We start from the raw sequence: 72089 nt of genomic DNA on the forward strand, positions 1-72089 counted from the left end.
AAGAGCCAGACTGCAGCCAGAGACCATATCATCTTATTGTCCTGATGGTAAGTAGACAATTCAATATGTTTATTATGTAATTGTTTAGTTATTAATACTACATTGGAAACTAATTTACCTCACTTTAAGGCTCCATTCACACGTCCGCAACGTGTTTTGCGGATGCACGGAGCCGCGGATCCGCAAAACACAGAAAGCGGCAATGTGCGTTCCACATTTTGTGGACTGCACATTGCCGGCACTAATAGAATATGCCTGCTCTTGTCCGCAATTGTGGACAAGAATAGGACATGTTCTATTTTTTTACGGAACGGAAGTGCGGACCCAGAAGTGCGGATCCACAATTCCGTGTCAAGGCAGCACATCGTTCTGCCCCATAGGAATGAATGGGTCCACAATTCCGTTCCACAAAAGGCAGAACGAAATTGCGGACGTGTGAATGGAGCCTAAAAGGACACTATAGTACCAGAACCAGTACCGTTAATGTAGTGGTACTGGTGTCTATAGCCTGTTCCTGCAGAGAAAAGACACTGTGCAGTACTGGTGTAAAGGAGCACTATAGTGCCAGGAAAACAAACTCATTTTCCTTACACTATATAGTTGTTAGGAGTGGGGCACCCTCGTGTCCCCCTCCCACTGGGCTGAAGGGGTTAAAACCCCTTCAGCCACTTACCTTTCTCCAGCGCCGGCACTGGGAACTCTTCTCCCTGATCCTCCTCCCAGCTGTGAATGTGCATGCGCACGCATTCAAAACTATGTTCCGCATCTTCCCACTGTAATTTTCACAGTGAGAATCGCGGAAGCACCTCTAGCGGCTGTCACGGAGGCAGCTACAAGAACCTGGATTAACCCTAAGGGAAACATAGCAGTTCTTTTAATTTAAATGCTGAGAAAGGGGTGGAACATGATATGGGCAGATCATCTGATAAGGGGGGGGGGGGGGCGGAAAATTTTTTCTTCACCCGCCGAAACCGCCTGCCGGAGTCCACAGTCGCTAATGTGTAGGTACCCTAACAATTAGGCACATTTTTTTAAATTATTTTATTGTTTTTTGAAGTGAATCTTTGTGTAAGGGAAAGAAAAAACCTTTTTAAGGTATTTTTTTGTTTTGCAGTGTATTATGTCTGTCAGTGTAAAACCGAAATGTCATGGTTTAATAGGATCTCATACAAGACAGAGCTGGAGGGGTTTGTTCAGTCCTAAGTACCAGAGCACTCCTTTGATACCCAACAATCACATTACAGGGATGTCAATGGTTTACACAGGGAGACAGAGCGGAGTTTATACACATCATCCAATCTGAGTAGGCAGAACTGCAGAGGGTGAATGTCCAGTGAATGGACAGGACATGGATATCAGACTAATTTAGACTGCCTATCATTATAGATAAACTGCAACTAGTGTTCAGTGAATCAGGGAAAATTTGAAAGCCAAATTTCCTTGTGATTCATGGTAGCGAATCGATTTTTCCGGACAGGCTGCCATTTTGATTTAAGATCTCTTTATTATGGGCCACGTGAGATTTTACGCCAGGTCTTCAATCAAGGTGGCGGCGGCAGGCCCATTAAGAGCAAATGGATGAGGATGATTTAATTTATTTTTTATATTTTACACTGTTATTATTGTCAGATGCTGCAATCAGCTATAAACGTGGCATTTGAGGGGTACAATGAAAGGGAGCCGCAAAATTGCGGCTCCCTATCCTTGCACCCACTACTTACAAGGAAATGCACTTTGTGACGAAGTAATTTGTCACAATGCAAATTTGTCTGCAAAATTCAGCAAAACAGCCAAATCAAATTTTTGAATACTTCCCTTTTTCTGTGAAGCCCCCACCTTCTCAACAAGATCCTCTCCTGATTGAGTAGGGGGAAAATGGAGAAACCCTATTTTTGACGATTTTTGGACCTTTTGGGCCATTGTCTCCAGTTAGCTTCCTCTGGGAACTACATGGTTGAATATTGGGTATAATTGGTGGGGTGGACTATCTTAAAAATGTGCCATTAATGTCTGTCCCACAGTAAAAATGTATTATTATTATTATTATTTTTTTTTTAGGAGACTATCAAGCAGTATGGGAGCAGTAGAGGCAATGTTCTTTATAGGTGGCCATGTTCTTTTTCTTTAATATGAAAAAAGGAGGAAAATAGAAAATGGAATTACACAAAAAGCTGCTGGCTAAAACATCAAGAGATTTTGTTAATAATTAACCAGTCGATAACAACATTGACAGGAAAAGAGTTATAATTTTTCTTTATACACCTGCCAATGAATTTCCTGTGTAATTCTGCGTTATATATTGCCACATAATTCCTGTTACTTACATAGTAAAGTTATTGCTCTATAAATACTAGAGAAAGTTTAAATTTGCAACCTTTGTTTTATTGAATAGTTACAAAATAAAAGATATTGCAGATGTGAAACAAACTGATAACCTTTTGTGACTTTAACCATGGAAGAAGTCTGATAAAATATTCATTACTATAATAGAAACAATATGTCATCTTTAGGGATGAGCGAACTCGAACTGTATAGTTCGGGTTCGTACCGAATTTTGGGGTGTCCGTGACACGGACCCGAACCCGGACATTTTCGTAAAAGTCCGGGTTCGGGTTCGGTGTTCGTCGCTTTCTTCGCGCTTTTGTGACGCTTTCTTGGCGCTTTTTGAAAGGCTGCAAAGCAGCCAATCAACAAGCGTCATACTACTTGCCCCAAGAGGCCATCACAGCCATGCCTACTATTGGCATGGCTGTGATTGGCCAGAGCACCATGTGACCCAGCCTCTATTTAAGCTGGAGTCACATAGCGCCGCCCGTCACTCTGCTCTGATTAGCGTAGGGAGAGGTTGCGGCTGCGACAGTAGGGCGAGATTAGGCAGATTAACTCCTCCAAAGGACTTGATTAACTGATCGATCTGCAGCTGTGGATCATTGAGCTGCTGATCCTCAATTGCTCACTGTTTTTAGGCTGCACAGACCGTTTGTCAGTCTCATTTTTCTGGGGTGATCGGCGGCCATTTTGTGTCTTGTGGTGCGCCAGCACAAGCTGCGACCAAGTGCATTTAACCCTCAATGGTGTGGTTGTTTTTTGGCTAAAGCCTACATCAGGGTGAAGCTGTCACACCAAGTGCATTTAACCAGCAATAGTCTGTTCATTTTTTGGCCATATACAAAATCAGGGGCAAGCTGCGCCTGTCACCAAGTGCATTTAACCCTCAATGGTGTGGTTGTTTTTTGGCTAAAGCCTACATCAGGGTGAAGCTGTCACACCAAGTGCATTTAACCAGCAATAGTCTGTTCATTTTTTGGCCATATACAAAATCAGGGGCAAGCTGCGCCTGTCACCAAGTGCATTTAACCCTCAATGGTGTGGTTGTTTTTTGGCTAAAGCCTACATCAGGGTGAAGCTGTCACACCAAGTGCATTTAACCAGCAATAGTCTGTTCATTTTTTGGCCATATACAAAATCAGGGGCAAGCTGCGCCTGTCACCAAGTGCATTTAACCCTCAATGGTGTGGTTGTTTTTTGGCTAAAGCCTACATCAGGGTGAAGCTGTCACACCAAGTGCATTTAACCAGCAATAGTCTGTTCATTTTTTGGCCATATCCCAGTCTAATTCTGTCACTAAATCCATACCGGTCACCCAGCGCCTAAATACTAGGCCTCAAATTTATATCCAGCTAAATCTGTCCCTAGTGCTGTAGCTGGGCGAGTTATTTAGTGTCCGTTCAAGCACATTTCTTGTTCTGGGTTGAAATACAATTCCCAATTTAGCAATTTCATAATTTAGTGGTTCCTGCTATATCAGAGCTCTTTGAAATCTATCCCAAAAAGGGTATATAATATTGAAGGTGCACATAGGGTCATTCAGAGTAACTTCACACACACCCGCTACTGTGTATTTCCAAGTCTAATTCTGTCACTAAATCCATACCGGTGACCCAGCGCCTAAATACTAGGCCTCAAATTTAATTCCCTCTAAATCTCTCGTTACCCACCGCTGTACTGTTGTTGCTGGGCAAGATATTTAGTGTCCGTCAAAGCACATTTTTTGTTCTGGGTTGAAGTACAATTCCCAATTTAGCAATTTCATAATTTAGTGGTTTCTGCTATATCAGAGCTATTTGAAATCTATCCCAAAAAGGGTATATAATATTGAAGGTGCACATAGGGTCATTCAGAATAACTTCACACACACCCGCTACTGTGTATTTCCAAGTCTAATTCTGTCACTAAACCCATACCTGTCACCCAGCGCCTAAATACTAGGCCTCAAATTTAAATCCCTCTAAATCTCTCGTTACCGTTGTCCTGTTGTAGCTGGGAAAGTTATTTAGTGCCCGTCAAAGCACATTTTTTGTTCTGGGTTGAAGTACAATTCCCAATTTAGCAATTTCATAATTTAGTGGTTCCTGCTATATCAGAGCTATTTGAAATCTATCCCAAAAAGGGTATATAATATTGAAGGTGCACATAGGGTCATTCAGAATAACTTCACACACACCCGCTACTGTGTATTTCCAAGTCTAATTCTGTCACTAAATCCATACCGGTGACCCAGCGCCTAAATACTAGGCCTCAAATTTAATTCCCTCTAAATCTCTCGTTACCCACCGCTGTACTGTTGTTGCTGGGCAAGATATTTAGTGTCCGTCAAAGCACATTTTTTGTTCTGGGTTGAAGTACAATTCCCAATTTAGCAATTTCATAATTTAGTGGTTTCTGCTATATCAGAGCTATTTGAAATCTATCCCTAAAAGGGTATATAATATTGAAGGTGCACATAGGGTCATTCAGAATAACTTCACACACACCCGCTACTGTGTATTTCCAAGTCTAATTCTGTCACTAAACCCATACCTGTCACCCAGCGCCTAAATACTAGGCCTCAAATTTATATCCAGCTAAATCTGTCCCTAGTGCTGTAGCTGGGCGAGTTATTTAGTGTCCGTTCAAGCACATTTCTTGTTCTGGGTTGAAATACAATTCCCAATTTAGCAATTTCATAATTTAGTGGTTCCTGCTATATCAGAGCTCTTTGAAATCTATCCCAAAAAGGGTATATAATATTGAAGGTGCACATAGGGTCATTCAGAGTAACTTCACACACACCCGCTACTGTGTATTTCCAAGTCTAATTCTGTCACTAAATCCATACCGGTGACCCAGCGCCTAAATACTAGGCCTCAAATTTAATTCCCTCTAAATCTCTCGTTACCCACCGCTGTACTGTTGTTGCTGGGCAAGATATTTAGTGTCCGTCAAAGCACATTTTTTGTTCTGGGTTGAAGTACAATTCCCAATTTAGCAATTTCATAATTTAGTGGTTTCTGCTATATCAGAGCTATTTGAAATCTATCCCAAAAAGGGTATATAATATTGAAGGTGCACATAGGGTCATTCAGAATAACTTCACACACACCCGCTACTGTGTATTTCCAAGTCTAATTCTGTCACTAAACCCATACCTGTCACCCAGCGCCTAAATACTAGGCCTCAAATTTAAATCCCTCTAAATCTCTCGTTACCGTTGTCCTGTTGTAGCTGGGAAAGTTATTTAGTGCCCGTCAAAGCACATTTTTTGTTCTGGGTTGAAGTACAATTCCCAATTTAGCAATTTCATAATTTAGTGGTTCCTGCTATATCAGAGCTATTTGAAATCTATCCCAAAAAGGGTATATAATATTGAAGGTGCACATAGGGTCATTCAGAATAACTTCACACACACCCGCTACTGTGTATTTCCAAGTCTAATTCTGTCACTAAATCCATACCGGTGACCCAGCGCCTAAATACTAGGCCTCAAATTTAATTCCCTCTAAATCTCTCGTTACCCACCGCTGTACTGTTGTTGCTGGGCAAGATATTTAGTGTCCGTCAAAGCACATTTTTTGTTCTGGGTTGAAGTACAATTCCCAATTTAGCAATTTCATAATTTAGTGGTTTCTGCTATATCAGAGCTATTTGAAATCTATCCCTAAAAGGGTATATAATATTGAAGGTGCACATAGGGTCATTCAGAATAACTTCACACACACCCGCTACTGTGTATTTCCAAGTCTAATTCTGTCACTAAACCCATACCTGTCACCCAGCGCCTAAATACTAGGCCTCAAATTTATATCCAGCTAAATCTGTCCCTAGTGCTGTAGCTGGGCGAGTTATTTAGTGTCCGTTCAAGCACATTTCTTGTTCTGGGTTGAAATACAATTCCCAATTTAGCAATTTCATAATTTAGTGGTTCCTGCTATATCAGAGCTCTTTGAAATCTATCCCAAAAAGGGTATATAATATTGAAGGTGCACATAGGGTCATTCAGAGTAACTTCACACACACCCGCTACTGTGTATTTCCAAGTCTAATTCTGTCACTAAATCCATACCGGTGACCCAGCGCCTAAATACTAGGCCTCAAATTTAATTCCCTCTAAATCTCTCGTTACCCACCGCTGTACTGTTGTTGCTGGGCAAGATATTTAGTGTCCGTCAAAGCACATTTTTTGTTCTGGGTTGAAGTACAATTCCCAATTTAGCAATTTCATAATTTAGTGGTTTCTGCTATATCAGAGCTATTTGAAATCTATCCCTAAAAGGGTATATAATATTGAAGGTGCACATAGGGTCATTCAGAATAACTTCACACACACCCGCTACTGTGTATTTCCAAGTCTAATTCTGTCACTAAATCCATACCGGTGACCCAGCGCCTAAATACTAGGCCTCAAATTTAATTCCCTCTAAATCTCTCGTTACCCACCGCTGTACTGTTGTTGCTGGGCAAGATATTTAGTGTCCGTCAAAGCACATTTTTTGTTCTGGGTTGAAGTACAATTCCCAATTTAGCAATTTCATAATTTAGTGGTTTCTGCTATATCAGAGCTATTTGAAATCTATCCCTAAAAGGGTATATAATATTCAAGGTGCACATTGGGTCATTCAGAATAACTTCACACACACACGCTTCTGTGCATTTCCAAGTCTAATTCTGTCACTAAATCCATACCGGTCACCCAGCGCCTAAATACTAGGCCTCAAATTTATATCCCGCTGAATTTGAATACAATACATTGGGCCAAATAATATATTTGTTGTTGTGGTGAACCATAACAATGAGAAAAACATCTAGTAAGGGACGCGGACGTGGACATGGTCGTGGTGGTGTTAGTGGACCCTCTGGTGCTGGGAGAGGACGTGGCCGTTCTGCCACATCCACACGTCCTAGTGTACCAACTACCTCAGGTCCCAGTAGCCGCCAGAATTTACAGCGATATATGGTGGGGCCCAATGCCGTTCTAAGGATGGTAAGGCCTGAGCAGGTACAGGCATTAGTCAATTGGGTGGCCGACAGTGGATCCAGCACGTTCACATTATCTCCCACCCAGTCTTCTGCAGAAAGCGCACAGATGGCGCCTGAAAACCAACCCCATCAGTCTGTCACATCACCCCCATGCATACCAGGGAAACTGTCTCAGCCTCAAGTTATGCAGCAGTCTCTTATGCTGTTTGAAGACTCCGCTGGCAGGGTTTCCCAAGGGCATCCACCTAGCCCTTCCCCAGCGGTGAAAGACATAGAATGCACTGACGCACAACCACTTATGTTTCCTGATGATGAGGACATGGGAATACCACCTCAGCATGTCTCTGATGATGACGAAACACAGGTGCCAACTGCTGCGTCTTTCTGCAGTGTGCAGACTGAACAGGAGGTCAGGGATCAAGACTGGGTGGAAGACGATGCAGGGGACGATGAGGTCCTAGACCCCACATGGAATGAAGGTCGTGCCACTGACTTTCACAGTTCGGAGGAAGAGGCAGTGGTGAGACCGAGCCAACAGCGTAGCAAAAGAGGGAGCAGTGGGCAAAAGCAGAACACCCGCCGCCAAGAGACTCCGCCTGCTACTGACCGCCGCCATCTGGGACCGAGCACCCCAAAGGCAGCTTCAAGGAGTTCCCTGGCATGGCACTTCTTCAAACAATGTGCTGACGACAAGACCCGAGTGGTTTGCACGCTGTGCCATCAGAGCCTGAAGCGAGGCATTAACGTTCTGAACCTGAGCACAACCTGCATGACCAGGCACCTGCATGCAAAGCATGAACTGCAGTGGAGTAAACACCTTAAAACCAAGGAAGTCACTCAGGCTCCCCCTGCTACCTCTTCTGCTGCTGCCGCCTCGGCCTATTCTGCTGCTGCCGCCTCGGCCTCTTCCTCCGCCTCTGGAGGAACGTTGGCACCTGCCGCCCAGCAAACAGGGGATGTACCACCAACACCACCACCACCACCACCTCCGTCACCAAGCGTCTCAACCATGTCACACGCCAGCGTTCAGCTCTCCATCTCACAAACATTTGATAGAAAGCGTAAATTCCCACCTAGCCACCCTCGATCCCTGGCCCTGAATGCCAGCATTTCTAAACTACTGGCCTATGAAATGCTGTCATTTAGGCTGGTGGACACAGACAGCTTCAAACAGCTCATGTCGCTTGCTGTCCCACAGTATGTTGTTCCCAGCCGGCACTACTTCTCCAAGAGAGCCGTGCCTTCCCTGCACAACCAAGTATCCCATAAAATCAAGTGTGCACTGCGCAACGCCATCTGTAGCAAGGTCCACCTAACCACAGATACGTGGACCAGTAAGCACGGCCAGGGACGCTATATCTCCCTAACTGCACACTGGGTAAATGTAGTGGCAGCTGGGCCCCAGGCGGAGAGCTGTTTGGCGCACGTCCTTCCGCCGCCAAGGATCGCAGGGCAACATTCTTTGCCTCCTGTTGCCACCTCCTCCTTCTCGGCTTCCTCCTCCTCTTCTTCCACCTGCTCATCCAGTCAGCCACACACCTTCACCACCAACTTCAGCACAGCCCGGGGTAAACGTCAGCAGGCCATTCTGAAACTCATATGTTTGGGGGACAGGCCCCACACCGCACAGGAGTTGTGGCGGGGTATAGAACAACAGACCGACGAGTGGTTGCTGCCGGTGAGCCTCAAGCCCGGCCTGGTGGTGTGTGATAATGGGCGAAATCTCGTTGCAGCTCTGGGACTAGCCAATTTGACGCACATCCCTTGCTTGGCGCATGTGCTGAATTTGGTGGTGCAGAAGTTCATTCACAACTACCCCGACATGTCAGAGCTGCTGCATAAAGTGCGGGCCGTCTGTTCGCGCTTCCGGCGTTCACATCCTGCTGCTGCTCGCCTGTCTGCGCTACAGCGTAACTTCGGCCTTCCCGCTCACCGCCTCATATGCGACGTGCCCACCAGGTGGAACTCCACCTTGCACATGCTGGACAGACTGTGCGAGCAGCAGCAGGCCATAGTGGAGTTTCAGCTGCAGCACGCACGGGTCAGTCGCACTACAGAACAGCACCACTTCACCACCAATGACTGGGCCTCCATGCGAGACCTGTGTGCCCTGTTGCGCTGTTTCGAGTACTCCACCAACATGGCCAGTGGCGATGACACCGTTATCAGCGTTACAATACCACTTCTATGTCTCCTTGAGAAAACACTTAGGGCGATGATGGAAGAGGAGGTGGCCCAGGAGGAGGAGGAGGAGGAGGAGGAAGAGGGGTCATTTTTAGCACTTTCAGGCCAGTCTCTTCGAAGTGACTCAGAGGGAGGTTTTTGGCAACAGCAGAGGCCAGGTACAAATGTGGCCAGCCAGGGCCCACTACTGGAGGACGAGGAGGACGAGGATGAGGAGGAGGTGGAGGAGGATGAGGATGAAGCATGGTCACAGCGGGGTGGCACCCAACGCAGCTCGGGTCCATCACTGGTGCGTGGCTGGGGGGAAAGGCAGGACGATGACGATACGCCTCCCACAGAGGACAGCTTGTCCTTATCCCTGGGCAGCCTGGCACACATGAGCGACTACATGCTGCAGTGCCTGCGCAACGACAGCAGAGTTGCCCACATTTTAACCTGTGCGGACTACTGGGTTGCCACCCTGCTGGATCCACGCTACAAAGACAATGTGCCCACCTTACTTCCTGCACTGGAGCGTGATAGGAAGATGCGCGAGTACAAGCGCACGTTGGTAGACACGCTACTGAGAGCATTCCCAAATGTCACAGGGGAACAAGTGGAAGCCCAAGGCCAAGGCAGAGGAGGAGCAAGAGGTCGCCAAGGCAGCTGTGTCACGGCCAGCTCCTCTGAGGGCAGGGTTAGCATGGCAGAGATGTGGAAAACTTTTGTCAACACGCCACAGCTAACTGCACCACCACCTGATACGCAACGTGTTAGCAGGAGGCAACATTTCACTAACATGGTGGAACAGTACGTGTGCACACCCCTCCACGTACTGACTGATGGTTCGGCCCCATTCAACTTCTGGGTCTCTAAATTGTCCACGTGGCCAGAGCTAGCCTTTTATGCCTTGGAGGTGCTGGCCTGCCCGGCAGCCAGCGTTTTGTCTGAACGTGTATTCAGCACGGCAGGGGGCGTCATTACAGACAAACGCAGCCGCCTGTCTACAGCCAATGTGGACAAGCTGACGTTCATAAAAATGAACCAGGCATGGATCCCACAGGACCTGTCCGTCCCTTGTCCAGATTAGACATTAACTACCTCCCCATAACCATATATTATTGGACTCCAGGGCACTTCCTCATTCAATCCTATTTTTATTTTCATTTTACCATTATATTGCGAGGCTACCCAAAGTTGAATGAACCTCTCCTCTGCCTGTGTGCTAGGCCTAAATATATGCCAATGGACTGTTGCAGTGGTGGGTGACGTGAAGCCTCATTCTCTGCTATGACATGCAGACTGATTCTCTGCTGACATGAAGCCAGATCCTCTGTTACGGGAGCTCTCTCCTCTGCCTGGGTGCTGGGCCTAAATTTATGACAATTGACTGTTGCAGTGGTGGGTGACGTGAAGCCTGATTCTCTGCTATGATATGAAGACTGATTCTCTGCTGACATGAAGCCAGATTGTCTGTTACGGGACCTTTCTCCTCTGCCTGGGTTCTGGGCCTAAATTTATGAAAATTGACTGTTGCAGTGGTGGGTGACGTGAAGCCTGATTCTCTGCTATGATATGAAGACTGATTCTCTGCTGACATGAAGCCAGATTGTCTGTTACGGGACCTTTCTCCTCTGCCTGGGTTCTGGGCCTAAATTTATGACAATGGACTGTTGCAGTGGTGGCTGACGTGAAGCCTGATTCTCTGCTATGACATGCAGACTGATTCTCTGCTGTCATGAAGCCAGATTGTCTGTTACGGGACCTCTCTGCTCTGCCTGTGTGCTAGGCCTAAATATATGCCAATGGACTGTTGCAGTGGTGGCTGACGTGAAGCCTCATTCTCTGCTATGACATGCAGACTAATTCTCTGCTGACATGAAGCCAGATTGTCTGTTACGGGACCTCTCTCCTCTGCCTGGGTGCTGGGCCTAAATTTATGACAATGGACTGTTGCAGTGGTGGCTGACGTGAAGCCTGATTCTCTGCTATGACATGCAGACTAATTCTCTGCTGACATGAAGCCAGATTGTCTGTTACGGGACCTCTCTCCTCTGCCTGGGTGCTGGGCCTAAATATATGCCAATGGACTGTTGCAGTGGTGGCTGACGTGAAGCCTCATTCTCTGCTATGACATGCAGACTAATTCTCTGCTGTCATGAAGCCAGATTGTCTGTTACGGGACCTCTCTGCTCTGCCTGTGTGCTAGGCCTAAATATATGCCAATGGACTGTTGCAGTGGTGGGTGACGTGAAGCCTCATTCTCTGCTATGACATGCAGACTGATTCTCTGCTGACATGAAGCCAGATTGTCTGTTACGGGACCTCTCTGCTCTGCCTGTGTGCTAGGCCTAAATATATGCCAATGGACTGTTGCAGTGGTGGGTGACGTGAAGCCTCATTCTCTGCTATGACATGCAGACTGATTCTCTGCTGACATGAAGCCAGATTGTCTGTTACGGGACCTCTCTGCTCTGCCTGTGTGCTAGGCCTAAATATATGCCAATGGACTGTTGCAGTGGTGGGTGACGTGAAGCCTCATTCTCTGCTATGACATGCAGACTGATTCTCTGCTGACATGAAGCCAGATTGTCTGTTACGGGACCTCTCTGCTCTGCCTGTGTGCTAGGCCTAAATATATGCCAATGGACTGTTGCAGTGGTGGGTGACGTGAAGCCTCATTCTCTGCTATGACATGCAGACTGATTCTCTGCTGACATGAAGCCAGATCCTCTGTTACGGGAGCTCTCTCCTCTGCCTGGGTGCTGGGCCTAAATTTATGACAATTGACTGTTGCAGTGGTGGGTGACGTGAAGCCTGATTCTCTGCTATGATATGAAGACTGATTCTCTGCTGACATGAAGCCAGATTGTCTGTTACGGGACCTTTCTCCTCTGCCTGGGTTCTGGGCCTAAATTTATGAAAATTGACTCTTACAGTGGTGGGTGACGTGAAGCCTGATTCTCTGCTATGATATGAAGACTGATTCTCTGCTGACATGAAGCCAGATTCTCTGTTACGGGACCTCTCTCCTCTGCCTGGGTGCTGGGTAGTGTTGAGCGCGAATATTCGAAAAGCAAATTTTTTTCGCGAATATCGCAACTTCGCGATTTCGCGAATATTTCGAATATAGTGCTATATATTCGTAAAAACGAATATTCGTTTTTTGTTTCCCCCCCCCCCCCACAAAATTACAGTACACATATAATTGATTGTTTCCCAAAGGTCCAACAGCTCAGATCTTACTCACATTGCCTAGAAAGTGATTGAGGCGCGAATCTTCGTAAGGCGATTTTATTAGCGCACATGCGAATATCGGCACGTCCCAGAACAGAGGCAAAGGGCTTTGCATTCATACATTAGTGAATTGAGTTGCGAATCTTCGTAAGGCGATTTTATTAGCGCACATGCGAATATCTACACTTGTCCCAGAACAGAGGCAAAGGGCTTTGCATTCATACATTAGTGATTGAATTGAGCTGCGAATCTTCGTAAGGCGATTTTATTAGCGCACATGCGAATATCGGCACGTCCCAGAACAGAGGCAAAGGGCTTTGCATTCATACATTAGTGAATTGAGTTGCGAATCTTCGTAAGGCGATTTTATTAGCGCACATGCGAATATCTACACTTGTCCCAGAACAGAGGCAAAGGGCTTTGCATTCATACATTAGTGATTGAATTGAGCTGCGAATCTTCGTAAGGCGATTTTATTAACGCAAATGCAAATATCTACACTTGTCCCCAGAACAGAGAGGCAAAGGCCTGTGCATTCATATAGTATAGCACCATATTCGCGAATACGTAGAACTTCGTAAAATTCGATTTACGAATATTCGTATTTTTTATTTTACTTTCCACCTTACAGATTACATTGATCTGTACTCTGTCAACTACTGTCATCACCCCCCACTGTATCTCGATTGATTCCCAAAAGTCTCACATTCCCTAGAAAGTGATTGAGGTGCGAATCTTCGTAAGGCGATTTTATTAGCGCACATGCGAATATCTACACTTGTCCCAGAACAGAGGCAAAGGGCATTGCATTCATACATTAGTGATTGAATTGAGTTGCGAATCTTCGTAAGGCGATTTCATTAGCGCACATGTGAATTTTGCATAGCATATGTATTATGCGATAATTCGAATTATCGCATATGCGAAATAATAACGAATTTGAATAATCGCGAATATTTTACGAATATTCTTTCGAATATTCACAAAATTTCGCGAATTCGAATATGGGACATGCCGCTCAACACTAGTGCTGGGCCTAAATTTATGACAATGGACTGTTGCAGTGGTGGGTGACGTGAAGCCTGATTCTCTGCTATGACATGCAGACTGATTCTCTGCTGACATGAAGCCAGATTGTCTGTTACGGGACCTCTCTCCTCTGCCTGGGTGCTGGGCCTAAATATATGCCAATGGACTGTTGCAGTGGTGGCTGACGTGAAGCCTCATTCTCTGCTATGACATGCAGACTAATTCTCTGCTGACATGAAGACAGATTCTCTGTTACGGGACCTCTCTCCTCTGCCTGGGTGCCGGGGCCTAAATATCTGAGAATGGACTGTTCCAGTGGTGGCTGACGTGAAGCCTCATTCTCTGCTATGACATGCAGACTAATTCTCTGCTGACATGAAGACAGATTCTCTGTTACGGGACCTCCCTCCTCTGCCTGGGTGCTGGGCCTAAATATATGCCAATGGACTGTTGCAGTGGTGGCTGACGTGAAGCCTCATTCTCTGCTATGACATGCAGACTAATTCTCTGCTGACATGAAGACAGATTCTCTGTTACGGGACCTCCCTCCTCTGCCTGGGTGCTGGGCCTAAATATATGCCAATGGACTGTTGCAGTGGTGGCTGACGTGAAGCCTCATTCTCTGCTATGACATGCAGACTGATTCTCTGCTGACATGAAGCCAGATTCTCTGTTACGGGACCTCTCTCCTCTGCCTGTGTGTGTGCTGGGCCTAAATATATGCCAATGGACTGTTGCAGTGGTGGCTGACGTGAAGCCTCATTCTCTGCTATGACATGCAGACTGATTCTCTGCTGACATGAAGCCAGATTCTCTGTTACGGGACCTCTCTCCTCTGCCTGTGTGTGTGCTGGGCCTAAATATATGCCAATGGACTGTTGCAGTGGTGGCTGACGTGAAGCCTCATTCTCTGCTATGACATGCAGACTAATTCTCTGCTGACATGAAGACAGATTCTCTGTTACGGGACCTCCCTCCTCTGCCTGGGTGCTGGGCCTAAATATATGCCAATGGACTGTTGCAGTGGTGGCTGACGTGAAGCCTCATTCTCTGCTATGACATGCAGACTGATTCTCTGCTGACATGAAGCCAGATTCTCTGTTACGGGACCTCTCTCCTCTGCCTGTGTGTGTGCTGGGCCTAAATATATGCCAATGGACTGTTGCAGTGGTGGCTGACGTGAAGCCTCATTCTCTGCTATGACATGCAGACTGATTCTCTGCTGACATGAAGCCAGATTCTCTGTTACGGGACCTCTCTCCTCTGCCTGTGTGTGTGCTGGGCCTAAATATATGCCAATGGACTGTTGCAGTGGTGGCTGACGTGAAGCCTCATTCTCTGCTATGACATGCAGACTAATTCTCTGCTGACATGAAGACAGATTCTCTGTTACGGGACCTCCCTCCTCTGCCTGGGTGCTGGGCCTAAATATATGCCAATGGACTGTTGCAGTGGTGGCTGACGTGAAGCCTCATTCTCTGCTATGACATGCAGACTAATTCTCTGCTGACATGAAGACAGATTCTCTGTTACGGGACCTCTCTCCTCTGCCTGGGTGCCGGGGCCTAAATATCTGAGAATGGACTGTTCCAGTGGTGGGTGACGGGAAGCCAGATTCTCTGCTATGGAACCTCTCTCCAATTGATTTTGGTTAATTTTTATTTATTTAATTTTTATTTTAATTCATTTCCCTATCCACATTTGTTTGCAGGGGATTTACCTACATGTTGCTGCCTTTTGCAGCCCTCTAGCTCTTTCCTGGGCTGTTTTACAGCCTTTTTAGTGCCGAAAAGTTCGGGTCCCCATTGACTTCAATGGGGTTCGGGTTCGGGACGAAGTTCGGATCGGGTTCGGATCCCGAACCCGAACATTTCCGGGATGTTCGGCCGAACTTCTCGAACCCGAACATCCAGGTGTTCGCTCAACTCTAGTCATCTTGATTACAAATCAAGTAACAGTTTCTGTCACAGCAAAGAATTTGTATATGTTAAATGCAGCTATAGTGATAAAAAATTTAAAATTGTAGAAATACCTTTAGAGGATAGAAAAAAAAGATAATAAAAAATAGGTTAAATACCATTATAATAAATGGTAATGCTAATTAGATTTTCTTGAAATTAGATTTGGATTCCATTTAGCACAGGCACCCAGAGCCATGGTTGGTGGACCCCGGCCTGTTTGGCAGAGACACAACTGATCCTCCTGCGATCAGCTTATTTTCTGCCCAGAGTGCCACACAGCATAGTATTACACCTCCCGCTCCTGCACTCTAGCACAGAGGTCCCCGGCTGTAAGGGAAGCCCAAGAGAAAGCAGGAATGGCTTATCAGTGCTTTTGTTTTCTCCTCAAAGAACGGTATGAAGGGTGGACCGGAAATCACGTGATCACAGAGTGTCTTGGGGAGAAGAGGAGCGCAGACTGCTCCTTGTCTAAAGCCCCCACAGCAGGCTGGTTTCCCCTTTAACTGGGGTTCCTTTGGATGCTCCACAGTAGAAATAGTGCAAAAAAAAAAGGGTCTTCCATGGACCCTTTGGGGACAAGTTAATAAAGATAAAAAAAATTATAAAATAAAAAACTTTTTTTTTTAAAGATATCTTGAGGGACATATTGTGTGGCAAAAAGCCGCCGCTACTTTTCCAGGCGTGCCATCCCTGCCCTGCACAGCCAAGTTGCGTACAAAATCAGGTGTGCACTGTGCAACGCCATCTGTGGCAAAATCCACATAACTACCGATACATGTACCAGCAAGCACGGGCAGGGACGTTATATCTCCCTAACTGCCCATTATGTAAATGCAGTGGTGGCTGGGCCTGAGGCGTATAGCAGTTTGGCGCATGTCCTACCAAGGATTGCAGGACATTTCTTGTTGCCTCCTGTTACCTCCTCCTCCTCCTCCTTCGCTTCCTCTTCTGCCGGTCATCGTACACCTTCACCACTAACTTCAGCACAGCCAGGGAGAAACAACAGCAGGCTGTTTTGAAACTAATCTGTTTGGTGGGAAAAAAAAAACACTGCACAGGAGCTGTGGATGGGCATGGAACAACAGACCAATGAGTGGTTGGTGCCGTTGAGTCTCAAGCCTGGCCTGGTGGTGTGCGATAATGGGCAAAATCTCATAGCAGCTGTAGGGCTAGCCAGTTTGACGTACATCCCTTGCCTGGCACATGTGCTGAATTTGGTGGTGCAGAGGTTCCTAAAAAATTACCCGGATAAGAGCTTTTGGCATTCTCACCTTGCTGCTGTTCGCCTGTCTGCGCTGTAGCCAGGGCCGGCGCAATAATAAGGCAGACCAAGCGGCTGGATTAGGGAGCAGAGACAGGGGGGAGGAATTTTATATATATTTTTTAAATAACCCATATTTTTCGCTCCTGGGTCTTATGGTTCGAATACTAATGCTAACTTCATTAGTAACGGAGGATTGGGAAGCGGTAAAGGATCTGTACTCACCACTTCCTGGTCCTCCGCTCGGCTGTCTGCTGTAAAGGGCTGTGCACCATGTGACCTCACTGTACGCAGCCTTCACAGCTGACAGCCGAGAACCAGGAAGAAGAGAGAGAGCACTGGTGATGAGGAGTGGCGGCGTCCAGGAGCAGGAGAGGTAAGTTATTATTATTATTTTTTTATTTGAGCTGAAGGCTGACATGGGGGGGCATGATGGCTGACATGGGGGGCATGATGGCTGACATGGGGGGGCATGATGGCTGACATGGGGGGGCATGATGGCTGACATGGGGGAGCATGATGGCTGACATGGTGGCATGATGGCTGACATGGGGGGCTGATGTATGGAGGCTGATGGCTGACATGGGGGGCTAATGGCTGACATGGGGGTCTGATCTGAGGCATTGGGGGTCTGATCTGAGGTCTGATTGCTGGTCTGACCTGAGGTGCAATGGAAATTCATTTTTTCTTATTATCCTCCTCTAAATCCGGTGCGTCTTAGATACAGTCCTCAAACCAGCGATTGTCTGAAGCAGAGAAAAGATACCAGGACCACATAGAGGAGAAGCCAGCTGCTGCAGACAGGACCAGGGCCAGGAAGCTGCGAGGGGGGTGCGACAAAATGTAGCTTTGCTTGTGTTGGCAAAATCCTTTCACCGGCCCTGGCTGCAGCGTAACTTCGGCATTCCGGTTCACCGCCTCATATGCAACATATCCACAAGATAGAACCACCTTGCACATGCTGGAGAGACTGTGAGAGCAGCAGCAGGCGATAGTGGAGTTCCAGCTGCAGCACAGCATGCACGGGTGAGTCGCTCTGTGGAACAGTACCATTTCACCACCAACGAGTGGGCCTCCATGTGGGAAGTGTGTGGCGTGTTGCGTTGTTTCAAATACTCTACCAACATTGCCAGTGCCGATGACACAGTCCTCAGCGTTACTATTCCACTTCTATGTCTCCTTGAAAAAAACACTTTGGGCGATGATAGAAGAGGATGTGGCAGATGAGGAAGAGGAGGAGGAAGATGGATCATTTCCACTTTTATTAGGCTCGTAATTAACAAGTGGCTCGGAGGGTGGGTTCCTGCACCAACAGTGGCCAGGTACACAATTGTCAACTCAGGGCACAGTTCTGCAGGATGAGGAGGATGAGGAGGAACCATGTTTACAGCAGGGTGGCACCCAAAGCAGCTTATGGGCATCAATGGAGCGTGGCTGGGGGGCATACAGAGCACACAGACGATACACCTCTCACAGAGGACAGCTTATTGTTGCCTCTGGGCAGCCTGGCACACATGAGCATCTACATGCTGCAGTGCCTGCACAACGACCGCCGAGTTGCCCACATTCTAACCAGTGCTGATTACTGGGTGGCTACCCTGCTGGATCCCCGCTACAAGGACAACGTGCTGTCCTTAATTCCGTCACTAGAGCGTGATCAGAAGATGCGCAAGTACAAGTGCATGCTGGTAGACAAGCTGCTGATGGCATTCACACCTGACAGCGGGGGCTCAGTGGAAGCACAAGGCGAAGGCAGAGGAGGAGGAGTACGAAGAAGTCGCCAACGCAGCTGGGGCACCACAAGCCCCTCAGAAGGGAGGGTTAGCATGGCCAAAATGTGGAAAAGCTTTGTCAGCATGCCACAACAACCAGCACCACCAGCTGATAAGGAACGTCTTAGCAGGAGGCAGCATTTCAGCAACATGGTGGAACAGTACTTGTGTACATGTCTACACATACTGACTGATGGTCTGCCTCTTTCAACTTCTGAGTCTCCAAATTGGGCACATGGCCTCAGCTTGCCCTTTACGCCTTCGAGGTTCTGGCCTGCCCTGCAGCAAGTGTACTGACCGAACATGTGTTTAGCACAGACAAGTGCAGCCGCCTGTTCACAGCCAACGTGGACAAGCTCGCTTTCATTAAAATGAACCAGGCATGGACTTGACCATACCTTTTGCTGAGTAGACAAGTATACTGGCCGCACCTAGCCATTGTTTTACTCCAGCGCACTTTCTCTTTGAATTCTCTTTTCTAATTCCCAATGTTTTGGGGTCTTCTCAAATAAAAATAAATAAATAAAAAAACTAAAACAGTGTTGGCAACCTCCTCCACCTCCGCTTACACCAACACTCCCACGGCTTCCTCAACCTACTACTCCAATTTGACCTCCGCCTCCTATTTCAAGATTATTATTTTTTTATTCTATATTATTTTAAGTAATTTCCCTATCCACATTTGTTTGCATCACAATCTGTCCTGCTCTTACCCCTATTTTGCTTCCTTTTGTAGCCCTCTAGCCCTTACTATGACTATTTTACAGCCATTTTAATGCAACAAAGTTCAGGTCCCCATTGACTTCAATGGGGTTCGGGTTCGAATTCGGACCAAGTTCGGGTCCCGAACGCGAAGTTAGGCCGAACCCGAACATTCACGGGTCCGCTCATACCTAGTAAAGAATCATTTTCTATGTTTGTGTACAAACCTTCTTTCCTCCAGACACAGAGGATGTCCTCTTGTCACAGTCACAGTCCTGGGGATAAATAGATGATGGGAGAGATCTCTGTACTGACCCCTAATATATTTATACATAGTTATTAGATCTCCCTTTAGTCGTCTTTATTCTAAAGTGAATAACCCTAATTTTGATAATCTTTCTGGGTACTGTAGTCGACCCTTTCCAGTTATTACTTCAGTTGCCCTCCTCTGAACCCTCTCCAGCTTTGCTATGTCTGCATTGTTCACAGTACTCTATGTGTGGGCTGGCTAGTGATTTGTAAAGTGGCTTTTGACTTGCAAATTCTGATCAAATACTGATATAAAATACTGACCAAATGCTGACTGCGTGAAAGAGGCTTGAAGCCCACTCCTGATTTTGGCTTATAAATACATCTTCATTATATCATGATTAAAAATTCACATATAAAATAAATTTAAATTACTACAACTCAGAAAATGCCAGCCTTAGGAGTGACAGCAATAGTAATCCATGAATACACAAATAGTAATGACAGTTCTATGGGCACTCTGAGAGTTTAACCTAAATGAACTATGATCATTAAAGTCACTCCAATGTATTGTTACAAAAACACAGAATTTAAGGCACCAAAGACAAAGGCTACAGATCATAAACAGAACCAAAACACCCAGGAGATGACAACACCACGATGTACGTTCCGCCCTGCTTCCTCTTGGGGGTTTCTGGACACCAATAGGCCCAAGGCTTGCACACCTACTACTCAAGGCTGCTATAGCTTTTTTTTTTTTTTTTTTAGAAATGTAATGTTATACAGTTCTCTGAAATGTACAGTGTCATCCACTTCTCCAAAACCAACCGCTTTTCTGCCCTACATTTCGAAAATCCCTTCTTCGGCCATCTACTTTTCCACTTTTTCCTATGTATAAGCTAACAGATTAAGGCCTCATGCACACAACCGTTTTTCAGGTCCGCATCTGAGTTTTTGTGGCTTGGATGCGGACCCATTCACTTCAATGGGGCCATAAAAGATGCAGACAGCACTCTGTGTGCTATCCGCATCCGTTGCTCCGTTCCATGGCCCCGCAAAAAATAAATAAATAAGCTGTCCTATTCTTCTCCGTTTTACGGACAAGAATAGGCTTTTCTACAATGGGCCGTCCATTCCGTTCCACAAATTGCGGAAGGCACATGGGCGGCTTCCATTTTTTGCGGATCTGTGGTTTGCGGTCCACAAAAAATGGCACGGTCGGGTGCATGTAGCCTGACAGGGATTGTGGCAGCAGTTTAACAAGATAAACAAGGCAATATATTAGACTGCCCTTTAATACTGAGGCACAGTTATTCTATGTATAAACTAACAGATTAATGAGGATTGTGGCAGCAGTTGAGCAAGATGCACACAGCGATATATTAGATTGCACTTTAATAGTGAGGCACAGTAATTCTATATATAAACTTTCAGATTACTGGGTATTGTGGCAGCAATTCAACAAAAATGTGGGGATATATTAGACCACCCTTTAAAACTGGGGCACAGTAATTTTATTTATAAACTACCAGATTAACGGGGATTGTGGCAGCAGTTCAACAAGATGCACATGGCAATATATTATACCACCCTTTAATACTGAGGCACAGTAATTGTATTTATAAACTAACAGATTCACTGGGATTGTGGTAGCTGTTCAATAAGATGCACACATTGATATATTAGACTGCCCCTTAATACTAAGGCACAGTTTGTCTATGTATATATGACAACATGGCCTAACTAGGCTAATTAACTCTCTTGTTCCAGACACTATAACATAACTTTTAATACATTTACAGTGCTGTGGTATGATAGAGTATCTACAAGAATGCAGGCAGGGGTGCACTTCCCCGCACTGCCTTTCTTAAGGGACACTCACTGTCCTGGTTAGTGAGTTAACAGTACATTAATCCATATAGCCACATGCTGCTGTGGAGTAATTCTTCTAGACAAGTCTGCCTGATACCCCTGATGAAGCCAGATTAGCTGGCGAAACATGTTGGGGGCAGTTGTTAGGTTGTAGATTCTGAATATCATCGCCAGTGCTAGCAACTGTATGAGCTGCGATATAGTACTTAGCTGTGTATAACCCTAGTGAGGACAGAGGTTGCCTCACAAGAATTACTCCATAGCAGCATGTGGCTATATGGATTAATGTACTGTTAACACACTAACCAGGACAGTGAGTGTCCCTTGAGAAAGGCAGTGCGGTGAAGTGCACCCCTGTCTGCATTCTTGTAGGTTCGCTATCATACCAAAGCACGCACAGGGTATCAGATAATTTAAACCTTTAGTTTCTCACATTTTTCAATTATTATACATAAATGTATTAAAAGTAATGTTTTAGTGTCTGGGGCAAGAGAGGTAATTAGCCTAGTTAGGCCGTGTGTTGATATACACTCACCTAAAGAATTATTAGGAACACCATACTAATACGGTGTTGGACCCCCTTTTGCCTTCAGAACTGCCTTAATTTACATGGCATTGATTCAACAAGGTGCTGATAGCATTCTTTAGAAATGTTGGCCCATATTGATAGGATAGCATCTTGCAGTTGATGGAGATTTGAGGGAGGCACATCCAGGGCACGAAGCTCCTGTTCCACCACATCCCAAAGATGCTGTATTGGGTTGAGATCTGGTGACTGTGGGGGCCATTTTAGGACAGTGAACTCATGTTCAAGAAACCAATTTGAAATGATTCAAGCTTTGGGACATGGTGAATTATCCTGCTGGAAGTAGCCATCAGAGGATGGGTACATGGTGGTCATGAAGGGATGGACATGGTTAGAAACAATGCTCAGGTAGCCCGTGGCATTTAAACAATGGCCAATTGGCACTAAGGGGCCTAAAGTTTGCCCAGAAAACATCCCCAACACCATTACACCACCACCACCAGCCTGCACAGTGGCAACAAGGCATGATGGATACATGTTCTCATTCTGTTTACTCCAAATTCAGACTCTACCATTTGAAGGTCTCAACAGAAATCGAGACTCATCAGACCAGGCAACATTTTTCCAGTCTTCAACAGTCCAATTTTTGTGAGCTTGTGCAAATTGTAGCCTCTTTTTCCTATTTGTAGTGGAGATGAGTGGTACCCAGTGGGGTCTTCTGCTGTTGTAGCCCATCCGCCTCAAGGTTGTGCATGTTGTGGCTTCACAAATGCTTTGCTGCATACCTCGGTTGTAACGAGTGGTTATTTCAGTCAACATTGCTCTTCTATCAGCTTGAATCAGTCGGCACATTCTCCTCTGACCTCTAGCATCAACAAGGCATTTTCGCCCACAGGACTGCCGCATACTAGATGTTTTTCCCTTTTCACACCATTCTTTGTAAACCCTAGAAATGGTTGTGCGTGGAAATCCCAGTAACTGAGCAGATTGTGAAATACTCAGACTGGCACGTCTGGCACCAACAACCATGCTACGCTCAAAATTGCTTAAATCACCTTTCTTTCCTATTCTGACATTCAGTTTGGAGTTCAGGAGATTGTCTTGACCAGGACCACTACCCTACATGCATTGAAGCAACTGCCATGTGATTGGTTGACTAGATAATCGCATTAATGAGAAATAGAACAGGTGTTCCTAATAATTCTTTAGGCGAGTGTATATTGTAAACCCTTTCCAGATAGGGTACCCCCTGTTTAGGTGTTGCAGCTATGTATATACTAACAGATTAACTATGAATGTGGCAGCAGTTGAACAAGATGCACATGGCAATATATCAGACTGCCCTTAATACTGAGACACAATAATTATATGTATAAACTAACAGATTGACAGGGATTCTGGTAGCAGTTCAACAAGATGCACACAGCAATTTCACTCAACATGCACTGCCCCTGCAGTCTTACTATGCTCTCCCTACAGTGTCTAAAAACTTTCCCTATGATCTCCCTACACTGGCCCTGCACTCTTCCTATTCAATATTCTACAATAAATAGGTTTCTGAAAGTGCATGTCACATCTTTCCCTAAGCTCAGCTAACAATTAAATGGTGGAGACCAAGCATAATGGGTCATATTACTTTCCCAGGCTTCTTTCTTTCACTTTGTAACACGTGTAGCAGCCATTTTAGAAATTAAATGATTTGTTACGCACAGGGGAAGGTGCCTTAAGTACCCCAGGGTGACTAGCCATTGACTGAGAAGGTTAAAGGATAACTGTCATATATGTTTTATTTTTTTTTGCTAAAGTGTAGGGCAAGTGATAGGTAACAATTTTGCAATAGACTTTATTTAGCCAAAACGTTTATTTTTGGTAGAACACTGGGGCTGAAATGGCTTTGCAAAGCGTCCGCTGTTGCCACCTACAGGACATCTGATAGCATTATACTTTGCAATGCAAGAGCATTGCAAAGTATAGTACAGACATTAGCCCCACTGAATCGTCAAGATCCAAGAGGGACTTGATAAAAAAAAAAAGTGAAGATAATAAAAGTAAAAAATAATTCGATGTAAATGACAAAAATTAATTGCCTTTTCCTATAAAACCCTGTCCGATAAACACCATAAAAAAAAAACTGTAAAAAAAAAACTATTTTTGTCACCTTACATCACAAAGTGCAACACCAAGCGATCAAAAAGGTATATGTCAAACAAAATGGGACCAATAAAACCGTCACCTCATCCGGCAAAAAAATGAGACCCTACATAAGAAAATTGCTCAAAAAATAAAAAAAAACTATAGTTCTTAGAACATTGAGACACTAAAACATATTTTTTTTATTTCAAATATGCTATTATTGTGTTAAAGTGAAATAAATAAAAAAAGTGTACATATTAGGTATCGCCACATTCGTAATAACCAGCTTTATAAAAATATCACATGACCTAACCCCTGAGGTGAACACTGTAAAAAATAAATAACAATTTGCCAAAAAAGCCATTTTTGTCACCTTACATCACAAAAAGTGCAACAGCAAGCAATTAAAAAGGCTTATGACACCCCAAATAGTACCAATCAAACCGTCACCTCATCCCGCAAAAAATGATACCCTATTTAAGACAATCGCCTAAAAAATAAAAATGCTATGGCTCTCAGACTATGGAGACACAAAAACATCCTTTTTTTTTGTTTCATAAATGCTATTATTGTGTAAAACTTAAATAAATTAGAAAAAGTATACATATTAGATGTTGCCACGTCCGTAAGGATCTGCTCTATAAAACTATCACATGACCTAACCCCTCAGATGAACGCAGTAAAAATAAATAAATAAAAACTGTTCCAAAACAGACAATTTTTTGGTCACCTTGCCCCATAAAGTGTAATAATGAATGATCAAAAATTCCTATTGACCCAAAAATGGTACCAATAAAAACCTCAACTCTTTCTGCAAAAAATGAGCCCCTGAGCAACAATTAAAAAATGCTTTATTATGTAAAACTGAAACAAACAAACAAAGTAAACATATTTGATGTCACTGTGTCCGTAACAACCTGCTCTATAAAAATAGCACATGATCTACCCTGTCAGATGAATCTTTTAAAAAATAAATAAAAAAAACTGTGCCAAAACGGTTACCTTGCCTCACAAAAAAACGTAATATAGAGCAATTAAAATTCATATGTACCCCAAAATAGTACCATTAAAACTGGCACCTTATCCCCTAGTTTCCAAAATAGGGTCAGTTTTGGGGAGTTTCTACTGTATGGGTGCATCAGGGGGGCTTTAAATGGGACATGGCATCTAAAACCAGTCCAGCAAAATCTGCCTTCCAAAAACCATATGGCGCTCCTTTTCTTCTGCACCCTGCCGTGCGCCCTTACATCTGTTTTCGACCACATGTGAGGTGTTTCTGTAAACCGCAGAATCAGGGTAATAAATATTGAGTTTTGTTTGGCTGTTAACCCTCAATGTGTTAAAGAAAAAAAAGTAATAAAATGGAAAATCTGCCCAAAAAGTGAAATTTAGAAATGTCATCTCCATTTTCATTTAATTCTTGAGGAACACCTAAAGGGTTAACAAAGTTTGTAAAATCAGTTTTGAGTAACTTGAGGGGTGTAGTTTCTACAATGGGGTTATTTAGGGGGGTTTCCACTGTGTTAGCCCCACAAAGTGACTTCAGACCTGAACTGGTCCTTAAAAAGTGGGTTTTGGAAAAAAAAAAAAACATTTTAAGAATTGCTTCTAAACTTCTAAGCCTTCTAACGTCCTAAAAAAATTTAATGATTTAATTTAAATAAATATTTTATTAGATATGACTTTTGGTTTTAGAAGCAGAGAAATTGAAATGTTGTCAACATTTTTGGCAAATTTGGGATTTTTTCATAAATAAAGGTGAAATATATTGACACAAATTTATGACTATCATGAAGTACAATGTGTCACGAGAAAACAGTCTCAGAATGGCTAGGATAAATAAAAGTGTTCCAAAGCTATTACCACATAAAGTGATGCATGTCAGATTTGTACATTTTGACCTGGACACTGGGGCTTCAATGAGGGTTAATAAATACCACTCGTGAGTGTAAAGTCAAAGTTCTTTAATGATACTTAAATCATTTTATTTAGGTTCTGACTTAGGCTACTTTCACACTGGCGTTTCTGGGTCCGCTTGTGGGATCCATTTCAGGGCTCTCACAAGCGGCCCAAAATGGATCAATGCATTCTGAATAGATAAGGATCCATTCAGAATGCATCAGTTTGCCTCCGCTCAGCCTCCATTCCGCTCTGGAGGCAGACACTAAAACGCTGCTTGCAATGGGGATGGTTCCTTTTTCACTGACACAATATGGTGCAATTGAAAATGGATCCGCCTCCCATTGACTTTCAGTGTAAGTCAAAAACGGATCCATTTGCATTATCATGAAAAAAATAAATTAAAAAATAAATACGGATCTGAATGGATACAATCATGCATTATAGGTGCGGATCCGTCTGTGCAGATACCAGACGGATCTGCACCTAACGCAGGTGTGAAAGTAGCCTTATATAGACCAAAAGAGAATAAAATCATGGCAATTCATGTTACCTATTGCAGTCCTGTACGTTTTATACAAATGTTCTTAAAAGTAAAAACTGTTGCCATGGTTACAGCTTTGTCCTGTTCTATTTCTTTTACATCTGTAAGTCGCCTTCTACCATCAAAAGTTATATTCTTTCATAGGTTCTGTTTACAGCATGAAAGCTGCTTACAAAATAAAAGAAATGTTTCCAGTTGCAAAATTGTTTGTGTTTAATAGAAGCAATTACGAGCATAAACTTTTTTTTAACATTATTTGACATGAATCATTTCCACTATTGGAAAAATCAATAAATATCTGCATTTGAATCTATACTAGATATATGAAACAAGTCCTCTGAAAGCATATTTACCAGATTAGACATATGCAATAAAGTAAAAATTGTTCCCACTATCAATCATTAAATAATGATGATATTTTTTATCCATTTGCATTTGAATCACAACAATAAGAACAACTTGTTTAGACTACTTCACACTAGTGTTTTTCTTTTCCGGCGCTGAGTTCCGTCCTAGGGGCTCAAATCCGTAAAAGAACTGATCAGTTTTATCCCCATGCATTTTGAGTGGAGAGTAATCCGTTCAGGATGCATCAGGATGTCTTCTGTTCAGTTTTTTTTGACTGATCAGGCTTTTCAGAAAACCGTAGCATGTTGTATTTTTACCTCCGGCCAAAAATCCTGAACTCTTTGACTGAACGCCGGATCCGGTCTTTTTTCCATTGACTTGCATTAACGCCGGATCCGGCGCAGTGTGTTCAGTAAAACCGGATACGGCTTTTGCATGTTAAAGACGAAAAATTTGAAAAAAAAGTTAAAGTCCATAAATGGCAGATCCGTTTTTTCCAATGCATTTTTTCATTGTGATCAAATTCCTAATCAGGATTTAAATGTAATCTGTTTTCACACGTTTTTCTGGAACCGGCAGGCAGTTCCGGTGTCGGAATTGAACACCGGATTTAAACAACTATTGTAGTATATTTTTAGCAAGTAATGCAATAATATTTATTTCATTAAGTCTCTGTTTTGACGAGAGATATAAGAAAGCACTTTTACTGCAAGTCAGAGGTGTGACATGTCGATGGCTTAAGTTATAGTTCAGAAACTGATGAGAGCAGTAGAGCAAAAGTACTATAGGTCTCAAAGTTGTAACGCCAATTGGTGATAGCTCTACTTTTGTAAGACTTCTTTAACAGATTTCCAAACCATAATGTACAGTGTGCATCAAAGTGAACAGACAAGAGCTGAAGAAAAGTGAGCAAAAAAGATAAAAAGGATGACAATTTTACTGGAGAGAAGTATTTTTTATTTGTTTTTGTTTGTTTTGCATTGATATAGTTAAATTAATGGTGTCCCTAACTCAAGGTATTTTAGTAAAAAAAAAATATATATATATATATATATATATATATATATATATATGTTTTACCAGCATGCAGTGCGTTAGGAAAGTCTTCAGATCCTTTCACCTTTTCTATCAGTCTGCACTCACTAATGAGAAATTGCAAACATAATTTTAGAAATGTTTTAAAAATGTATTTAAAAAGAGAAAATAAAAATTTTGCTAACATATGTATTCAGATTATTTGCTATGACACTTGAAATTTAGCTCTGAGGGCCTCCCACTTTTCTTGATCATCTTTGAGTTGTTTTGACACCTTGATTTGAATCCACCTGCCCTAAATTCAGCTAATTGGACATTATTTAGTAAGACACACCCCTGTCTATATGAGGTGTCATAAAGAACTCTACAAAAACCTCATAATCCTATTCATTAATACACAGAGCCCATAGATGACTACTGCATATACATCTAACAAAACCAATGGGACTCAATATTTATAAAAATATCAATGTCTTAATTGATACATATTAATTTATACAAATAAATAATCAAAAAGAAGGATAATAGCATGATTAAGAATGTACAGGGAACTTAGTGAGGGACAATGTTCCATAAAACAATAATATCCAATGTCATTTCAATATATTGGCGGGATTACTGAATACCGTATGTCACTCAGATCATGTCATCAAAAATCAGCAATATAAATGACTGAATTGTCCACAGTTCCAGAGAGCAAAGGTCTGTTTAAAAAATACATTCCAAGACTATTCCATAACCCTGCCAATAAGAAATCCATACAATCAAAGATGTGAGTATTATATTGACAGAAGTATGGATCAAATATACCCTATTCACATCAAAGGAAACATATAAGCATCCTGATTAAACATACCCTGCGACATGGATCACTATTAATCCGGAACACGGCCCGAAGCACTAGCACTTCGACTCGTAATTTACCCCAAAGGCTTCGTCAAGAGGTCATATTTTTTTTATAAATATTGAGTCCCATTAGTTTTGTTAGATGTATATGTAGGTGTCAGTCTGGAGAAGGGTACAGAAAGTTTCTGTTATACTGAAAGTTCCCAAGAGCAAAGTGACATCAATAATTCTTAAGTGTAAGAGTTTGGGAGCAAACAGAAGTCTTCCTTCTTCCTAGAGACAGTTTCCTCACAAAAATAAGTAATCAGGGAAAAGGGCCTTGGTAAGAGAGTAACATACTAACATTTTAACATAGTTTATAACGCTGAAAAAATACATATGTTCTACCAGTTCAGCCTGTTATCCTGTAAGTGCATTCAGAGGAAGTCAAAAAATAAAATAAAAAACATGAGTTAGAAGCCAATTTTCCTCATTTTAGGGGAAACATTCCTTCTTGATTCTAATCAGGCAATCCAAATAACTCCCTAGATCAACAACCCTTCTCCAGAATTCTATTAACTATAACCTGTAATATTACTCTCCAGAAATGCATCCATCCCTCTCTTGAACTTTTTTGTGAAATCACCATCACTACTCCTCAGGCAGAGAGATCCATAGTCACACTGCTTTTACAGTACAGAATCATTTTCAATATTTGTGCAGAAATATTATTTTCTCTAGGCATACAGTATGTCCCCTCGTCACAGTCACAGTCCTGGGAATAAATAGAGGATGGAAGAGATCTGTTTGCTGATCTCTGATATATTCACATACAGATGTAGTAGAGTTAACACATGCTTTATCAAATGTGTTATCTAAACTAAATGCGTTAAGCAAACACCTTCAATTGCTTTTCAATGGTTTTTGTTTCAAGATAACACAATGAATTAAGAAGTTTGAGTTTAGAGTTTGAGTGTTAACCCTACTACATCTGAAGTTATTAGATCTCCCCTTCGTCTTTTTTCTAAACTGAATAGCCCTAATTTTTATAATCTTTCTGGGTACTGTAGTCCACTCATTCCAGTTATTACTTTAGTTGCCCTCCTCTGAACCCTCTCCAGCTCTGCTATGTCTATCTTGTTCACAGGAGCCCAGAATTGGGCACAATACTCCATGTGTGGTCAGACTAGTGATTTGTAAAGTGGCAGGGCTATGTTCTCATCACAGGCATCTTTAAACCTTTTGATGCACCCCATAATCTTATTGGCCCTGGCAGCAGCTGCCTGACACTAATTTCTACAGTTAAGTTTGCTGTCCACTAAAATTCCCAAGTCCGGAAGGGAATGGTTGCCAGCGCCTGAGCTCCGCTACACAGACTCATTCTCTACCTAGCTTATACCAGCAAAACTGACTAAAGAAGGTGAAAATAGAAAACCAGGGGACACCACCCGCCATCAAAAGAACCCAACTGGTGAAGGTGATATGGATAAATTCATCAGGAAAGCTGCAGCATTATGCGCTGCCAAAGACTCCAAGATGGTGCCCGCACCACAAATCAAAGCATCCATGAGCGAACATGAGGCCTTGGACGGTGAGAGTGATACATAGGAGATAAGGGGGTCTATCTAAAGCACTAGAGCCGGTGGCCCACGAACTAGCGTCCCTCCACCAAGATGTGAGACATATTGGGGGTAGAGTGGAGACACTGGAAACCCCACAAGCCACCATGCAGGACTGGCAAGCAGCGGCATCCTTCAGCCTGCAGAAATGCCAAGATCACCTCAACACAATCCACACAGCCTTGGAGGACCAGGAGAATCACGTAAGGAGAAACAGCCACCGATTCCATGGAGTTCCATAAACCATCATCCCCTCTTAGGTACCGACAGTGATTCAATCCATTTGCACAGACCTATTAGGCCCAGATTACCCCTCGCAAATGATATTAGAAAGAGCTCACTGTGCTTTGCGTTCTCAGCCAAATGCATCAGACCCCCGAGGGAGATAATATGCCGCTTCCTCAACTTCCAAGATAAAGAAGCTGTTCTCTCCAAGTCCCGCAATACTTCTGAAGTTATGTACCAAGGTGCACATATCAACATCTATCAAGATCTTGCACCCATCACCCTAAAGAAGCGCAAAGTCCTCAAACCTCTAACGGACTGGCTCAGGAACCAAAAAATACCTTACCGCTGGACCTTTCCATTCGGTCTCACCTTTGCCTTTAATGGTCGCAGACACAATATCCATTCCCAAGCAGACCTAGCCAAGCTGTTTGATCACCTTGAGATACAGCCTATGAAGATTGAGAACTGGGACTTCATACAAGATTTAACTTCTCTCCCTGAGATCCCTAAAACAGTCCCATTCGAGATGAGACGAACCCCGAAAGCCCAATGCCAGAAGAGGAAGAACTTGCCTCTAACACTAAGAAGAATCAACTCGGATTACTTCTGCATCTGGCCCTCCAAATTCCTCTAACTTCACATGTTTGTTCGTTCCCCTAGCTCCAGAACACAGAAGAAAAGTTCTCACTTCTTTCTGCGATGCCACGGTGGGCAAAGGTGTTTTCGTTTCCCTCATTCCCAAGGAACAGTTTTCCTCAACTTTGGCTCACCAGTCCTCCATGGCCATCCATGGAAATATTTTGAGTCACAGCTTAGTGTTCTCTCCCGGTATATAACACCTTGTTAGGGGCGATCCTCTATCCTCTTGTCTCTGATCTACAATCAACTTGTCGGGCCTTCTTATTCACTATCACACCTGTTGTCACCTTTTCCCCATCTCCCCCACCTTTCCCCATCCCTCCTCCCTAGCTAATCCCCCCCTAACTTCACTCCATTCCACCCTCCTTCCCTTCCCATCCCCTCTCCCTTATCCCACCACTATACTAGTCAACGCACAATTTTTTTTCTATCTACCAAGCGGGCGGTGAGTTAACCCAGTTACACTGCCCACTTTACCCTGGCACAGTCGAGTTCCAAGCTATAAGTTTTTAGACCTGTAGGGTGCTTGGGAGCTTGGCCAGCCAGGTTTTCTAGTTGACCCAGCTAACAGGTCCTAAATCTACCTGGTAGAGACAAAGTTTACCAATGGTTGGATTCCAATCTTCCCCCTATTGTGGTTAGACATGATTTCTATCATTTTGATTGCCACACTAATGTTGATTGTTTTGTCTTTGTCTATGTTCAAAGGTCACTGGAGCAAGTTCTGGAGAGAGTCAAGCAGCCTCGATTCCGGTCCATGACGTCTTATTTTCAAATTAGATCAGTTGCGCTCCCTACTCTGGTTTTTACACCACTCCATGATCATCCAGCTACACTAGCTTTGCACTGTCTCCCTAATCATTCCCAATGGCTGATCTAAGAGTAGCTTTAACTCGCCATCTAAGAGACGTCAATTATTTGGGGTGTTGAAGAGAGACAGAACAAATGTCATATTCTTACAAGAGACACATTTGAAGATTAATCACTTCCCAAACCTCTCTTACTCCCTTTACTCTCAGTGGTTTAATTGTGGTTTCCCTTCTTTCAACTCGAAAGGCGTGAGCATAGGATTTAAGAGGAATATTCCCTTCCTTTTAGACAATCGTTCATTGATACAGATAGAAGATACCTAATGATCAAGGGCAAAATAGGATCCCATACATATACATTTATCAATGTGTATGTCCCTAACATTAAACAAATCCCTTGGCTCAAAAGAGTCCTGGTTATTCCTCCTCACATAAATCAGCTCACTCCCAGAGGGCTCTTAGCTCCCTCATCTCCAGACTCTGAACTCTCATTTAAAGAGGACCTTTCACTAGTATACAAACTAAAAACTAACTATACCTGTGGGCAGAGCGGCGCCCAGGGGTCCCCCTGCACTTACTAGTATGCCTGGGCGCCGCTCCGTTCGCCCGGTATAGGCTCCGGTGTCTCAGCTCCGTCTGTTGTACTGGACTGATTTTTTGTAGGAGGCGTGTCCCTTGCTGCAGCACTGGCCAATCGCAGCGCACAGCTCATAGCCAGGCTGCAGCAAGGGACACGCCTCCTACAAAAAATCAGTCCAGTACAACAGACGGAACTGAGACACCGGAGCCTATACCGGGTGAACGGAGCGGCGCCCAGGCATACTAGTAAGTGCAGGGGGACCCCTGGGCACCGCTCTGCCCACAGGTATAGTTAGTTTTTAGTTTGTACACTATTGAAAGGTCCTCTTTAATAGATGCTTGGTGAACTCTTCATCCAGACGTCGTTGACTACACTTTTTACTCCTCAGCCCACAATTCATACCAACGCCTGGACTATCTGTCCATATATGTGCAGAGGCAGACGTGGGCTCTTTTCTCTTATCGGACCACGCCCCGATCTACCTATCCTTAACAGCACCTAAAGAACAAATCTTTGTTGGGGTCCCCGACACTAAGGATCGTCTTCAGCTACTACTTGACGAGTATTTTGCCCTTAAAAACACACCAGACGTTTCTCCTCAGACTCTCTGGAATGCCCACAAAGCCTTTGTTAGAGGGTACTGCATCAGTTTAAGCTCCCATATTAAAAGGGAAAGAGAGAAACAACTAGATCTCCTTCACAAAAAGATCAGGCAACTAGAGGGTTTACATAAACGCTCAATACTACAGACACATTTATTGGAACTTAGTGATCTTAGAACTACCCTTAAAAACATACTAAATAAGGCTTCGGCAAAGTTTTACCTACATTCTCAACAAAAGATATTTGCACACGTTAACAAAGCTTCAAAATTTATGACTCAGAGGGTCAAGAAAAGGAAACTAGACAACTACGTACATAAACTCAGAGACTTTTCTGGCTCCCTGACTTATGACCCCATCCAAATCCAAAGACGCAATTTAGGAACTTATACTAAGCTCTCTATAATATTGACTCCCCATCGACACGTTACTAACAACAATCAACTCAGCTCACCAATTAGTTCCTTCCTAGAAGGTTTAGTTCTCCCAAACCTATCAGATGATGACAGAACATTACTTCAATCCCCTTTTACAAAGGAGGAACTTTCAGAGGTTATTGGACATTCCCCCAAAGGGAAAAGTCCAGGCCCTGACAGCCTCCCAACCCCCTATTATTCAGCATTCCATAGTACCCTGATCCCACACTTACTCCCTGTCTATAATGCATCTCTACTTAACAAACTCCTGTCGGAAGACATGACCAATGCCCACATAATTCTCATTCCAAATGAGGGTAAAGATCATACCCAATGCTTAAACTACAGACCTATTTCCCTCCTCAACCTAGATTTAAAATTCTTAACTAAAATGCTAACAAACAGATTGGCAAAAATCCTTCCTTCCTACATAGAGACCAGGTGGGCTTTATCAAAGGTAGGGAGGGGAAAGATAATACTGCCAGAGTCCTGAATATTTTACACTACTTTAAAAAAAGATCCCTCCCCCTATGTCTTCTCAGCACTGATGCAGGTCCTCTCATCCCAAAACTTCCTGTGCTCTTTTCTTTATGCTATTGATGCCATGTACCTCAACGCCTCCGCCTCCATCTGAGTCAACAGCACACTATCGTCCACTTTTCATATTAGAAACGGCACTAGACAGGGGTGCCCCCTGTCTCCTCTTCTTTGTCCTAACCCTTGAACCCCCTTTACAGGCTAGTAGATAAGACACAGCTATCAAAGGTATTACATTGGGTGATCAGGAACATAAAACAGCAGCCTTCGCGGATAATTTACTAGTCATGATTAGCAACCCAGAATCAGCTCTCCCCTGGATCTACCAGCACCTAGAAAATGATGGCCTCTACTTTAATTTCAAGGTTAATCACAATAAATCACTAGTCATTAGCTCCGGGCTACCTATTACTACAAAAAAACGCTTAGCTCAAATATCCCCTTTCAACTGGTCAGCCCCACACCTGACGTATTTAGGGGTAAAGCTTAGCGTGGATCCCTCTCAATTGTTTTCCCTGAACTACACTACTTTATTGGTGGACCTTACAAAGACACTCAACAACTTAGATTTGCCCATAATCTCATGGTTTGGCAGGAAAAACATATTAGCCTCATTAATCCTCCCCAAATTTACATACCTACAACAAGTTCTCCTTATCCCGGTTCCCCTACTTTTTTACACCAAGGTGAGATCCCTCTTCAGTTCCAATATATGGAACAATAAGAAACCCTGCATCTCATACAAAACGTTGAACAGAGCAAAGAAATGGGGCGGTATAGCTCTCCCTGATCCGGAAATATACGTGAAGGAGATTCTTTTATCAAGAGTAATTAATTGGTTGAGGGCCCCGCCACACAAATCATGGGCCTCCATCCAACAAGCACTCCTGGGCTCCACCTTTAGGGCCTACTTGCTAGGCCACGAGTTAGTTCAACCGTTACCTCCAATTGCCTCCCCCTTAATGAAAGCAACGATTTCCACTTGGAAATGGCTTTGAGACACTCAACACTTAATACCATTTCCCTCTCAAATACTACAAGTCAGAGATATAATAAACATTGCCCCTAGTGCCCTGATAGACAGTGTAAAGGGTAGCCTTAAAAATTCTACAATCCCACTGAGAGACCTTATTGGCGACTCTCACCTGATCTCCATAGCAGACTTGAGGGTCAAACTGAACTATCAGCACTCTAACCCTACCCCCCTGTATTTTGCACTTACCTTCAACAAAGCGTTAAACCACAAGACCTTTCCCGTCCACAAGTCTGGCTGGAAAGTCTAATTGGCAATGCTCAGGCCTCAACAAGAATAATCTCATAACTATATAATAGATTACGGATTCCAGACACCTTCTTCATCCCAGCGTTTGTTAGACTTTGGGAGAAAGACTTGAACCGGTCATTCTCCACAAAGGAACAAGACAACATTTTGATTTCACCTCACAAGACATCAAGATGCGTTAGAATTCAGGAGAACAGCTACAAAGTGGTAGCCAGATGGTATAAGACCCCAGATAAAACCTGCCTGTACTCAGCGTCTGCCTCTGACACTTGATGGAGATGTTCCAAAGCTAGAGCCGTATTCCTACATATATGGTGGGATTGCCCTCCTTTACTCGATTGGTGGAAGCAGATCTTCGGCCTATGTAACCAAATATGTGGGGCCTCGTTGCAACCTCTACCCAAGATTGCTCTCTTGAACCTTTACCCTACATCTCGTATGATCCCGAATCTTAGCATATTTAAACAGTTGGTTAACGTGGCCAGATTTCTGATTCCCCATCACTGTCTCTCTTCAGAAATTCCCTCTATTGAGCAATGGATCCCTAAAGTTGATCAGATTTATAGATTGGAGGAAATGTCAAAAGTTCAATGTCATCTGGCTCGCCTGGAAGAATCACAGGGACTTTGGGAAGTGATGTACTTTTTGTGGATAACACCCTCCACTTTAAATATATTTACAGCCTTCCCTCAAACAAACATACTAGTCCTATCTTGGCACACTAACGCTTAGACAGGAAGCTGACTCTCTCCGGAAATAATCCAGAACTTTCTTCAATTGAACGTAATGACTTATATTCATATTGTGACCTACCATGATTCATACTTTTTGTTAACTTGCTTGTAATTATCTTATATTAATGGAGGTTTGTTTGTACCCTCTACTTACTACATTTCATTCTGTACACCTGCTTTTATATAATAAAGCCTTTAAAAAAATAAATAAAAATCCCAAGTCCTTTTCCATGTCAGCGTTACACAGTTTTTTTTACAATTTAATATGTACTGGTCACATATATTTTTCCTTCCCATCTGCATAACCTTACATTTGTCAGTGTTAAACCTCATTGACCCGTTTTCTGCCCAAGCCTCCAATCTATTCAGATCCATCTGTAGCAGTATATTGTCCTCTTTGGTGTTAATTACTTCACACAGTTTAGTGTCATCGGCAATAATTGATATTTTACCGTGCAAGCCTTCTACAAGATTATCAATAAATATATTGAAGAGAATAGGGCCCAATACCGACATCTATGAGACCCAATCTGACTATGTATCGGTAATAACGACCCTCTGTTTTCTATCACTGAGCCAGTTACTTACCCACATACAGACATTTTCTCCCAGTCTAAGCATTCTCATTTTATATACTAACCTTTTATGTGGCACAGTATCAAATGCTTTGGAGAAGTCAAGATATATGACATCCAGGGCTGGAAAGGGCCCACTGAGCTGCTATGAGCACTTTCATCAATACAGATGGAAGCTCTCACTGCGGTCATTTCACTTACACAGTACCCCTTTGGTGAGCCCTCTGAGTCACATGAGGCCAGCTGCTACAGAGACTCAGACAAAACCCTTCTACACAGGACATGCTGCCTGAGGAAAGAGACTGGCAGGGCTGAAGCAGAGAAGTGTGAAGGCAGTCTGTGAGTAAGTCTGCACTGTGACTTTCTCTTCTATGTGGGACAGAAGAGAGGGAAATATTTGTGCTGCTGCTGGATGCTGCTTAATTCTATTAAGTTGTTTTACTGTTTCATTAAGCAGTTTGCCTACATGACACCTGCCCCCCCCCCACCATATCCTGTCCTAGCTCATCCTCATGGAGGCACTGCTGTCTCCTTTTCTCTCTCATGTATCCAGAGCTCCTGTTCCACCCTCCTATCTCCTATTGCTTCCCTGCACAGACCTCCTGCCACTACTTATTGTACGAATCCCCCTCTGATCCCTTTCCACCTACTTGCTGTGTCCACCCCTCCTGTCCATGCCTCTCATTATGGTGGCATCTGAACCGCATTCACCAAATGGACCTTCTAACATCACAGGGTCATGTGACTGTGCCCCCCACCCTGTACTGTGCTCCCCGCCCAGTACTGTGCCCCATTATACCCTGCATTGTGCCCTTACCACATCCTTTGCAGTGCCCTTATTCATTCCCTGTACTGTGCCCCCTTATACCCTTTTATCCGGTCACTGTATGGTGGTTGTATCATTGTATGGGGGTGTTATCACTGTATGGCTGTGGTATCCAATAACTGGATGGCTATAACTGTATCCCCTTCCCTGCCCACAACACTTTTTTTAGACCTGGCATGAACAGGAAAAAAACATATTGCAGTGCTAAGGACCTTTGCGCCACAATCTGTGTCAGAAATACGCCTAATATAGACATATTTCTATATAATAAATGACCCCCTAATTGTATTATTCTTTGGGGGGTAGGGCTAATATCTTTATATTATATACAGTGGGATGCGAAAGTTTGGGCAACCTTGTTAATCGTCATGATTTTCCTGTATAAATCATTTGTTGTTACGATAAAAAAAGCCAGTTAAATATATCATATAGTACAAACCGGATTCCAAAAAAGTTGGGACACTAAACAAATTGTGAATAAAAACTGAATGCAATAATGTGGAGATGGCAGATGTCAATATTTTATTTGTAATAGAACGTAGATGACAGATGAAACGTTTAATCTGAGTAAATGTATCATTTTAAAGGGAACCTGTCAGCAGCAGAAGAGGTAGCAGGGGGAGCCTGAGTAACTTCCTTGGTTTTAAGGTGTTTACTCCACTGCAGTTCATGCTTTGCATGCAGGTGCCTGGTCATGCAGGTTGTGCTAAGGTTCAGAACGTTAATGCCTCGCTTCAGGCTCTGATGGCACAGCGTGCAAACCACTCGGGTCTTGTTGTCAGCACATTGTTTGAAGAAGTGCCATGCCAGGGAACTCCTTGAAGCTGCCTTTGGGGTGCTCGGTCCCAGATGGCGGCGGTCAGTAGCAGGCGGAGTCTCTTGGCGGCGGGTGTTCTGCTTTTGCCCACTGCTCCCTCTTTTGCTACGCTGTTGGCTCGGTCTCACCACTGCCTCTTCCTCCGAACTGTGAAAGTCAGTGGCACGACTTTCATTCCATGTGGGGTCTAGGACCTCATCGTCCACTGCATCATCTTCCACCTAGTCTTGATCCCTGACCTCCTGCTTAGTCTGCACACTGCAGAAAGACGCAGCAGTTGGCACCTGTGTTTCGTCATCATCAGAGACATGCTGAGGTGGTATTCCCATGTCCTCATCATCAGTAAACATAAGTGGTTGTGCGTGAGTGCATTCTATGTCTTCCACCGCTGGGGAAGGGCTGGGTGGATGCCCTTGGGAAACCCTGCCAGCGGAGTCTTCAAACAGCATAAGAGACTGCTGCATAACTTGATAGGGTGGGAGATAATGTGAACGTGCTGGATCCACTGTCGGCCACCCAATTGACTAATGCCTGTACCTGCTCAGGCCTTACCATCCTTAGAACGGCATTGGGCCCCACCAAATATCGCTGTAAATTATGGCGGCTACTGGGACCTGAGGTAGTTGGTACACTAGGACGTGTGGCTGTGGCAGAACGGCCACGTCCTCTCCCAGCACCAGAGGGTCCACTAACACCACCACGACCACGTCCGCGTCCTTTACTAGATGTTTTCCTCATTGTTATCGTTCACCACAACAACAAAAATATTATTTGGCCCAATGTATTGAATTCAAATTCAGGCCTTTTTTTTACAGACACCTAACACTATCTGGCTATCTATTTAGGTACCGTATTACACTAATACAGGCACAGCAGTAACCACAGATTTAGCTGACTATAAATTTGAGGCCTATTATTTAGGCGCTGGGTGACAGGTATAGGTTTACTGACAGAATAAGACTTGGAAATGCACAGTAGCGTGTGTGTGAAGTTATTCAGAATGACCCTATGTGCACCTTGAATCTGATATACCCTTTTAGGGATAGATTTAAAATAGCTCTGATACAGCAGAAACCACTAAATTAGGAAATTTCTAAATTGGGAATTGTATTTCAACCCAGAACAAAAAATGTGCTTTGACGGACACTAAATAAATTGACCAGCCACAACAGTACAGCAGTAAAGACAGATTTAGATGGAAATAAATTTGAGGCCTAGTATTTAGGCGCTGGGTGACAGGTATAGGTTTACTGACAGAATTAGACTTGGAAATGCACAGTAGCGTGTGTGTGAAGTTATTAAGAATGACCCTATGTGCACATTGAATCTGATATACCCTTTGAGGGATAAATTTAAAGTAGGCCTGATACAGCAGAAACCACTAAATTAGGAAATTGCTAAATTGGGAATTGTATTTCAACCCAGAACAAAAACTGTGCTTTGACGGACACTAAATAACTTGACCAGCCACAACAGTACAGCAGTAACGACAGATTTAGCTGGATATAAATTTGAGGCCTAGTATTTAGGCGCTGGGTGACAGGTATAGGTTTACTGACAGAATTAGACTTGAAAATGCACAGTAGCGTGTGTGAAGTTATTCAGAATGACCCTATGTGCACCTTGAATCTTATATACCCTTTTAGGGATAGATTTAAAATAGCTCTGATACAGCAGAAACCACTAAATTAGGAAATTGCTAAATTGGGAATTGTATTTCAACCCAGAACAAAAACTGTGCTTTGACGGACACTAAATAACTTGACCAGCCTCAACAGTACAGCAGTAACGACAGATTTAGCTGGATATAAATTTGAGGCCTAGTATTTAGGCGCTGGGTGACAGGTATAGGTTTACTGACAGAATTAGACTTGGAAATGCACAGTAGCGTGTGTGTGAAGTTATTCAGAATGACCCTATGTGCACCTTGAATCTGATATACCCTTTTAGGGATAGATTTAAAATAACTGTGATACAGCAGAAACCAATAAATTAGGAAATTGCTAAATTGGGAATTGTATTTCAACCCAGAACAAAAACTGTGCTTTGACGGACACTAAATAACTTGACCAGCCTCAACAGTACAGCAGTAACAACGGATTTAGCTGGATATAAATTTGAGGCCTAGTATTTAGGCGCTGGGTGACAGGTATAGGTTTACTGACAGAATTAGACTTGGAAATGCACAGTAGCGTGTGTGTGAAGTTATTCAGAATGACCCTATGTGCACCTTGAATCTGATATACCCTTTTAGGGATAGATTTAAAATAGCTCTGATACAGCAGAAACCACTAAATTAGGAAATTGCTAAATTGGGAATTGTATTTCAACCCAGAACAAAAACTGTGCTTTGACGGACACTAAATAACTTGACCAGCCACACCAGTAACAACAGATTTAGCTGGATATAAACTTAAGGGCTAGTTTTTAGGCGCTGGGTGACAGGTATACGTTTACTGACAGAATTAGACTGGGATATGGCCAAAAAATAACCACACTATTGATGGTTAAATGCACTTGGTGTGACAGCTTGACCAACCACATTACTGAGGGTTAAATGCACTTGGTGACAGGCGCAGCTTGCCCCTGATGTAGTATATGGCCAAAAAATAAACAGACTATTTCTGGTTAAATGCACTTGTGTGAAAGCTTGACCAATCACACTACTGAGGGTTAAATGCACTTGGTGACAGGTGCAGCTTGCCCCTGATGTAGTATATGGCCAAAAAATAAACAGACTATTGCTGTTTAAATGCACTTGGTGTGACAGCTTCACCCTGATGTAGGATTTAGCCAAAAAACAACCACACCATTGAGGGTTAAATGAACTTGGTGACAGCTTGCCCCTGATGTGGTATATGGCCAAAAAATAACCAGACTATTGCTGGTTAAATGCACTTGGTGTGACAGCTTCACCCTGATGTAGGATTTAGCCAAAAAACAACCACACCATTGAGGGTTAAATGCACTTGGTGGCAGCTTGTGCTGGCACACCACAAGACACAAAAAGGCCGCCGATCACCCCAGAAAAAAGTGACTGAAAAACGCTCTGGGCAGCCTAAAAACAGTGAGCAATTCAATAGCAGCAGTTCAATCATCCACAGCTGCAGATCGATCTCTGAATGAAGTCCTTTGGAGGAGTTAATCACTGCCTAATCTCGCCCTAACGTCGCGGCTGCAACCTCTCCCTATGCTGATCAGAGCAGAGTGACGTGCGGCGCTACGTGACTCCAGCTTAAATAGAGGCTGGGTCACATGGTGTTCTGGCCAATCACAGCCATGCCAATAGTAGGCATGGCTGTGACGGCCTCTTGGGGCAAGTAGTATGACGCTTGTTGATTGGCTGCTTTGCAGCCTTTCAAAAAGCGCCAAGAAAGCGACGAACACCGAACCCGAACCCGTACTTTTACGAAAATGTCCGGGTTCGGGTCCGTATCACGGACACCCCAAAATTCGGTACGAACCCGAACTATACAGTTTGGGTTCGCTCATCCCTACTCAGGAATACTTCCAGAAACCATTGTCAGTGAACACAATCCACCGCCGCCGCTGCCAGCTGAAACTCTACAGTGCAAAGAAGAAGCCATTTCTAAGCAAGATCCACAAGCTCACTGGGCCAGGGATCATTTAAAATGGAGTGTGGCAAAATGGAAGACTGTTCTGTGGTCAGACGAGTCACGATTCGAAAGTTCTTTTTGGAAATCTGGGACGCCATGTCACCCGGACCAAAAAGGACAAGGACAACCCAAGTTGTTATCAACGCTCAGTTCAGAAGCCTGCATCTCTGATGGTATGTGGTTGCATGAGTTCGTGTGGCATGGGCAGTTTGCATGTCTGGAAAGGCACCATCAATGCAGAAAAATATATTTAGGTTCTAGAACAACATATGCTCCCATCCAGACGTCATCTCTTTCAGGGAAAACCCTGCATTTTTCAACAAGATAATGCCAGACCACATTCTGCATCAATCACAACATCATGGCTGCGTAGGAGAAGGATCCAGGTACTGAATTGGCCAGTCTGCAGTCCAGATCTTTCACCTATAGAAAACATTTGGCGCATCATAAAGAGGAAGGTGCAACAAAGAAGGCCCAAGACTATTGAACAGTTAGAGGCCTGTATTAGACAAGAATGGGAGAGCATTCCTATTTCTAAACTTGAGAAACTGGTCTCCTCGGTCCCCAGACGTCTGTTGAGTGTTGTAAGAAGTGGAGATGCCACACAGTGGTAAAAATGGCCTTGTCCCAACTTTTTGGGGATTTGTTGACACCATGAAATTCTGATTCAACTTTTTGTTCCATGATTTATGTTCTATTCTGAATAAAATATTAGAAGTTGGCACCTCCACATCATTGCATTCAGTTTTTATTCACGATTTGTATAGTGTCCCAACTTTTTTGGAATCCGGTTTGTAGACACACAGTGATATTTGAGAAGTGAAATGAAGTTTATTGGATTTGCAGAAAGTGGGGTATAATTGTTTAAACAAAATTAGGCAGGTGCATAAATTTGGGCACTGTTGTCATTTTATTTATTCCAAAACATTTAGTAGAGAAGCAACGAATGGTGAGAACAGTCAGAGTCAACCCACAGACCAGCACCAAAGACCTACAACATCATCTTGCTGCAGATGGAGTCACTGTGCATCGTTCAACCATTCGGCACACTTTAGACAAGGAGATGCTGTATGCGAGAATTTGCAGAGGAAGCCTTTTCTCCACCCACAGCACAAAAAGTGCCGCTTGAGGTGGGCTAAAGCACATTTGGACAAGCTAGCTTCATTTTGGAATAAGGTGCTGTGGACTGATGAAACTAAAATTGAATTATTTGGCCATAACAAGGGGCGTTATGCATGGAGGAAAAAGAACACAGCATTCCAAGAAAAACACCTGCTACCTACAGTAAAATATGGTGGTAGTTCCATCTTGCTGTGGGGCTGTGTGGCCAGTGCAGGGACTGGGAATATTGTCAAAGTTGAGGGACACATGGATTCCACTCAGTATCAGCAGATTCTGGAGACCAATGTCCAGGAATCAGTGGCAAAGCTGAAGCTGTGCCGGGGCTGGATCTTTCAACAAGACAACAACCCTAAACACTGCTCAAAATCCACTAAGGCATTTATGCAGAGGAACAAGTACAACGTTCTGGAATGGCCATCTCAGTCCCCATACCTGAATATAATTGAAAATCTGTGGTGTGACTAAAAGAGAGCTGTCGGTGTTCGGAAGCCATCAAACCTGAATGAACTAAAGATGTTTTGTAAAGAGGAATGGTCCAAAATACCTTCAACCAGAATCCAGACTCTCATTGGAACCTAAAGGAAGCGTTTAGAGGCTGTAATTTCTGCAAAAGGAGGATTTACTAAATATTGATTTCATTAATTTTTTGTGGTGCCCAAATTTATGCACCTGCCTAATTTTGTTTAAACAATTATAGCACACTTTCTGTAAATACAATAAACTTTATTTCACTTCTAAAATATCACCTTAATGAAAAACACATGGAAGTTTGCATAAAAGGATATAAAGGACTCTCAGACTGTGAGAAACAAGTCCTGTGGTCTGATGAAACCAATCATTAAACTTTTTGGCCTAAATTCTAAGCATCATGTTTAGAGTAACCAGGCACTGCTCACTAACACCCCTAAAGTGAAGCATGCTGATAGCAGCATCATGCTGTAGGAAAGTTTTTTAGTGGCTGGGACAGGGAAACTGGTCAATTCTGAGGGAAAGCTGGAGAAAACAAAGTACAGAGATGTTCTTAATGAAAACCTGATCCTGTGTGCTCTGGACCACAGACTTGGCCGAATATTTACCTTCCAACAAGACAATGACCCTAGCACACAGTGAAGAGGAAACAGAAGTAGATTAGGGACAACTCTGTGAAAGTCCTTGAGTTGCCCAGCGAGAAACCTGACTTGAACCAAATCTAATATCTCTATTGAGACCTGAAAATGTCTGTCTACTAATCCATGTGGGTTCATACCCAAGAAGACTGGAGGCTATAATTGCTGCCAAAGGTGCTTTAACTAAGTAGTGAGTAAAAGGTTTGAATACTTATGTCAATTAAATATTTCACCTTTTCAATAAATTAGCAATGTTCTGTCCTCCTTATGTGTCAGAGGGGCATAACTTGACAGGCAGCTAAACTCAATCCTAATCATTGACTCAGGAGCAGAGTTCAACTTGAACTTTTATAGTGGGGTTACGTCAAACTAAGAAACAAATAAATAATGGGCTTACTACCTACCGTACACCAGCACATAGCAACACACCGTAACACAGGTATATCCAGACAACCACTAGATAGGGCAATTACATGTGGAACACAAAGCATAATACATATGCAATACAAGAATTATTGCCAGAGGTATGACAAGCAAAGATTTCAAAAATTTTGTTTTCATTTTCTCATTATGGGGCATTGCGCGCAGTATGATGGGGAGATACTTGCCTTTTTTTATTTGAGCACATGGCTGCAACATAACAAAATGTGAAAAAAGTTAAAGCGTCTGAAGACTTTCCAATTGCACTGTAACTTTCTTACAAAACTGATCTGCTCGGTCTAATTAACATAGCTATTATCAGTTTCCACATAACAACCAATCATGTTTTCTTTCGTTGTTATTATCTAGAACCAGATGATGAGGTTTATGCAACCCAATTGTTTCTCTGTAATAGGTTTTACAATCATTCGCTATTGAGCTTACTGGTCACAAAGTTTGATTAATGACCAGTGAAAATATTGATCCTGTTATCTCACAGACACATAGCAAAGAAATAAACTTATTTAGTTCTTCAATTAAACAACAGATAGGAAAACCAGATCGGCACTAACACCATCTACAGGGAGTGCAGAATTATTAGGCAAGTTGTATTTTTGAGGATTAATTTTATTATTGAACAACAACCATGTTCTCAATGAACCCAAAAAACTCATTAATATCAAAGCTGAATATTTTTGGAAGTAGTTTTTCGTTTGTTTTTAGTTTTAGCTATTTTAGGGGGATATCTGTGTGTGCAGGTGACTATTACTGTACATAATTATTAGGCAACTTAACAAAAAACAAATATATGCCCATTTCAATTATTTATTTTTACCAGTGAAACCAATGTAACATCTCAACATTCACAAATATACATTTCTGACATTCAAAAACAAAACAAAAACAAATCAGTGACCAATATAGCCACCTTTCTTTGCAAGGACACTCAAAAGCCTGCCATCCATGGATTCTGTCAGTGGTTTTGATCTGTTCACCATCAACATTGCGTGCAGCAGCAACCACAGCCTCCCAGACACTGTTCAGAGAGGTGTACTGTTTTCCCTCCTTGTAAATCTCACATTTGATGATGGACCACAGGTTCTCAATGGGGTTCAGATCAGGTGAACAAGGAGGCCATGTCATTAGATTTTCTTCTTTTATACCCTTTCTTGCCAGCCACGTTGTGGAGTACTTGGACGCGTGTGATGGAGCATTGTCCTGCATGAAAATCATGTTTTTCTTACCTTGCAGACTTCTTCCTGTACCACTGCTTGAAGAAGGTGTCTTCCAGAAACTGGCAGTAGGACTGGGAGTTGAGCTTGACTCCATCCTCAACCCAAAAAGGCCCCACAAGCTCATCTTTGATGATACCAGCCCAAACCAGTACTCCAGCTCCACCTTGCTGGCGTCTGAGTCGGACTGGAGCTCTCTGCCCTTTACCAATCCAGCCATATGGCCCATCAAGACTCACTCTCATTTCATCAGTCCATAAAACCTTAGAAAAATCAGTCTTGACGTTTCAGCTTGTGTGTCTTGTCCAGTGGTGGTCATCTTTCAGCCTTTCTTACCTTGGCCATGTCTCTGAGTATTGCACACCTTGTGCTTTTGGGCACTCCAGTGATGTTGCAGCTCTGAAATATGGCCAAACTGGTGGCAAGTGGCATCTTGGCAGCTGCATGCTTGACTTTTCTCAGTTCATGGGCAGTTATTTTGCGCCTTGGTTTTTCCACACGCTTCTTGCGACCCTGTTGACTATTTTGAATGAAACGCTTGATTGTTCGATGATCACGCTTCAGAAGCTTTGCAATTTTAAGAGTGCTGCATCCCTCTGCAAGATATCTCACTATTTTTGACTTTTTTGAGCCTGTCAAGTCCTTCTTTTGACCCATTTTGCCAAAGGAAAGGAAGTTGCCTAATAATTATGTACACCTGATATAGGGTGTTGATGTCATTAGACCACACCCCTTCTCATTACAGAGATGCACATCACCTAATATGCTTAATTGGTAGTAGGCTTTCGAGCCTATACAGCTTGGAGTAAGACAACATGCATAAAGAGGATGATGTGGTCAAAATACTCATTTGCCTAATAATTCTGCACGTAGTGTACACACCGCAATCACCATTACATTGTTAGTCTGCCAGTTCTATACTGCTTCAAAATAGCACATGTACAAAGGAATCTTAATAGAAGAATAAAATAGCCATATCATATTCACCATTAAAATCACAAGGATACATTTATTAAATCAAATCCATAAAAAGTTTACACATGGTTACAGGATAAGGATGAGCGAACCAGTTCAGTTCAATGAGAACTTTGCTATTTTTCGGATGGCAAGCAAATCCAAATCTTTCTAGGGGTGTCTTGAACAAATTCACTTAAACTGCATGCAGTGCCATTTTTGTGCACAAATTGGCGGGGAAAAAACACTAGCAAGGAAGAAGAAGGCTTATAAAATGACCCTGAGAAGAAGAGGGTGGAGGGCTTGCACTGATTGGCTCCCAGGCTGACAGGGGCTGTGGATGAGCCAATCAGTGCTGCAGCAGGCAGGGAGGAGCCCTAGCAGAGGGAGCAGAACGCCATTCTGAGCTGGGCTGTAAATGAGGGTGGTTGAGTTTTAAAATGTCTGCCAGGAGAACAATCTTAGAGAGTCAGGGAGAAGAAAAAAAATCAAAGACAGTAACACATCAATCAATTAAGCTTATTGCCAGGGACAGTGAAGGGAAAGTCTAGGATTCCAAAGAAGAATTGTGTATGTGTGGTGTACAATACAGAGAAGCAGGGCAGCTGGCAGAAAGGGAGAGAGGACCTGTGGCTGTACTTGCTATCAGAAGTAAAGGTACACCTCAAACAGTGGCATACCGCCAATATAGGCAGACCACACCATTACTATGGGGCCCAGATCACACAGAAGGCCCCGTCCCCTCCATCTACTCTGCACAGACAGTTATTAGTTAAAGAGAACCTTTCATGGGTCCATACTTTATTAACTAAGTAGCAGGGCATACATGGGGGATGTCCCTGCACTTACTATAATTTCTGGGCGCTGCTTCATTGTACCGCTGTGGCCCCCGCTACATTCTCCCATGATGTATGCTAAGAAACAGCATCGAAACACCAGGGAGGAGACATCAGCTTTTCTCCGTGTGCGTTCCTTTTAAAAAAAAAAAATAATAGAATAATTATAATACCTGATAATTATTATAATTATTCTATTTATTTTTTAAAAAAAAGCTAAGTAATATAATCGCATAGCGAATTAAACTTAGCTGTCTCTATAGTAAACTTTCCTATATGATTGCTAGAATTCGCGAAGTTGATGAATAGGTAGCTAAAACGAAGATGGAGAATATCTTTGTTTTATGGAATAGATGAATACATTTGTTTTCTTCGTTTTGTGGAATATGACAAATACATTCGTCATATTCGCAAATTCTACCAAGCCATTGAAGCCAACCATTAGTAAACCAGGTCCAAGTTGAAATCGCAATGCGATTAATATAACTCGAAATAATCGCATGGCGATTTCAACTTAGCACTGCTATATTCCATATTAGGCTAGAATTAACGAATATAGCAGTGCTTAAGTTGGAATTGCAATTCGATTATTATAACTTGAATTAATCGAATTGCGATTTCAACTTGGACCTGGTTTAGTTGAGACCCAGCAGCAGCATCAAGTTGAAATCGCAATGCGAGTAATATAACTCAAAGTAATCGCATGGCGATTTCAACTTAGTACTGCTATATTCCATATTCCTTAATTCTAGCCTAATATGGAATATAGCAGTGCTAAGTTGAAATCGCAATTCGATTATTTTAACTTGAATTAATCGAATTGCGATTTCAACTTTTTACGTATATTCTTAATATTGCTCTAACTTCATCTTTTAGAATATTCGTAAAATTCTAAAAGACGAAGTTATAGCAATATTACGAATATTCTAAAAGATGAAGTTAGAGCAATATTACGAATAGTCTAAAAGACGAAGTTAGAGCAATATTACGAAATTTCGTAAAATACACATAGATTGTAATTTAGCAGCCAAGCTAAACTTAATGGTTAACACGACAAGTAAAGTATGGCAAGAAAATGATAACTAACTTTTCAATAGATTTCAATGGCTTTTGTCACTAGATAACCAATATAACCCTCTGCCATATGTTATTAGAGTCAAGTTAAGCTTGTCTATATATATATATATATATATATATATACATATACAGTGCTGCCCATAATTATTCATTCCCCTGGCAAATTTTGACTTAAAGTTACTTTCATTCAAACAGCAAATAATTTTTTGAAGGGAAATGACATATGTGTCTCCCAAAACATAATAAGACGATGTACAAGAGGCATTATTGTGGAAAAAAAAAAACATTTCTCAGCTTTTGTTTGCATTTGAGCAAAAAAGTGTCCAGTCCAAAATTAGTCATACCCTTCTCAATAATCAATAGAAAGGCCTTTATTGGCTATTACAGCAATCAAACGCTTCATATAATTGCAGACCAGCTTTTTGCATGTCTCCACAGGCATATTTGCCATTCTCTAGCAATGAGCTCCAAATATTTCAGGTTGGAGGGTCCAACCCTCATAGTCATGAAATTTTCATAGTCATGAAAATAAAGAAAACTCTTTGAATGAGAAGGTGTGTCCAAACCTTTGGTCTGTACTGTATATGTTATACATAGCACACAAAAGTCTCTTTAGACCCAAATCTGTTTCCCTATTTTACACAGCCAGGTTCATAAATATTGGGACATCAACACAATTCTAACATTTTGGGCTCTATAAACCACCACAATGGATTTGAAATGAAACAAACAAGATGTGTTTAACTGCAGACTGTCAGCTTTAATTTGAGGGTATTTACATCCAAATCAGGTGAATGGTGTAGGAATTGCAAAGGTTTGCATATGTGCCTCCCACTTGTTAAGGGACCAAAAGTAATGGGACAATTGGCTTCTCAGCTGTTCCATGGCCAGGTGTGTGTTATTCCCTCATTATCCCAATTACAATGAGCAGATAAAAGGTCCAGAGTACATTTTAAGTGTGCTATTTGCATTTGGAATCTGTTGTTGTCAACTCTCAAAAATGAGATCCAAAGAGCTGTCACTATTGGTGAAGCAAGCCATCATTAGGCTGAGAAAACAAAACAAACCCATCAAAGAGATAGCAAAAACATTAGGCATGGCCTAAACAATAGTTTGGAACATTCTTAAAAAGAAGGAATGCACCGGTGAGCTCAGCAACACCAAAAGACCAGAAAGACAACGGAAAACAACTGTGGTGGATGACCGAAGAATTCTTTCGCAATTCTTTCCGAAGAAAAGACCCTTCACAACAGTTGGCCAGATCAAGAACACTCTCCAGGAGGTAGGTGTGTGTGTGTCAAAGTCAACAATAAAGAGAAGACTTCAGAGAGTTCACCACAAGATTTAAACCATTGGTGAGCCTCAAAAACAGGAAGGCCAGATTAAAGTTTGCCAAACATCTAAAAAAGCCTTTACAGTTCTGGAACAACATCCTATGGACAGATGAGACCAAGATCAACTTGTACCAAAGTGATCGAAAGAAAAGAGTATGGAGAAGGAAAGGAACTGCTCATGATCCTAAGCATACCACCTCAGTGAAGCATGGTGGTGGTAGTGTCATGGCGTGAGCATGTATGTCTGCCAATGTAACTGGTTCTCTTGAATTTATTGATGATATGACTGCTAACAAAAGCAGCAGGATGAATTCTGAAGTTTTTCGGGCAATATTATCTGCTCATATTCAGCCTACTGCTTCAGAACTCATTGGACGGCACTTCCCAGTGCAGATGTACAATGACCCAAAGCATACTGCAAAAGCAACCAACTGACCTGAATTGGATTGAGCATGCATTTCACTTGCTGAAGACAAACTGAAGGGAAAATGCCGTAAGAACAAGCAGGAACTGAAGACAGTTGCAGCAGAGGCCTGGCAGAGCATCACCAGGGATGAAACCCAGCGTCTGGTGATGTCTATCCGTTCCAGACTTCAGGCTGGAATTGACTGCAAATGATTTGCAACCAAGTATTAAAAAGTGAAAGTTTGATTTATGATTATTATTCTGTCCCATTACCTTTGGTACCTTAACCCCTTAAGGACACAGGACGTACCGGTACGCCCTGTTTCCCAAGTCCTCAAGGACACAGGACGTACCGGTATGTCCTAACTTTAAATAGGCATTCCGGAGCCCCAGGGGATAATCTGAACAGGATGCCGGCTGAAATCATTCAGCCAGCATCCTGTCACAATGCCAGGGGGGGTCATGTTACCCCCCCCCCCCCCCATGTCGGTGATCGCAGCAAACATAGAAACATAGAAACATAGAATGTGTCGGCAGATAAGAACCATTTGGCCCATCTAGTCTGCCCAATATATCTGAATCCTATGAATAGTCCCTGGCCCTATCTTATATGAAGGATAGCCTTATGCCTATCCCATGCATGCTTAAACTCCTTCACTGTATTTGCCGCTACCACTTCTGCAGGAAGGCTATTCCATGCATCCACTACTCTCTCAGTAAAGTAATACTTCCTTATATTACTTTTAAACCTTTGCCCCTCTAATTTAAAACTGTGTCCTCTTGTGGTAGTTTTTCTTCTTTTAAATATGCTCTCCTCCTTTACCGAGTTGATTCCCTTTATGTATTTAAAAGTTTCTATCATATCCCCTCGGTCTCTTCTTTCTTCCAAGCTATACATATTAAGGTCTTTTAACCTTTCCTGGTAAGTTTTATCCTGCAATCCATGGACCAGTTTAGTAGCTCTTCTCTGAACTCTCTCTAGAGTATCTATATCCTTCTGGAGATATGGCCTCCAGTACTGCGCACAATACTCCAAGTGAGGTCTCACCAGTGTTCTGTACAGCGGCATCAGCACTTCACTCTTTCTACTGCTTATACCTCTCCCTATACATCCAAGCATTCTGCTGGCATTTCGTGCTGCTTTATTACATTGTCTTCCCACCTTTAAGTCTTCTGAAATAATTACTCCTAAATCCCTTTCCTCAGATACTGAGGTCAGGACTGTGTCAAATATTCTATATTCTGCCCTTGGGTTTTTACGCCCCAGGTGCATTATCTTGCACTTATCCACATTAAATTTCAGTTGCCAGAGTTCTGACCATTCTTCTAGTTTTCCTAAATCCTTTTCCATTTGGCGTTTCCCTCCAGGAACATCAACCCTGTTACATATCTTTGTGTCATCAGCAAAAAGACAAACCTTACCATCGAGGCCTTTTGCAATATCACTTATGAAGATATTAAACAAAATTGGTCCCAGTACAGATCCCTGTGGAATCCCACTGGTAACATGACCTTGTTTTGAATGTTCTCCATTGACTACAACCCTCTGTTGTCTGTCACTCAGCCACTGCCTAATCCACTCAACAATATGGGAGTCCATGCTCAATGACTGCAGTTTATTGATAAGTCTTCTATGTGGGACAGTGTCAAAAGCCTTACTAAAATCTAGATATGCGATGTCTACTGCACCTCCACCGTCTATTATTTTAGTCACCCAGTCAAAAAAATCTATAAGATTTGTTTGACATGATCTCCCTGAAGTAAACCCATGCTGTTTTTCATCTTGCAATCCATGGGATTTTAGATGTTCCACAATCCTATCCTTTAATAGGGTTTCCATTAATTTGCCTACTATTGATGTCAGACTCACTGGTCTATAGTTGCTCGATTCCTCCTTACTACCTTTCTTGTGAATGGGCACGACATTTGCCAATTTCCAATCTTCCGGGACGACTCCTGTTACTAATGATTGGTTAAATAAATCTGTTAACGGTTTTGCCAGCTCACCACTAAGCTCTTTTAATAATTTTGGGTGTATCTCATCAGGCCCCTGTGACTTATTTGTCTTCACTTTAGACAGCAAACTTAGAACATCTTCCTCTGTAAAGACACATGCATCAAACGATTTAATAGTCATCCTTTCTAGTGGAGGTCCTTCTCCTTCTTTTTCTTTTGTAAAAACTGAACAGAAGTATTCATTAAGGCAGTCGGCTAGCCCTTTATTCTCTTCTACATACCTTCCGTCCTTTATTTTTAATTTAGTTATTCCTTGTTTTAATTTCCTTTTTTCATTTATATATCTGAAGAATGTCTTATCCCCTTTTTTCATAGACTGAGCTAGTTTTTCTTCTGCCTGAGCTTTAGAAGTTCTTATAACTTGCTTGGCCTCTTTCTGCCTAATCTTGTAGATTTCCTTATCTTCATTGCTCTGGTTTTTTTTATAATTACAAAATGCTAGCTTTTTATTTTTAATGATTTGGGCCACTTCTGCTGAGTACCACAGTGGTCTCTTCCTTTTTTTGCTTTTACTGACAAGTCTAATGCAATTTTCTGTTGCCTTCAATAATGCACCTTTTAAGTAGTCCCATTTCTCCTGGACTCCATGTAATCCGTTCCAGTCTGATAAGGACTCATTTATGACTAATTTCATTTTTGAAAAGTCTGTTTTTCTAAAATCTAAAACTTTTGTTTTTGTGTGGTGGAACTCTTTCACAGTTCTTATATTAAACCACACTGACTGGTGATCACTAGATCCCAAGGTTTCGCCTACAATGACATCATATACCGAATCCCCATTTGTGAATATCAAATCCAAAATGGCCTCCCTCCGGGTTGGCTCCTCAACCATTTGTTGTAGGGATAACCCCAGTAGGGAATTTAGAATATCTGTACTCCTGGTAGAACTTGCTATTTTGGTTTTCCAGTTTATATCTGGAAGATTGAAATCTCCCATAATGATAACTTCTCCTTTCATTGTCATTTTAGCTATTTCTTCAACTAGTAGATCATCTAGTTCTTTAACTTGATCAGGTGGTCTATATATCACACCTACACGAGTTACTGTATGATTAGCAAACTGCAACGTAACCCAAACTGACTCTATGTTGGCCTCACCAACTTGTATTAGGTTAGATTTAATGCTATCTTTCACATACAGGGCCACTCCTCCTCCTTTCTTGCCTTCTCTGTCTCTTCTGTATAAAGAGTACCCTGGTATGGTTATGTCCCAGTCATTTCTTTCATTAAACCATGTCTCCTGCGGTTTGCTGCACTTTTTGCTGTTTCTGATCCCCGCTGATCCCCGCGATCCCCCGCCCGCCTCCCCTTGAAAATTTGTTGGCTTCTAGTGGGTTATACCAGGGTGCCAGCACATTGCTGACACCCTGGTATAAACGGCTGACATCTGCGCAGATGTCAGCCGTTTAACCCTTTCCATACCGCGGTCCGTACGGACCGCTGTATGGAAAAGGTTAACTGTCATCGGTCAGGGAGCTCCCTCCCTCTCCCCTCGGGGGGCTGCTGTGCCTTTGCAGCCCCCCGATGGGGAGGGAGAGAGCCCCCAGGCAGCCCCCCAGAAGCCCCGTTCTCACCCTTCCCCGTCTGCGAAGTTGTGGCAGACGGGGAAGGTTCCCACGGCAAAAGGACGCCTGCTGTCCATGGTGCTGAATAGATCTATGCTAAAAGCATAGATCTGTTCAGTGTAAGTAAAATACAGTACAGAACCCTATAAGGTTCTGTACTGTATTTTACAGACATCAGACCCACTGGATCTTCAAGAACCAAGTGGGTCTGGGTCAAAAAAATGTAAAAAAAAAGTGGAAAAAGTTAAGATAATAAGAAAATAAAATACACTACACATATTAGGTATCGCCGCGTCCGTAACGACCTGATCTATAAAACGGTAATGTTACTTTCCCCGCACGGTGAACACCATAAAAATAAAAAAATAAAAACTATGAGAAAATTGAAATTTTGCCCACCTTACTTCCCAAAAAAGGTAATAAAAGTGATCAAAAAAGTCGCATGTACGCCAAAATAGTACCAATCAAACCGTCATCTCATTCCGCAAAAAATGAGACCCTACTCAATATAATCGCCCAAAAACTGAAAAAACTATGGCTCTTAGACTATGGAAACACTAAAACATGATTTTTTTTGTTTCAAAAATAAAATCATTGTGTAAAACTTACATAAATAAAAATAAAGTATACATATTAGGTATCGCCGCATCCGTATCGACCGGCTCTATAAAAATATCACATGACCTAACCCCTCAGGTGACCACCGTAAAAAATAAATAAAATAAAAACAGTGTAAAAAAAAAGCAATTTTTTGCCATCTTACATCACAAAAAGTGTAATAGCAAGCGATCCAAAAGTCATATGCACCCCAAAATAGTGCCAATCAAACCGTCATCTCATCCCTCAAAAAATGAGACCCTACTCAAGATAATCGCCCAAAAACTGAAAAAACTATGGCTCTTAGACTATGGAGACACAAATTTTTTGGGGGGTTTTAAAAATGAAGTTATTGTATAAAACTTACATAAATAAAACAAATTGCATACATATTAGGTATTGCCGCATCCGTGACAACCTGCTCTCTAAAATTACCACATGATCTAACCTTTCAGATGAATGTTGTAAATAAAAATTAAAAAATAACGTGCCAAAAAAGCTATTTCTTGTTACCTTGCCGCACAAAAAGTGTAATATAGAGCAACCAAAAATCATATGTACCCTAAACTAGTACCAACAATACTGCCACCCTATTCCGTACTTTCTAAAATGGGGTCACTTTTTTGGAGTTTCTACTCTAGGGGTGCATCAGGGGGGCTTCAAATGGGACATGGTGTCAAAAAAACAGTCCAGCAAAATCTGCCTTCCAAAAACCGTATGGCATTCCTTTCCTTCTGCACCCTGCTGTGTGCCCGTACAGCAGTTTACGACCACATATGGGGTGTTTCTGTAAACTACAGAATCAGGGCCATAAATATTGAGTTTTGTTTGGCTGTTAACCCTTGCTTTGTAACTGGAAAAAAAAATATTAAAATGGAAAATCTGCCCAATAAGTGAAATTTTGAAATTGTATCTCTATTTTCCATTAAATCTTGTGCAACACCTAAAGGGTTAACAAAGTTTGTAAAATCAGTTTTGAATACCTTGAGGGGTGTAGTTTCTTAGATGGGGTCACTTTTATGGAGTTTCTACTCTAGGGGTGCATCAAGGAGCTTCAAATGGGACATGGTGTCAAAAAAACAGTCCAGCAAAATCTGGCTTCCAAAAACCATATGGCGCACCTTTCACTCTACGCCCCGCTGTGTGGCCGTACAGTAGTTTATGGCCACATATGGGGTGTTTCTGTAAACGGCAGAGTCAGGGCAAAAAAGATACAGTCTTGTTTGGCTGTTAACCCTTGCTTTGTTAGTGGAAAAAATGGGTTAAAATGGAAAATTAGGCAAAAAAATTAAATTCTCAAATTTCATCCCCATTTGCCAATAACTCTTGTGCAACACCTAAACGGTTAACGAAGTTTGTAAAATCAGTTTTGAATACCTTGAGGGGTGTAGTTTATAGAATGGGCAGTTTCTATTATGTAAGCCTCGCAAAGTGACTTCAGAGCTTTAGTGGTCCCTAAAAATTTGTTTTTTGTAATTTTCTGAAAAATTTCAAGATTTGCTTCTAAACTTCTAAGCCTTGTAACATCCCCAAAAAATAAAATATCATTCCCAAAATAATTCAAACATGAAGTAGACATATCGGAATGTTAAGCCATCACAATTTTTGGTTTTATTACTATGTATTACAGAAGTAGAGAAACTGAAACTTTTTAAATTTGCTAATTTTTCAAAATTTTTGGTAAATTAGGTATTTTATTATGCAAAAAAATTTATTTTTTTGACATCATTTTACCAGTGTCATGAAGTACAATATGTGACAAAAAAACTATCTCAGAATGGCCTCGATAAGTCAAAGTGTTTTAAAGTTATCAGCACTTAAAGTGACACTGGTCAGATTTGCAAAAAATGGCCTGGTCCTAAGGTGTAAAAAGGCTGTGTCCTTAAGGGGTTAAAAAGTGGGAGGCGCATATGCAGACTGTTGTAATTCCTACACCGTTCACCTGATTGGATGTAAATACCCTCACATTAATGCTGACAGTCTGCAGTTAAAGCACATCTTGTTTGTTTCATTTCAAATCCATTGTGGTAGTGTATAGAGCCAAAAATGTTAGAATTGTGTCAATGTTCCAATATTTATGGACCTGACTGTATATGTGTTTATCATACCAATATACAGGGTAGTGCACAATATTATCTTAGAGGCTCAAAAATATCCAGGCTACGGAAGGGTTCCAAAAGGAAGACCCAGAGCCAGAATGTGGGTAGTAGCAGCATCATCTATCCGGCCAGAAGTAGTGGTGGTAGTAGTAGTAGAACACAGTTGACCCTGGTGGCTTCTGAAAGGCGCAACATTATAGTTGAGGAGAAAGATGATGAGATTGTTGATTGGATGGCTCACTCCTCCTCTCAGTCACAGCAGGATGACATGGAGATTGGGATCACAACATTCCATCTGATCCTCCCCCTTCCAGCCCCAAACAAGGTTTTCAGTGGAGTCCTCACAGTCTTCACTGCCATTTCCTAGAGGGATGCCTTTCTTTTTCCTAAGAAATTACAAGAAAACCCAACCACACCCTACGGCAGGTAGTCAAGAGTCTTGTGTTAAAGTAGTCAGCATTTGTACTGGCCTCAGGAGGAGATGGAGTAGGAAGCTGCAAACCCCATGCATAGCCATGTTGGTGGTGGTAGTAGTAGTGGCCCTGTACCCACGCTACTGGCATTGGGTCAGCAACAGTGGAAGTCGAGGAAGGTGGGCCAAATAACCCACCATGATATCCCACAGTCTGATAGAAACAAAAGGTAGGGTGAGGACTCCAATGACAATTGTATGCTGGACAGGACCTAGAAGACAGATCGGGGTGCTGAGGAGGAGGTAACATCAGAGGAGGAGGGTGATGGTGGCAGCAATAATGAGCAGAGGCAACGTATCTCCCAAAGAACAGCCAGGGCCACGTCTGCTTTGGGATCTGGTTATGCCACTGACACAGTGGGTGAATTAAGCTGAAAACGTGCCAGAGCTAATCCCAACTCAGCTGCCTCTACACCTGAGCGAGTTTGTCCAGTCTGGCAGTTTTTATACACTCTGCCGGAAGACAATAGCATTGCCTTGTGCAACCTATACAAGAGCAAAATAAAATGTGAGTAGGTAAACACAAATGTAGGCATCATAGGTCTATTAAACAACATAAAGAGGCATCACCCTATCCTGTGGGCAAACAGAGATGGCAGCCAGCCACCGCGGCAGGAGTTCCCTCGGTCTCCTCTTCCAGATTGGGGCAGCAAGGCCGCATACACGAGCAGTGTGATGTCTTTCACATCATCACCATCCCTTTCCTCTTCCCCCTTTAGAATTCTCCTGATCTCCTCCATCATCAGCAATCAATAATGGAATGTGTAGCCAGGAAACAACTCTATGCACTTAGCAATCGGATGGTGCGCAGGCTTAATTCCCATCTGGCCAAGTTGCTAGCCGTAAAGTTGTTGCTGTACCAGTTAATCAATGCTTCTGCCTTTAGGGAGCTAATGATGTGTGCTCGGCCTCGCTGGAAGATTCCTAGCCGACATAATTCTTCCCAAAAATCCATCCCTGCCTTGTACTTTCACATGGCGGACAACATGGGCAGCTTCCTGCGATAATCACTGAGCGGCAAGGTTTGCGTCAAGGTGAACACCTGAAGCAGCTCCTACAGGCAGGAACAGTACATGTCTTTCACAGCACACTAGGTTAATATTTTTTTTCCAGCAGTTGTGAGGCAGCACCCCAGCAATGAGGCCAGGTCCTTTTGACCAATTTACAATTGTGTCAGCCTGGCTCCCATACCAGGCACTTATCTCTTAAGTGGCGCTGAATATTCTCCTGGACCTGCAACAACAGGACGGACTGCTTCTACTCCGCTTAATCTGTGACATGCAAATTCGCTGGAATCCAGCATTGCACATGCTCGAGCATCTGTACGAGCAGCGGAACACCGTGACTGATTTTGTCATGCACCACACAGCCTCAGCAGCCGGTGTTGCTTCGTGGTCAGATAGTGGCATCTCATCTGAGATGCCTGTCGGGTGCTGAAGCCCTTTTGAAGAGGCCACAAAGTTTGTCTTCGGGGACAACAGACGAGGGAGACGAGCAGCTGATGCATCTTGCTGTCCACCGTATAGCTGTTGGGGACACACTGAGTGAATCTGCCATGGAAGAGGAGGATGATGAAGATGAGGAGCTGCCACTGGAAGAGGAGGAGTTAGAGGTGTAGGAGCAAGAGGACTATTATGAGGATGGTACCAACACACCCAATGAAGTGGCTCCTCGTGTACTCAGGCCAGAATGGCCACCTATATACTGGCTTGCTAATGCAGTGACAGGCGTATCATGGACATCAAGCAATTTGATTATTACTGGATAGTCATGCTTTTAGACCCTCTATCCCAAGGCAAATTGTGATAATGTTTTCCTGTGGCAAAAAAAAAGAGGACAAATTATGTTACTACGAGGAAACACCATGTATGTAGCTTGCCACTGCTTACAGAGAACAGACACTTCCCTTCAGCATGTCTGAAAGGGAGGTTTCCTTCCTGCTACCACGAGCAGCAAAAGTCATGAGCAGCAGTAGTAGCAGCAGCAGCCATTATTGTCTCCTCAACAACATAGAGCAGTTTTTTCACATGCCAGAACGCCCAGGTTCAGGCCTACGTAAACTATAGCCAGTTCCTGTTGTATACCCAGTTCCCTGACCCCATGGATTTCTGGGTAAGCAGACTGGAACAGTGGCCCAAACTGGCACAGCACACTCTCTATCTTCTTTTTTCAGGGGGATTTTCACACTCCTCCAGCTGATTCCGATGTATAGACCTCGCCCACCTCGCCTTGATGGCGGTGCCCCATCTTGCCACTGTTGCTGTCTGTCTGCTATTATCTCGTTCTGTATGATTGCTGCTGAGACCTGCATCTTGCTAATAATGCTTCCCAATCATCAGTTTACGTGTGTTCAGTTTTAACATGCTTGAAATGTTAAAATTCTGTACGTCATTGCTTACAGATTAAAACAAAAACAAATGGTGCTTAAATTTCTTTAAAGGCACAGAATAAAGTTACTTGATGACTGCGTCAATGTTGGCATTTTCTTAAGTCAAGGCAATGCTGGGGCCTGCTTCATGCCACTGCCGGTAATGTCTGAGGGTCAGTTTCCATGTTCTTACTTCCACATGGTTAAAATTTATAAAGGAGGATTACATTTATTTAAAGGGGGACATATCCCCATCTTAGTCCCTCCAGCCCTCATGATATCAGAATCATAGCATTTCACACTCCGATGCTCTCCTTTGCCCTGTCATAAATCACGTAGGGCAAGGCATTTTTAGGAGATCAGGTGCTGTACCAGGCTTTCCATAGGGACTACTAGGTGGAGGCTTATGCCCAGCAGTAAGCCCGGTGACATCACTGGCACTAATAGACAGGATTTAGTGTTGCCCTAACCGATAAAAGGGCTAGGACATAGCTAAAGCCCACTCATCAGAGCCAGTGACGTCACCGGGAACACTGCTGGTCGGAAGCCTCCGTCTAGCAGTGTACAAAAATAAACACAAAAGCCTGTGCCCTGTGTGATACAACAAAGGCAAGGGAAGTATGCAATACTCATATCAAGGGGGCCGGACGGGTGAATATGGGGATATGTCCAGGTTCAGGTCTGAAACCAGACAATTCTTTAAGGCGTAGCATAAATGTAGGCGATTAATGCATCAATATCAACGTTTTCTCACAGTCAAGGCAATGCTGGTGCCTGCCACTGCCACTAATGCCTGAGGGTAATTTTCCATGGACTCACTTTCCTCACGGTTGATATTTATACATTTCATGAGGTCGGGGTAGATTTCATGAGGTGGCATATGTACGTGATTACAGAAATTTTCTCACAGTCCAGGCCGGCTGGATGTGATTAATAGATCTCTCCTTGCTGCTGGTGCCCCATCTTGCCACTTTTGGTATCTGCCTGCCTACCACCAAGTTGTGTATGGCTTCTGCAAGCTGCTGCCTGCATCATGCCACGTATGCCTCTTTCCAGCACCACGTTCTGTATGGCTGCTGCTGCGGCCTGTGTCATGCCACTAATGCCACTTGCCTACCATCACCTTCCCCAAAGACATTTTTTTCTCTAGCAACACTGTGTTTAAACATCATCTTTCCTAATAAGGGACAATTTTTGGAAGCTTTAGAATATGAAAAAGCATGAGACCTGGGCGGTGTCTTTTTAAACACCATGTATGATAACGCTGTCAAATGTGCGTTTACCCATAGCTATGTATGTCAGTATCACTCAGACATCATTTACTATTGCTGTCATTGCATTCCAGAGTTTGGGATGGGGTGGGATATTCAAGTTTGCAATATTTCACAAATATTTGGGCAAATATTCATCATATATTCGCAAATTTGAGAATTTGTGATCTCCAGTCATTATTTTCTTGCAAAAATCGGCAATCGGAATATTCGTGATACGAAAATTTGCAATCAACACTACTTCTATAGGCAACATTCCTATTGGTTGCTAAGTGCCGATATTCACGATAAATTTGCAACAAATTTGCAATTAGAATATTTGTGAATATGGATGTATAGCACTATATTCTAAATATTCGCTAATTCTCAAAGTGGCAATATTCGCGATTAAGATTAGCGATTCGAATATTCGCGCTCAACACTAATCAACTTTCAGGGCAATTGGAGCAACTTCAGTTTGGCCTGAACTGATTCAGGTCCAAAACAAAAAATTTAAAAAAATTTGACGAACTGGACCTGAAACGAATCTTGACGGGTTTGCTTATCTCTAGTATGGGATAGCAGGTTCCTTCTCAAAGATTGGCATGATGGTGTCTTAATGAAGCATCACTTGGGATGAGAAACTGCAGGTGTGCCGATCTATGAAAAGGAACCTTCTATCCTGCAGGTGAGTGCCATATGAATATTCTTTTCCTCTATTTGGGTTCTTATTTGGTTCTGATTTTATTCTATTTGCCCTGGTCTTCATCTACTTTTGTTTGTTAGCATAAGGGTGAACACCATATATGCACTAGATAAGGAAATGTAAATATAGCCAAAAATATGACCTTCCCTGGAGGCAAAAAATTGCAGCGAGAGCTATCTTCGTGGATAATATTTTATAGTTCCCAAGAAAGAAAAATAGTTAACAAGCATGTGACATGAACAGATGTGCCGAAAGATTTTCCAGAATGGCAGTGGATCAAGTGAAGAGCGTATTTAACAGTGAGCATTTTAAATTCAATTTAAACACTGAACTTTACTTAACACTGAATCAATTTAGACATGTTTGTAAATGCTCTGCTAACCGAGAAGCTATGCAGGTAGCATTTTGGTCTGAACAAGAAAATGTGTTCTGCTATAAGGGATTAGCATTTAAATAATGCATTAGGCAAATAAACAAGAATAGTCATGAAAAAGGGAATTCTGTGAAAGTCTATGAGCAAAATAAAATAAAGAATTATTTTTTTGTCCATAACTGTCATCTTTGATTTGCTGCTAAAACAAAAAAAAAATTCTTTAACTGTTAATAAAAAATAAATAAAAAACTGATATGGCTACAATGCTAAACTTTACAAAGGAAGCAATGGGACATGACAAGTTTGCTGCAAGGACACAGAGAATGCTTCACTAGATTAATTTATAAAAAGTCCAATGTTTACTGCATTCTACTTGTAGCAAATTGGAAATAACAAAGTGAAGTGTTAAAGTCAAAATTGTATCTTTGGATAGGTTCTAGAGCAGGCAACCTCAAACTGTAACTCCCACAATGCCATGCTGTAGAATGATACCTGTAGGCTGTTTGGGCATGCTGGGAGTTGTAGTTTTGCAACAGCTGGAGGGCCGCAGTTTGAGGATGCATGTTCTAGAGCATCTAGAACTTGCATTTGTATTTTAATAAGCCAGAAACCCAAACAACCAGACATAAGTTTAAACAATGGTGGATCTACAGGGAGTGCAGAATTATTAGGCAAATGAGTATTTTGACCACATCATCCTCTTTATGCATGTTGTCTTACTCCAAGCTGTATAGGCTCGAAAGCCTACTACCAATTAAGCATATTAGGTGATGTGCATCTCTGTAATGAGAAGGGGTGTGGTCTAATGACATCAACACCCTATATCAGGTGTGCATAATTATTAGGCAACTTCCTTTCCTTTGGCAAAATGGGTCAAAAGAAGGACTTGACAGGCTCAGAAAAGTAAAAAATAGTGAGATATCTTGCAGAGGGATGCAGCACTCTTAAAATTGCAAAGCTTCTGAAGCGTGATCATCGAATAATCAAGCGTTTCATTCAAAATAGGCAACAGGGTCGCAAGAAGTGTGTGTAAAAACCAAGGCGCAAAATAACTGCCCATGAACTGAGAAAAGTCAAGCGTGCAGCTGCCAAGATGCCACTTGCCACCAGTTTGGCCATATTTCAGAGCTGCAACATCACTGGAGTGCCCAAAAGCACAAGGTGTGCAATACTCAGAGACATGGCCAAGGTAAGAAAGGCTGAAAGACGACCACCACTGAACAAGACACACAAGCTGAAACGTCAAGACTGGGCCAAGAAATATCTCAAGACTGATGTTTCTAAGGTTTTATGGACTGATGAAATGAGAGTGAGTCTTGATGGGCCAGATGGATGGGCCTGTGGCTGGATTGGTAAAGGGCAGAGAGCTCCAGTCCGACTCAGACGCCAGCAAGGTGGAGGTGAAGTACTGGTTTGGGCTGGTATCATAAAAGATGAGCTTGTGGGGCCTTTTCGGGTTGAGGATGGAGTCAAGCTCAACTCCCAGTCCTACTGCCAGTTTCTGTAAGACACCTTCTTCAAGCAGTGGTACAGGAAGAAGTCTGCATCCTTCAAGAAAAACATGATTTTCATGCAGGACAATGCTCCATTACACGCGTCCAAGTACTCCACAGCGTGGCTGGCAAGAAAGGGTATAAAAGAAGAAAATCTAATGACATGGCCTCCTTGTTCACCTGATCTGAACCCCATTGAGAACCTGTGGTACATCATCAAATGTGAGATTTACAAGGAGGGAAAACAGTACACATCTCTGAACAGTGTCTGGGAGGCTGTGGTTGTTGCTGCACGCAATGTTGATGGTGAACAGATTAAAACACTGACAGAATCCATGGATGGCAGGCTTTTGAGTGTCCTTGCAAAGAAAGGCGGCTATATTGGTCACTGATTTGTTTTTGTTTTTGAATGTCAGAAATGTATATTTGTGAATGTTGAGATGTTATATTGGTTTCACTGGTAAAAATAAATAATTGAAATGGGTATATATTTGTTTTTTGTTAAGTTGCCTAATAATTATGCACAGTAATAGTCACCTGCACACACAGATATCCCTCTAAAATAGCTAAAACTAAAAACAAACTAAAAACTACTTCCAAAAATATTCAGCTTTGATATTAATGAGTTTTTTGGGTTCATTGAGAACATGGTTGTTGTTCAATAATAAAATTAATCCTCAAAAATGCAACTTGCCTAATAATTCTGCACTCCCTGTATATTAGCAACCTAGGACAGATCTTAGTTGGCCAGCTACAAGCTGACCCTGTAAAATATTATATGTGTGGGCCTACAGGTGAGCTGACCCTCTAAAAGGTTATAGGTGAGGGCATGCAGGTGAGCTGACCCTCTAAAACATTATGTGTGAGGGCCTTCAGGTGAGCTGACCCTTTAAAAGATTGTAGGTGAAGGCCTGCTGGTGAGCTGATTCTGTAAAAAATTATATGTGAGGGCCTGCTGGTGAGCTGACCCAATAAAAGGTTGTAGGTGAGGGCCTGCAGGTGAGCTGACCCTGTAAAGGATTGTAGGTGAAGGCCTGCTGGTGAGATGACCCTGTAAAAAAAATTATATGCGAGGGCCTGCTAGTGAGCTGACCCTCTAAAAGCTTGTAGATGAGGGCCTGCAGGTGAGCTGACCCTCTAAAACATTATATGTGAGGGCCTTCAGGTGAGCTGACCCTGTAAAGGATTGTAGGTGAAGGCCTGCTGGTGAGCTGACCCTGTAAAAAAAATTATATGCGAGGGCCTGCTGGTGAGCTGACCCTCTAAAAGGTTGTGGATGAGGGCCTGCAGGTGAGCTGACCCTCTAAAACATTATATGTTAGGGCCTTAAGGTGAGCTGACCCTTTAATAGCTTGTAGGTGAAGGCCTGCTGGTGAGCTGACCATGTAAAAAATTATATGTGAGGGCCTGCTGGTGAGCTGACCCTCTAAAAGGTTGTAGATAAGGGCCTGCAGGTGAGCTGACCCTCTAAAACATTATATACGAGGGCCTTCACGTGAGCTGACCCTTTAAATTATTGTAGGTAAAGGCCTGCTGGTGAGCTGACCCTGTAAAAAAAATTATATGCGAGGGCCTGCTGGTGAGCTGACCCTCTAAAAGGTTGTAGATGAGGGCCTGCAGGTGAGCTGACCCTCTAAAACATTATATGTTAGGGCCTTCAGGTGAGCTGACCCTTTAATAGCTTGTAGGTGAAGGCCTGCTGGTGAGCTGACCATGTAAAATATTAGATGTGAGAGCCTGCTGGGGAGCTGACCCTATAAAAAAAACTGTAGGTCAGGGCCTGCTGGTGAGCTGACCCTGTAAAAAAATGTAGGTGAGGGAATGCTGGTGAGCTGACCCTCTAAAAAATTATATGTGAGGGCCTGCTGGTGAGCGGACCCTGTAAAACATTGTAGGTGAGGGCCTGCTGGTGAGCTGACCCTCTAAAAAGTTATATGCAAGGGCCTGCAACTGAGCTGACCATATAAAACATTATATGTGAAGGGCATATATGCGAGGGCATTATATGCGAAGAATAAGCATGTTGATGTGATGGAAGAGGAGGAGCGGACCCTGTAAAAAAATAGATGTGAGTGCATGCGGGTGAGCGGACCCTCTAAAAAATTTGATTTAAGGGCCTGCTGGTGAGCTTACCCTCTAAAAATTATATTCGAAGGCCATATATGCGAGGACATTATATGTGACAAATAAGCAATGCATGTTGATATGACTAAAGAGGAGGAGAAGGATGAGAAAAGGAATATTCAACCATATACCCTTTTTTGTGGTGGAAGGGGTGCATGGGAATAGAGTGTAGTCAGTACATTATAAACAACACATTTAAAGTGCCTTTATGTTCATCAGCTTTCCTCTGGTGGAGTCGAGAAGTCATGGTCAACCCAGGCCTTGTTCATTTTTATAAGAGTCAACCTGTCGGCATTTTCAGTTGACAGGTGGATATGCTTATCTGTTATAATGCCACCAGCAGCACTAAATACCCGCTCAGACAAAACACTGGCGGCAGGGCAGGCCAGAACCTCCAAGGTGTAGAGCGCCAGTTCATGCCACGTGTCCAGCTTGGAAATCCAGTAGTTGTAAGGCACTGAGGGATCATTGAGGACACTGACTTGGTCTGCTACGTACTCCTTCACCATCTTCCAAAATGTTTCCCTCCTTGTGACACTAGGCCGCACATCAGAGGTCCTCCTCTTCATCGTCCAACTTGCGCTGAAAAGACAAACTGACAGTGGTCTGGCTATCACCCTGTGCAATGTCTTCCCCAATTTCCACCTCTTACACATGCAAAGTGTCATCCTTAATTGTGAGCAGTGAGCGTTTGAGTAGACAAAGAAGTGGGATGGTTACGCTGATAATAGCGTTATCGGCGATCACCATCTTTGTTGATTCCTCAAAGTTTCTTAAAACCTCACAGAGGTCAGACATTCATGCCCACTTCTCGCTTGTGAATAGCACAAGCTGACTGGAAAGGCGACGACCATGTTGCAGCTGGTATTCCACTACTGCCCTCTGCTGCTCACAAAGCCTGGCCAACATGTGGCACGTAGAGTTCCAGAGCGTGCTCACGTCGCACAACAGCCAGTAAGCTGGCAATTTCAAACGCTGCTGCAGCATTGACAGACCGGCTGAAGCTGTCAATGACTTGCGGAAATGTGCACACACGTGGCGCACCTTCACCAGTACCTCACGCAAATTGGGGTAGGCTTTGAGAAACCACTGAACCACTACGTTTAAGACGTGGGCTAGGCATGGGATGTGTGTCAGCTTGCCGAGTTCCAAAGCCACCACCAAGTTACGGTCCTTATCAGACACAACCATGCCTGGTTCTAGGTTGAGTGGCGAGAGCCACAGCTCAGTTTGGTCTCTTACCCCCTGTCACAGATCTGCAGTGGTGTGCTGTTTGTCACCTAAGCATATTAGCTTCATCGCGGCATGTTGCTGCTTCCCCTCTGCAGTGCTACACTGCTTACAGCTACTGACTGATGACTGACTGGTGCTGCACACGGATAATTTGGAGGTGGAAGTAGAGAAGAAGGCGGAGGAGGAGAAGTGGGGGTTGGAGCCAATAAAGTAGGTGCTGGTGAAAACCCTGATCGACGTAGGACCCGCAATCCTTGTTGTCAGTAGCACCTGTACCATCCCAGGGTAGGACTCACTCCCGGCCTCCAAAACATTTACCCAGTGTGCCGTCAGAGAACTGTAGTGTCCCTGGCCAAATGTACTTGTCCATGTGTCTGTGGTTAAGTGGACTTTCCCAGTAACTGCGTTAGTCAGGGCACGTGTGATGTTACGGGACACATATTGGTGTAAGGCAGGCATGGCACACCTTAAAAAATAGTGGCAGCTGGGGCCTACATAACACGAGACAGCCGCCGACATCAGGCTGCGTAAGGCGTCAGTGTCCACAAGCCTAAATGGCAAAATTTCCAGGGCCAGTCATTTGGAAAGCTGGGCATTTAGTGCTATGGCCTGTGGGTGGGTGTCTGGTTATTTGCGCTTTAATTCAAATATCTGGGATAAGGACATTTGTATGGTCCGCTGGGACACGGAAGTGGATGTGGTCGCTGATGGTGCTTGCGAAGGTCTAAGTGCAGGGCGGGAGGCATCCGGGTCTGTGTCTTGGACAGGGAATTGGCCAGCATGTAACACAGGGGAAGAGGAGGCAGTGGTGTGACCTGCAGACACACATTGTAGACCCAGGCGTTCGGCCCACCTATTACAGTGCTTTAATGCCATGTGGCGGATAATGCTGGTGGTGGTGAGGTTGCTAGTGTTCACGCCCTTGCTCATTTTTGTATGGCACAGATTGCAAATTACAATTCTTTTGTCGTCTGCACTTTCCTCAAAAAAGTGCCAGACTGCAGAACACCTATTCCTTGGCAAGGGAAATTGCAGCAAGGGGGTGCTCCAGGGAATAGTTGTGGGCCTGTTTGTTGTGGCTCAACTTCTCCCTTTTGCCATCGCATTGCCTCTTCCAGCCTGTTGCGGTGCTGCAGATCCCTCCCCCTCTGTACTGCTGTCCTCGCTCAGCTTTCCACCTTCGCAGGTTGGGTCAGTGACTTCATCGTCCACCACCTCCTCTTCCACTTACTCACTCTGCTCATTCTCCTGACTTGTTGACCTAACCACTACCTCAGTGATTGACAGCTGTGTCTCATCCTCTTACTCAACCTCTTGAGATAGTAATTGCCGTTGAGTTATTGGCGACTGTATCTCATCATCATCCACCCAATTAAGCAGTAATTGCCGTTCCCCACCATCATCTTCTTGTGATTGTGGATGCTCAAAAGTTTGGGAATCAGGGCACAAGATCTGTTCCTCTTCAAGTGTGCTTGGCAAGAGGGCCAAATTAAGGAATGGAGCTGAAAATAACTCCTCTGAATATCTAAGTGTGGGATCACTTGTTTGCTTAGACTACTGAGACTGGACTTGGTGGAAGACAGGGTAGTACTTAAGCGACTGGAAGCATTATCTTCTGCATTCCAACCGACCAGCTGGTCTCACTGGTCTGACTTCAAGAGTAGCGTCCTGCGCCACCCTGCCAACTGGGACATGAAGCTAGGTATCGTGGATGATTGTTTTTCTTGTGCTCTGGCAGCATGCACAGTTTCACCACGCCCAGGGCCACGGCCTCTGCGAGCACCATCAACATCACAGCCACTGACCCGTCCCTTACTGCTTGCCTTCTTCATATTAAATGTTATATATGATTGAAAGTATGTCACACGTACAGAAGCGTAGGATTCTGAAGTGTATGCGCCCAAAAAAATAGAAAAGGTATTTGGGATGTGGAAACGTCACACAGGAGATATCCAGCAGATAATGTCAATTCTGTCACCAGTGGCTAATGAAAAATTACAGGGAATGTCACAATTATTTGGGATGAGGAAACGTTATGCAGGAGAGGTACCATCGGAAATGTCACTGTCCACAGCGTCCACGCAAAAAAGTACTCTGTATGTCACATTTTTTAATCTCACACATTACGCTTTACATGTGGCTCTGGTAATGTCACTGTCAGAAGCGGACACCGTCTATTGAAAAATTTAACTGTGTGTCACAGATATTTTTGGGATGCACACACTGTAGACAGAAGATGTGGCACAGCTAATGTCACTGTCCGCAGCAGACATCGTCTACGGAAAAAGTACACTGTATGTCACAGATACATTTTTTAAGCACACACTTTACACTGCAGATGTGGCACTGGTTATGTCACTGTCAGAAGCGAACACCGTCTATTGAAAAAGTACACTGGATGTCACAGATATTTTTGGGATGTGCACACTTTACACTGGAGATGTGACACAACTAATGTCACTGTCTGCAGCGGACACCGTCTACGGAAAAGTACACTGGATGTCATAGATATTTTTTGGATGTGCAAACCTTACACTGGAGATGTGGCACAGCTAATGTCACTGTCCGCAGAGGACACAGTCCACGGAAAAAGGAAGCTGGATGTCAGATTTTTTGGAATGCGCACACTTTACACTGGAAATGTGGCACAGTTAATGTTGCTGTCTGCAGCGGACTAACTATTGTACGCTATTTAGCGCAGGATGCGCTAAAAATAGATATTGCTGCCACACACAAAAGTCCTTAGAAGGACTTTTGGGTCTGTAAAGTTTTAGCTATTTAGCGCAGTTTACGCAAAAAAAAAATATTGCTGCTTCCACACACAATAGTCCTTAGAAGGACTTTTGGGTTTGTAAAGCTTTAGCAATTTAGCGCAGGTTGCGCTCAAACTATAGATTGCTGCTGCCACACACAATAGTCCTTAAAGGGACTTTTGGGTCTCTGAAATGTTTTGGTTGTAAAAATATTCTTAAATCACTCCCTACACTGTCTGTCCCTTCCTCAGCACAGCTCTTACTGAATAAGTCGCACATGCATCATCAGGTGCTATATAGTACCCGATGATACGTTTCGGCCAGCCAATAACTGTAATGCCAGTAGCCAACATGGCTACGTTACAGTGAGGGCAGTACTTACCTGCACGTTTATTGGCTGAAACGTGCGTGGCGTAGAATCAAGCATTGCGCTCGAGCATATGCAGTATTCGTCCGAATACCGACATGTGCCGAGCATCGAGATGCTTGAGCTGAACTTGTGTTCGGCCGAGCATGCTCGATCATCGCTACTGGTTGTGTGTGGAGTTTTCCAGTAACTAATGTCAGGACCTACTGTTTATGCACTGACAAAAAGCATAATATGGTGTGAAAAGGACAATCCCATTGTCAGACACCTTAGATGCTGCAGTCACTGTTTGCGAAATGGACCCAGAAATGCTACTATTTATTGACAGACTGCTATCGATCGCAAAAAAGAAGCTTAACCTTTTTACCAGGACCCCTGAGCCCTTAGTTACACCACTGGTGATGTCTATTCACTGTGACACAGTGAGAGGTTTGGTCTGGGAAAACAAGTATTTTCCTATTTGCATGTGTTGCTGGGCTAATTTACAGTCAGGTGAGGTCAAATACCGGATCGAATTTTAAATGCCAGTCCGGGATTTGGCAGCACCTGGGTGTCCTAAAATAGGCAGCTGGGCTCAAAAGCCAGGTCTCTGTCTTGAGATCTGGGAGCCATGTGTCTGAATGAAGGCTTGCTACCTGTTTGGCATGAAAACAGGTTGGTGCTGCTATCAGCAAGGACTCTTTAGGGCAGAACTGCCACATGGTGGGGGGCGGAGCTAGCACCGGAGCTGGACGGTAATGTGAAGTGCTGCTCTCCTACTGATTAAACCCTCTAAGCTTGTTTATACCACTCAACTGGACACCAAAATGGTCAAGATAGGTGGCCAAAAGTCCTCTGACCAAGTGAGTCACTCCCGATCCTCCAGCGAGCCCGGAGACATGGATCGTTTTATCAAAAAAGCAGCGGCAGTCGCAATTAGCAAGGAACCTAAGATGGTGCCCGGCACTCCACGAGCCGGTACCGCTAGGCAACAGAGGGATACAACTGCCACAGAGCGGGTAAGAGATGATTCCCCTGACTCTGACAGACTCCCTATCTCCCGATCTTACCTCAAGGAGGCATTGGCAGATGCTCTGGGACCCCTCAGCCTAGATCTCTCCTCTATCAAAGAGGACGTTCGCCACATAGGCAGACGAGTGGAGACCCTAGAAGAGAACCAAGCGGCAATCATATCACATCAGTTAGAGGCAGCTAACAGCCTGTCTGATTGTCAGAGACACCTCAACTCCCTATATACTGCTGTTGAAGAACAGGAGAATAGGAACAGAAGAAATAACTTTTCGTGGGATACCTGAAACCGTCTCCCCAATAGACGTTCCACAGGCAGTAATCCAGATATGCCTTCAGATCTTGGGGCCTGATTCCGCCCATGAAGTGATAATAGAGGGGCTAGACAAGTGGAACCACTGAAATGGGAAAATAATACCATCTCTGTCTTCCAAGATCTGGCCCAATCAATCTGAAGAAAAGCAGATCCCTGAAACCATTGACGGAATGGCCCCGACAGCATAACATTGCTTACCGCTGGACCTTCCCGTTCGGTCTGTCGTTCCCCCACGAAGGACGTCACATCACCATCTCCTCATACGCCGACCTGAAAAAGTATATGTCCAGTTAAAAATCTCCCCTCTGGACATAGAGAATTGGGAGACAGTCCAGAACCTTTCATCCCTGACGCCTCTACCTGCTGTTTCCCCCTGGGAAACTCTGCGCACTCCAAAATCGCAAAAGAACAAAAGAGAGTACCTGGCGACAACTCCTAAGAGACTATCACTATCAGATAAGTGAGAACCCTTGGTACCCCAGGTCCCCCAGGTCCCTGACCTTTACATGCCAGTAGCTTTAGCCCTTGAGGTTTTTTTTACCTACCTCTATGACATTTTGTCTGTCCCCCCCCTTCAACATTGCTGTTATTAGAGCAAAATTGCTCAAACATTATTACTTTATTTGAGCTTACGTATAAGTTCTTGTTATGTTTTCTGTTATGTTTTTTTTTTTCAATTTTTTATATTGTGACAGGTATATCACTCTAAAACCTAAAGTGGCTTAATCCT

This window comes from Bufo gargarizans, chromosome 9 (genome assembly GCF_014858855.1).
Source record: "Bufo gargarizans isolate SCDJY-AF-19 chromosome 9, ASM1485885v1, whole genome shotgun sequence".
Lineage (NCBI taxonomy): Eukaryota > Metazoa > Chordata > Amphibia > Anura > Bufonidae > Bufo > Bufo gargarizans.